The 64,268-nt window shown below is 49.9% G+C and overlaps 2 protein-coding genes across 3 annotated transcripts; one reads left to right on the top strand and one right to left on the bottom strand.

Moving 5' to 3' along the window:
* The first annotated feature begins 2,339 nt into the window (after positions 1 to 2,339).
* Positions 2,340 to 3,008, top strand: LOC133087829 (large ribosomal subunit protein bL32m-like). The gene has a single exon (XM_061185491.1). It carries the CDS (start codon positions 2,340 to 2,342, stop codon positions 2,904 to 2,906), a length of 567 nt encoding a protein of 188 aa, XP_061041474.1. The 3' UTR covers positions 2,907 to 3,008.
* Positions 3,009 to 15,632: 12,624 nt separating this feature from the next.
* On the bottom strand, positions 15,633 to 52,421 carry TMCC2 (transmembrane and coiled-coil domain family 2). 2 transcript variants are annotated; one of them, XM_061185492.1, is made up of 5 exons: positions 51,715 to 52,421; positions 39,893 to 40,423; positions 18,694 to 19,634; positions 17,351 to 17,486; positions 15,633 to 17,093 (listed from the first exon to the last, which is right to left on the bottom strand). In XM_061185492.1, exons 1-5 carry the CDS (start codon positions 51,919 to 51,921, stop codon positions 16,782 to 16,784), a joined length of 2,127 nt encoding a protein of 708 aa, XP_061041475.1. In that variant the 5' UTR covers positions 51,922 to 52,421; the 3' UTR covers positions 15,633 to 16,781. The 2 variants fall into 2 exon arrangements, with proteins under 2 accessions (XP_061041475.1, XP_061041476.1); XM_061185493.1 differs by lacking the exons at positions 39,893 to 40,423; positions 51,715 to 52,421 and adding an exon at positions 27,795 to 27,822.
* Between the last annotated feature and the right edge of the window lie 11,847 nt (positions 52,422 to 64,268).

The raw sequence follows: 64,268 nt of genomic DNA on the forward strand, positions 1-64,268 counted from the left end.
CCTTCGGTGCCTGCCGGTGTGGAGCATCTGCACTGCCCTCCCCGTCCCTGCATCTGGGGAGCTGGCAAAGTTGCTGAGTCTGGGGAAGAAGTGGGGAGGCCAGGCAACTATGGGATCAGGATGGGAGAGTAAACAAGAAACCGTTTAGGCTACAAATGGGGTATTTCAGTCTGATAATTTTGAAAAGGCTCCGTGTCTCCTGGTGATGGGGTTCCCACCTCCAGCCTTTTCATGGAGAATTTTCAAAGCTCTTGCAGCCCCGAGGCTCCACCACTTGAAAACAAGGCAGGTCCAACTGAGTGCTGGAGCTCTGGGCTAGACTGTGGGTAGACACAGGAAAAATATAAGGGAGGGTCTTTACCCAAGAAGCATAGAGTTCAGATGTGGAGTTAACTGTGTTGATTTATTCATTGACTCAGGAATCAAGCCCTATCGTGTGCTAAGCTCCATGGAAGACAGAGGTAATTGCTCTGTTTCTGGCGCAACGCATAAGATCCTAACCTCAGAGAGGTTGCAGACTGAACGGCAAGCCAGCATGCATAAAAATAAGTAAAATTCAACAGAAAAATTTTTAGTTCAGAGAATGTTGAAGGGGAGTTGGGATGATGAGAAAGAAGAATTGCAACTTAGGAGATAACAGAGCTACCATTTATTAAGTGCTTACGTATCAAACACTTGATATGTTATGTAATGCCCAGGAAAGCCTTGTTAGTTCGGTACAATTTTTGTCATTCTTGGGTCACAGAGGAAGAAATTGAGACTCAAAAACATAAAGTAACTTGCCTAGTTAGCAGGTGGGAAAACTCAACTCAAATCCAGGTCTGAGGGATGCCAAATCTTAGCGGAGTGGGCGATGGGGGGCTCATTTAAACTAGATTGGGTTTGGAGAGTTGGGAGAATATCAGTGAATGGAACTACAAATACTTATTGAGACACTATTACATGCCACACTCTTGTCCAGGCACAAGGAGTATGGCAATTCCTTCTGCCCCCAAATGCCTTCCCCTTACCTCCAAAGCCCCAAAAGGGAGCTGGGAAATAAAGGGTGAGTGAGAACACGGAGAAGCTAGAGTGGGGAGACAGGACGGGAGGAGAGAAGGGACGCCAAGCCCCTGCAGCCCATCCTACTAGCACTGCTGGCGGGCGGATTTCTAGAAAGAGGAGGGGATGCAAAGGTACTTGGTCCTGAGATCTTTGTCCTCTTTGAGGTCTGTTTGCTTAACCTCTTCCAAGCCAGGGGCTGGGAGGGGTGAGCAGGAGAGGGCATGGATGTGGCGGAAGCCCGCTGGGGAAAGAGACTCTGGGTGGGAAGAGAATGTCTATTACTCCAGCCCCTAGAGACCCAGGCTCAGGGATTCCATTTGCACGGAGCTTCCCCTCACTTGCCAGGATGCTTCATACCAAAAACATTCAGAAAGCAGGCTCAAAGAGATGACTCTGGGCCCCAGGGGGGAAGGCTGGAGCCCTAGGAATATTTAGTGCCACATCAGTGCTTCTGGAATGTGAATAACCCAGACAACCACCGGGGGCAACTTTGGGAGACAGGAAAGGGCCTTCAGAAACTAAGACAAGAAAGTCTTGGTCAGAATTCTCACCTTACCCTCAGCCCTTTCCTGGGGCAAGTCCATCCAGGCTGTCCCTGAGTGGAAACCCCCTCACTGGGTAGTACCGAGGCTCCTCTGCGCAGAGCGGGGAGACCCCCACAGCAGGCATGTCAGGAGGAGCCCTTCCCTTCTCCCCGGACCCTATCCAGTCAGGCTGCCTTGGACCTTCTGATGGGCTGGTGGGAAGGGGAAATGGCACTTCAACAGTCCCCCGCATGGCACAGCGCCCACATCCCACTAGAGCTTCTGCTCAGCTCTGCAAGTCAGAATCCAGAGACTCACTGACAGCCAGAGCATGTCTGGACCGCGATGAACCCAGGACAAAGGGCTAGCTGAGGAGCCTGGGCATTTTTAAGAGGAGACTGGGGTTGGGGGGATACATTTGTATACAAAACGGACAAAAATCTCTACCCTTGTGGGGTTTCCATTCTAGTGGAGGAAGATAGACAAAACAATAGATATAATAAATAGGTGAATTATATAGTATATTAACAGGTCATAAGCATGAGGAGAATGGGAAGGGGACAGGGAATAACGTTTTAAATTGGGGTGATCAGAGAAGGACTCATCGAGAAGGTGGCATTTGTGCAAGGACCTGAAGGAGGGAGGTGCTAACCACATAGATATTTGGGGGAACAGTGTTCCAGGTGGAGGGAACAGACAATAGAAATGCCTTAAGGTGGGAGCAGGTCAGGCAAGTTCTAAAACAGCCATTGTGGTTTTCGGGCGAGCAACATGGCGCCTGCCATGCCGGTGGTGATGGTTCTGCCGTGGCCCGCAGCCCAGGGACTCCTCCGGAAATGTTGGGAGCAGCTGCAGCGGAAACTTCGGCAGAGCCGGCCAGGCTTTCCCAGTCCTCAATGGGGACCAGCATTAGCGGTCCAAGGTCCAGCTATACTTACAGAACCAGCAAATGATACCAACGGAAGTAAGGAGATTTCCAGCTTCTTGGAGAGCATCTTTTGGATGGCAGCTCCCCAAAACAGACGCAGCATTGAAGTTAACAGGTGTAGGAGAAGAAACTCTCATAAGCTTATTAAAGTTAAGAACAATAGAGACATTTGTCCTGAATGTGGTCACCTGAAACAGAAACACGTCCTCTGTGGCTATTGCTATGAGAAGGTGTGTAAAGAGACAGCGGAAATCAGACGACAGATAGAGAAGCAAGAGGGAGGCCCTTTCAAGGCTCCTACCGTGGAGACCATGGTGCTGTACTTCGGGGAGACACCCTCCAAGCAAGATCAGGGCAAGAGGATCATTGAGAGAGAACGGAAGCGGCCATCCTGGTTCACCCAGAATTGACACCAAACATGTTTCGAGAGGATAACTTCACATAAGACGTTTCTCCTGAAAAAGAGGAAGATTCGTTGTTTTTATGTTGGTTATGTGCTTGTTTTTAAATCATCAGCATAGCCTAAAACATTCTTTATAAGCAGTTAGTTTTTTGCGGGTAATTTGAAGAACGCATCAGGAGTAAAGTCTGAAAATGTTTGTTTATGCAGAGGCTCAGTGGATTTATGTGTCTGTTTCTATTTTACTACGAAGTTTTAGTAAACAGAATTTTCAGGACAGAAAAATAAAACCTAATTTAAAATTCGTAGCCAGAATTATGCGTCTGGGCTCTGGTGTTGTTTGTTTGCCACTGGTTTTTCTTACAAGAATACTTACACAAATGCTTTTGTTTAAGTAACACCTGAAAATAGGTTATTTAAATTCTGGGTGTCGCTTTTTTAAGATGGTAGATGTAGCAGTAAGAAAAAGTTCGTTCTGTTTGGTTTTTTTTGTTTGTTTGTTTTAGCAAATTAAAATTGCCTTTGTGTGGCACTTTAAAAACAAAAACAAAAACAAAAACAGCCATTGAGGCTGGAACAGAGTGAGTGAAGGAGAAAGTAGCAGAGAGAGGGTCAAGATAGGCAGCAGGGGTCGGGGAGTAGAGCACCTAGGGCCTTGTGAGGCATTACACAGGTTATGGTTTTTTTCTGAGTGAAATGGGGAGCCAGTGGGAAGTTTAGAGCAAAAGGAATGGCGTAATCTGACTAAGGATTTTTTTTGTTAATTCCTCTGGCTGCTTGTTGAGAATAGCCAGGGGGTGGGGGTGGCCTGAAGGACTTGAGGGATGGTGCGTCCACTATTCGAGAGGGGGAAAGGTTGCAGGTGGAGGGGGATGGGGGAAGCCAGGGAGCACTTCGACCTCCAGGGGTGATAAGAGGTATAAGGAGTCTGGAATTTGGGAAAGAGATGTGAGTTGGAGATAGAGATTTAGGAGTTGTTGCTAGGAAAGAATTTCTGCTTTGGGTGGAAAATCACCTTAGTTGATCTCTGAAGTCCCTGAATTCTAAAGGTTCTAGAGTTTTATTGAATAGGAAAGCAGTTATTTGTATAGCCAATCAGTTGTTTGTGAAAGCTTGACAGCGGGGGAGGTGGGTGTTGCTGAGTTGGGAAGGCAGTTCTGTCTGTTTGGAAGACAACTTCCTCTCCTGAGGAAGACAACGGGGCTTCTCCCATCCTTGGGAGAAGGCTGGGGGGCAGGGTGGGGGGGGAACAGTCCGTTGTAGAACCGAGTCTTCCTGTGCGAGAGGGCTGTACTAAAAGACTTCTCAAGACCCTCCCGCTCTGAAACTTTACGACTGTGCATCTTCTAAGGCTTTTACAGATTTTATAAGAACATTGGAAATGTCACCCTTGGGCCAGGGCTCTGCCTCTGACACTGGCAGAGGGGATGGGAGTTGCCTCGTACAACCCAGACCCCAGAGTACAAGCCGGCTCCCGGATTCCCAGTTCTCTTCCTGTGTTTCAGAGCTTCCTGCTTCAGATCACGGGAGAGCTTGAGCGCAGCCCACAGGGGCCTGGGAATCTCCATTTTTAACAAGCCTGGTGAGTGGCTCTGATGACACCAAAGTTTGAGAACTGACTCCAGGTGAGAGCCTTAACTTGCCTCTACAGAGCTGCTGTCTTTAGAGGAATTTTATGCCACTGGGCACACAGCTTCTCTCTGGGATACAAACCTCTCTCTCCTTCTCCCTCTGTCACTCTTAATCTGCCTCCTTTTGGCTCTAAAATCCTCCCCTCGCTGATTGTTTCTCGGAAGAATTCCCCATTGCTTTTCAGGCTCTTCCCTCCTCACTCCAGCCACCAGTCCTCTCCCCCAGCTAATCCCACCTTCTCAATTTCACCTTTTCCTCTCTGGGGGCATTTAGGTCAAGTTGGGGGAATGAGTCATCCTAGGGTTGGGGAGGGGGGCTTTAAGTCCATAAATGGGTGAAAACTCTGATTTCAGGTCTCAGTCTCTAGGAAAGAGCCAATTTCTCCCCACTGTCCCCCGCCCCCAAAGGAATTCCCCAGAGAAAAGGAAGGCATTGGGAGAGGTGTTGACCAATGAAATTCTAGAAACAGCAGTTTTTTAGGAGATAGGAGACTGACTCAGCTTCCCTGATAAACAGACAGTGCCGGCCAGGATTTTCCCAGCCCAAGAGGCCAAAATCCCATTTCCGGGTGGAAACGAGGGCCCAGCCAGCACCACCCACTCCCTACTCCTCACTGCTTTCCCCTCCTAGGAGAATGCAGCTCCAGGCGGCGCTGACCTGGGCTCTGGACAGCACAGGCACTCAGTTATCCCAGCAGGGCTGACCGCATGCCTCACCCAGACCCCGGGGAAAGGGTGCAGTGACCTTTTAGAGTTCCCCGGCTGGATTCTGAATCACCCTCCAGCCTGGCCTGCAGTGTCTTCCTGATCCTTGGCTGTGCCCATCAAGCAGGTGGGCCCCTGGTGGGTAGCAGGCCAGCCGCTGGCATGGAGCCCCCTCTGCTAAGTGACCCCTGGCTTGCTCTGCCTCCCAGCCCAGTGCCCAGTTCTCTGTGAATGGAAAAGCCATTGACCAGGTGGCACCTGGGGGGAGCTGGCTGTCTCCTCCTCAGAGCCTCACACAGTGACCAGGTCTCCCTTGAGACCCTTTCACAATTCAGGGTCTGGGCCTCACGTGGCTGCTCAGAAACCTTGCTTGCAACAGGCCCAGGAGACTAGGGGGCAGACTCACAAAGCTCCAGGAGATGAACAAACCCAGCCAGAATGCCAATTTGTTGATTTATAATGAAAAATATAACTGCTGTGAAACCAACCAGACACTCGGGTTTGCTGATGAGCACATTCGCTGTCTGTTGGCCGTTTCACACGAGGGGAAGCCGGGATTCAGTGGGAAGTTTACTCGGGGAGCACGGGAGCTGGGCAGGGAACGCTGTGACCATGAACGGTCTTTGTGGAGTACCAGCCTTTCAGCCAGGCCGCACCAGGTGGCTGTGTTCAGGATGCGCTTCCCCAGTACAGCTCTGGAGGACATCCCACACATGTATTTGTTGCCCCAGAGACAAGCTCCTGGCTTAGCACGTTCCTCCTTTAGGCAGACCACAGTGCAGTCACTTAGAGAGCGCCTTTCACAGCACACTCACACCAGTCCTGTTGCCCCAAGGATTAAACTGGATGACTCATGAATGTGCTTTGTAAGCAACGCCTCCCCAAAGAAACTAAGGAGTGGGAGAAGGTACTCAATAAATGTTTAATAAAGGGCCTCCACCTGCTCTCCCGGCCCCAGCCCCTTAGAAATGGGACTCTGATAGTTGAATCAGTGAAAAGCCATCCCCTAATAAACCCATCCATGTGTATTGAGACCTTACTTTGTTCTAGGTGCTGTGGAAAATACAGAAGCAATAAAGGCATGGTTCCCCCCCTCAAGGAATTTGTATATAATAAAGTTGAAGCTATAAAATAACACCTACAGGATTATCGTGAACAGCCCAGAGGTGAGTGTGCTAAGGGTGTATGTCTGGTACAAAAAATGTGTAGGACGCTCATGTTCCATTGGACTTGGTTGTAATGGGACCACTTGTGTGGACGAGGGATGGACCACTGGCTGTTTTGGGTCCCCACTCTTTTGTCACTAGATTGGTCAGTAAAGGAATAAGCCCCCCACTAACTAAAGTCTCTAGGTGTCTAGGCCCCAAGGCAGGGTCTCACTTGAGTCCACTCAATGTGGACTCACATTGTCCCTGTGTGGATTCACAGGGTTGAAATGTGAGGGCCCAGCTGTCCTTCCTCACAACCACTAGCCGTGGCAGGAAATGAGAGAGAGGGTCAGAATGAGCAGATGAGCACAAGGGAGGGACGGGGGAGTAAGGTGGTCAGCTCCCTCCTTGCCAGCCATGGTTGGGGCCGGTTGGGGCAGCGAGCACATTGGTTCTTTGACCCTGTCCCCAGGAGCCCATCCATTCTTTTCTCCCTGCCTGGAGGAGTTTACCTTCTTTAGAGCCTCTCAGAGCCTCAAGATGAGGCAGAATTGTAACTCTCTCTCTGAGTCAGCTTGGTCCACTTCATAACTTGTGTGCCACCCCTAGGTCCCTTGGGTCCGAGTCTTTCTAGACCCATTTTTTTTCATCCCTGCTAAGGCACTAGGCAAGATCCGGCCTCAACCTCCTCCCACCCCCACTACCTATCTCAGAAATAAGAACCAGCTTGGAATCACATTAAATTATGTGTGCAGTGTGTCATACCCACCCCAAATCAATGTCAGGGGCAAGGTTGCTGCTACTGATCACCACTGAAGTCTCTGGTGTTGCTCTAGAGCACCAGCTCTCAAAGTGTGGTCAGGGACCCCTGGGGGTTCCCCAAGTCCTTTCAGAGGAAAACAAGGTCAAAACTGTTTTCATCATAATATGAAAACATCATTTGCCTTTTTACTTTCATTCTCTCATGAGTGCACAGTGGAATTTTCCAGAAGCTTCATGGTGTGTGATATTATAACAGACCGGATGCTGAAGGAGACATAAGAGTCCAACTCTGCACAGCAATGTGAACGTACTTAATGCAATCAAACTACACACTTAAAACAGTTCCGATGGTAAATTTTATGTTATGTATTTTGTTACCACAATTAAATTTTTTAATTTTAAAGAAAAGAATCTCTTTTTCATTAAGCCAAACATTAAAAACATTTGCAAAAAATGTAGAACAATGCCACTCTTCTCACGATTTTTTTTGTTTGTTTTGGAAAATATAGCAAGTTTTTGTAAAAATGTTTTGTATATGTAAATGTGTAATGAGTTATTACTGTCACTTTTTAAAACTTATTTTAAAATAAATTAATAAATATTTTTAAATTTATGTTTTAATTTCTAATATGAGAAACATCAGTTCACGCACATAAATGCTCTTTGAGTGTCCTCAATAAGTTTTTAGAGTATAAAGGGATCCTGAGACCAAAACATTTAATAACTGATGCTCTACTGAGAAGGAATACAGCAGGTAGGGTTGCCAGATAAAATACAGGATTCCCAGTTGAATTTGAATTTCACATAAACAATGAATAATTTTTTAGTGTAATATTACCTAAAACATGCTGAACTAAAAAATTATTTGTTGTTTATGTGAAATTCAAATTTAAATGGGTATTCTGTATTTTTATTTGCTAAATCTGGCAACCCTGACAGCGGGAAAGATTTAGGTTAGACTGAGAACTTGAGTCAGATGTTGGGATTCTGACCCAGGAAAGGATGGAGAATTTCTGACAGCTTTGAGAAAAACGAATGGGTCTGAGGGCCCTAAATGCTTAGGGCTAGGGGTTACAGTCAGGAGGGGGCGCGGGGACAAAGGGTCTTCCCTGAGCTGGGTCCGAGACTCACTCCAAAAAACCCAGGCAGCTGGAGGATGAGCAAAAGCAGTGGAAAGTGAGACCCAATGTTGGGAGGACTGAGGTCTCCAGAGGATGTCAAAAACATGAGGCAGTGAGGTCATTCGGCCCCCCTGACCTCTGCTAAAAATAGTTGTGGTTGCCATAGGGGTGAGAGCTGTCAGGAAGCCAGGGGTGAATCTCCATGTCTGGTTGGGGCTGTGCAGAGATGTAGCTGGGGCGGTTGGGCCGTCAGACCAGGTGGCAGGAAACCTAAGACACACGTTTGGGGCTAGAAATAACAGAGACAAAGAATTAGTCTTAGGAGCAGCCCAGGGGAGAAGGGCCCACACCTCCAGCTAGAATGGAGGCCAATGACAGGTCCCTCCTCCCATCAGCATAGGGAAGCTCTAAGAAGCTCTTTCCTTTAAGAGAGGCAGGGGTGCCCCAGAAATAAGACTAGGAGGGAGGTTTTGATGCTTTTTTAAAAAATTATTTTATTTTTTTGCCTTCAACACGTATTTAGCATTACTCTATACTTGGCATTGTACCCAGCCCTGAGGATTCTGAATTGAATAAGTGTGGTTCCCACCTTCCAGAGTCCGGTGGAGGAGAAAGATGCATAAAACCAACACAAATTTATGAAATCTTTTTGATAAGAGTTAATGATCAAAGGCCCGAGCAGCAACCCACCCACTGCAAACCAGGCCCCTCCCTTTAGCAACCCCCAGCCCCAGCCCGGGCTGCAAACCAGCTGAGGGTGGAGAACCACCCAGATGCCTGCAGAGCAACACGCCAAGTTCCAGACCCTTTCTCTGCCCACACATCTCTGCCAACTGTTTGGAGCAAAGGAAAATAACCCAGTTTGGGGAAAGACATAAAAATGACAGTATTCTTTCTTGATCCTTCTCCCTCGCTGCATCCCAGCCTGGGAAAACCTGTTAGATGCTTCTTGAGAGGGTTTCTAAAGGCCATTATTGGCTTCCAGTTAAAGTGGGTGAGTGTGTGTATTGAGGCGGGCTGGCTTTCGTTGACCATGGAGGTTTGGGACCCAGTTTGAAGTCACAGAACAGGTAGAGACAAAAGACAGTCAGTCATTTCTGGTGTCTAGAGCTTACTGAACAAACATGGATTAAGCCCCTATTGCCAGGGACCAGGGTGGGATGTTGAGTCCAGAGCTCCAGCCTGCTAGGGGCACCGTCATTACACAGGACATTGGGGAAAGCTTCATGGAGGGAGTGAGCTGAGTGTTGCAGGCTGAGGAGTTTTCTGGGTCAAGTAGAGGGGTTTTTAAGGAACACGAATTCCTTGCAAACTTAAACACTGACCTCAAACAGTCAAGTCTGGTGCCTGTATGTAAACCTCATTCACTCAGATGTGCTCCAATATCCTGACTGCCACCCCCTCTCCAGCCCCATTTTATCCTCGGATATGCTCCTGCCAAGTAAGGTGTCTGCTCTCTAGGGAGAGGCAGGGTCCAGGGGCTCTTTCTCTGTCCCCCGGGTTCCTGGGGTTCAGGCCCCAGGCCTGGTTTCTGCCCTTGTCTCTTCTCTCTCACAAGCTGCAGCCTGGTAGCTTGGCCCCTCACTGCTGTGCCAGGAGGGAGGCTGTTAGAAGCACAGCTCAGCACGGGGGCAGGTTGCGTGTGTCTCTCTGGAGCAGCAGCAGGAGCCCGCTGGGCACGGTCAGGAACGGTCAGGACCAATCTCCCCTGCGGCCAAGGGCAGCCATTTCTCTGTTGTGTCTTCCCCATGCTCGGACAGACTGTGTTGGCTCCTCTGAGGCCCCATGTGAGAAGGAGAGTGTTGGCTCTGCCCAGATTGGCTGTGTGACCTTGGTCAAGTCAGTGGACGTTGACCTCCTATTTGTTCAAGTATAATCTGTACTCTAAGGTCTGTCCGAGGCAATATGTGTGAACACACTTTGTGAGCTGTAAAGCACAGCACTGGTGTGAAAGGCTGTTACTTTGTGGGAGTCCTGAGCCCCCATGGTTAGAACAGGGAGGCTGTCTCAGAGTTTACTTTTCAGGCATCATCTTCCAGATGGAGATTCCTAACCTGGAGTCCCGATGTTCTGCAGGGAGTCCTGGTGGCATTTGTAGGTTTTTTGAGAAGGTACATTTTCTGGGAAGATGATGCAGAGCTTTTCATCAGACCCTCAAGAGAGTGGACAAGTGAAGACCTGTTGAGAGCCACTGCCTGAGCCTTGGGCTTCATCCCTGGGGGTCATCTGCCAGGGAACCCCGACCCAGGAAGGCCGAGGGGCCTCCAAATCGTTGGAGGCAACAGTCACGCAGGCTGAGCGACCTATGTGTACCCACTCAACAAGGACATGTCTAAACAGCCACATGAGTCCAAAATCGCCAAGGAGGTGTTTGCTGAGCCCAAGTTCAATGCAGGCCAGCAAGACAATAGAGCTCATGGGATCTATATCATGCCAAAGTCTAGGAGGTGATTGTTCTGTACTGTTCTCTATGTTGGCCTGATTTTGACTGGAATGCCAAGTCCCATTCTAGATACCATGTTACTATAAGAATGCAGATAAATGGAAATATTTCCAGGGGACACAGACCAAGCTGTCAAAATGTCTTGAAACCAGTCTTAGGAGGAATGACTAAAAGAACTGAGGGTATTTGGCTCAGAGCAAAGAACTACAGAGTAGATGGAGACTGGGAGTGGACATGAAATTCTTGAAGTGCTGTCTAGTGGATTCTATAGGGAGGCAGATAGTAACTCAGTAAAAGGAAATATTTTCTAACAGTGAGCTTCATGGAGTGGATAGACTGGAACTCCCCACTACCCCACATATTTGGTCTTTTGGAAGGGAATAAATTACAGGGTCTAAGCTCTATCCCAGAAGAAGAGGAAGAAGAGACAATGACCATTCCTCCCCTGGGACTCAGGGAGAATGGGTGTTGCCTTGTAGAGGGGAGAAGGGGCAGGGCAGGGAACAGCAAGCCAGATCTGGGCCCCTGTGGCCTCTGCCTGCTTTCACAAAGGAGTCTTCTCTGACTGCCTGGATCAACTGTGGTCGAATCCCTTCCTCCATGGACCCTGCTGTCTTGCACACAGCGGGGAGCAGGGCTGGGTGAGGAGAGAGGAAGCTGATGGCCAGAAAGGCTGGTCTCCAGCCCCCTTGAAAGACAGGATGGGCTGTCCTAGGCAGGCCAGAGGGGTGGGGATGGGAAGATGGCTCACTGGTGAATCACCCATGGCCACTGTCTGCTCCTGCTCCCTCTGGGGAGGGTTGCTGGGGGAGACAAACCTCTGGCCAGCTGGGCCGATGAGGACAGGTTTCCCACTCCTCACAGCTCTTGGGGCCCTCCTGGCCCACCACCCAGCAGGGGAGGGCCTGTGAGTTGGCCTTGGATGGATGTTGAGGGGAGTTCGTCCAACTCCGCTCACCCTTCACGAAGGATTGGGGTCCCACAGAGGAGCCCAGAGACGTGGTCTGCAGGGGAAGCTGCCCGGCCCTGTCTGGCACAGCCGAGGAATCTGGCAGGCGTGCCCCCTCTCTAGTGACCTCACCTGAGCCTGCCAGGCGCACCCTCCCTGCCACACCCTTCCTAAACCTCCTTCCAAACCTGCCCTCACCCAGCAGGCCTGTCAAGCACCGCGCCCCACCTCAGGGCCCCAGGGGAGCCTAGGGAGAGTGAGGTAACTGCGGGTCAGCCCCTCACCAGGGCCTGGTCTGGTCTGAGGGGCAGGGCTGGCCTCCTGCCTCCAGTCAAGTCTGGGTCCCTGATGACTTCTGGGGTTGGAGGTCACAGAAGTGCAAAATGACAGACTGTCAGGGTTGTTATATATATGGAGAAACTGAGGCCTGCGGAGAGCAGACACAAGCAGCAGGACACCCAGTCTGCAGTGGGAAGCTGGGGGACCGCATGACAGGGGACTGCTGCCCTCCTGGCCCTGGCAGGCCTCTGACTTGGGAAAAGTCTGAGGTTTAGAGCCACCTGACAGTTCTCCTGCTGCCTCCCTTGCTTCTTTGCTTTTTTGGACCCATATGAAGGTGTTCTGGAGCGTAGGAGCGAGGTTAAGAAAGGGATGGCCCTGTGGGGTCAGCAGCGTGGGCTTTGGAGCCAGAAAGGCATAGGTTAGAACCCTGGTTCCTGCCACCTCCTGCCAGCAGGACCTTGAGAAGTACCTAGGTCTTGCTGAGCCTCAGTTTTCTCATCTGCAAAATGACAATAATTACTATCTCGAAATGCAGAATGTGTTACATCTATTATCTCATTTAACTCTCACAGCAAACAGTTTGAGGTAGATATTATCTCCAACCTTCAGATGAGAAAACTGAGGCTCAGATACATCGTGCAGGATCTCGGGAATCCTGATGAGTGGTAGAGCTGGGACATAACCTGTGACTGTCTGATCCCAGGGCCCGCGCTCTGGACCACTCTGCTATTCTGCCGTGGCCTCCGAGGATGGCTGGGAGAAATGACGGGGGTGAGGTAACAGGATATAGCGCCCCTTCCTCAGGACCTGATGAGGTGTCGCAGGGAGCAGGGCTGGGTGAGGGAAGAGGAGAGAGGGGCTTCTGGGTCCAAAGCAGAGGCCACTGCGAGGGTCCCGGGCCTGTGGCACTTCGGGTTAGTGGAAGGGGAGGGACCGGAAGTCTTCTCGAAGGTGGATGAGGGCAGAGCCAGTGAAATAGAGATTCTGTGGTTAAAGCAGCCCCTCAGTGTTGCTGAGACCGTGGGGCTTAGGGAAAGGCAGACTCAGGAGGAACACGTGCCAAGCTGCTGACAGGGCTTTGCCCTGCGGAGGGACAACATTTTTACTCTCCAACCCCCATATTGTTTGCATTTTTTACACCGACTGTGCATTATTTGAATTTTCTTTTAAAGGAAAAATAAAGGCTAGAAAGATGTATGTCAAATGCTAATAGTGGGTGGAGGGCATCATCTGTGACTGAAGTTCCCTCAAATTTTCTACGACAAATATGTATTAATCATTCTCAGGAAATATTATTTAAATGAGATTATACATGTAAAGTGTCTGGAACAGCACTTCTGCCATGATGGAAATGCGTTCCATCTGTGCTGTCCAGTACGGCAGACACCAGCCACACGTAGCTCCTGAGCACTTGAAATGTAGCTAGTGCAGCCGAGGAAATGAATTTTTAATTTTATTGAATTTTAATTAACTTACTTTTTAAAAAATATATATTTATTTATTTATTTAGGCTGCACCAGGTCTTAGTTGCAGCATGCAGGCTTCTTAGTTGCAGCATGTGGGCTTCTTAGTTGCGGCATGCACGTGGAATCTAGTTTCCAGACCAGGGATCGAACTCAGGCCCCCTGCATTGGGAGCGCAGAGTCTTACCCACTGGACCACCAGGGAAGTCCCTAACTTACATTTAATTTTAAGTAGGCCTGGCCTTTGAGGGTTCAATAAGACAGACTGTGGATGATGATGCGGGGCTTTATTTATTTATTTTGACCACGCCACGCGGCTTTCGGGATCTCAGTTCCCCGACTAGGGATTGACTGAACCTGGGCTGCGGCAGTGAAAGCCTGGAATCCTAACCACTAGGCCACCAGGGAACTCCTGATGCTGACCTCTAGAAGAAAGTTTGCTGCCCTGTCACCATCTGAGCCCTTCCTGATGAGTGCCCTCTTCCCTGCCCTCTCTTTTCTCCCCGGCTTCAGAGCTTCCTCTACCTTCCTCTACTGCCTCCCCCTCAGCCACCTTACCTTCCTTCTCCTTCTTCTCTTTCTTCTCAGGTGTGGGGCTGGGCCCTGCAGGACGGACCCCCTGGGAGAAAGCCTGCCCGTTGGTCCTGCAGTCTAAAGGAGGGTGGTCCCCTGCAGAGGCCACCCTGACTCAATGTCTCACCCTGTGACCCCTGGTGAGAGGGGCAGGCAGGTCCAGATTGGAGCAATTTGTCCCCTTTTTACAGAGTGGAGAGAGGCTCAGACATAAACAAGGAAGGGCAGTGACTGTCAGAGGAATGAAACCCAACTCCTAGTCGGGGCCTGGGCTTAGCGAGAAGCCTCTTGTCACAAAGAGGTAAATATAGGGTCTGCCTGCTCCGTCCTTTTTTGCAGAAGATGGCTCTGTAGCCGAGGCTGATGTTCCCCTCTCCTAGGGCTGTTTGTTTACTTTGCAGCCTCAGGATCAGCTGAGAATGTCACCCCCCAGCCTCCCTCTTCCCTCCACCCTTTCAGTGTGGACTGTGACTGGCAGTGACATTTAAGAACCAATGCAGGGAAGGCACCTGACCTTGGGGAGGAATGTGGGAAATGTCTGCAGCCTGGAGCAGCCACCCCCCACCTGGGGCCCAGGAATGTGGGCTCCTAGCCCAGAGCCCGTGGCCCCCAAGGGAGGTGTGCGTGTGGTTGAAAGAAATGGGGGGTGCAGGGCCCAGGAGTGACATTGTTGGAAGGCCCTGTAAGGTCACCTGGTGAAACTCCTACCCGGTTATAGAGGGTGAAGATGAACCATCAATGCTGCCCTCCTGCCAGCACCAGCACAGCACCCTCTCTGATCCAGTTAAGGGCACAGTCCCTGACTCCTAAAGTCCCCTAAAGCCCAAGGTCATGGATACATCTGTAACTTGACTTCTCAGACCTACAGAACCACAGAATGTCAGAGCCCTTTGAAATTAGCAGCTACTGCATCCATCCATATTACAGATGTAGAAACTGAGGCCCAGAGAGATGGGAATTGACCACAGGTGCACTAATTATGGGCCAGGGCTCTGGGGTAGGTGCTTTCCCTACAGCCCTCCTGCTTTCATGAACTGGGGGCATCTCCTTCTTGCAGTAGGGAGACTCAGGTGGGCCCACTGAGCTCCCACAGGGTTCCTGCTGGGAATCCAGTGCCTTCTGTGGGTGCCCTCAACTGTCAGGGGTGGGAAATACAGTACCAGAGCAGACACTGAGGGCCTGGCCTCTATGCTCAAGGCAGGTGATCTCTGCTCTGGCTGGACAGAATTGAAAGGCCAAGCTAACGCCAACAGATGCTAGTCTTTGGAGCTGAACCCTAAGAAAGTGCTGAATAAGGACTCTGCTGCCCTCCTGTGGCCATACCTGGGCATGACTGCTGTCATCGAGGCTTCCAGCTGCTTATGTTCTCCAAACTAAGGAAATCTCTCCCAATTCCCCTCCTCCTAGAAAGCACTCCAGCGGGGCTGGATGGGGTGGACATCATCTCACCTCCTTATCACCCACGCCAGAGCTTTGGCTGTGGAAAGCAAATGGGAAGGGTGGATGACGCTTTGTTCAATGTCAGATCCTGGAGGATGAAGGCCGCAGGCCAACAGGTGAGGCCCAGTCTGTGTTACCCAGAATGCTTGAGTGTTGGGAGAGACTCGGTGGTTTCCATGGAAACAGCCTAATCAACCAACGCTAGACGGGATGGTTTGAAAATTTAGAGGATATTTATTTCTCGGGAAGGTCCACAACAGCTGGCAGGCACTGCCCTCCCCTGTTCCAGGGGATTTCTCTCTCCTTTTCCGAGAAATCCCCTCTCTTCTTGGAAGTGTGCTTGGGGAGGCTGGGATGTGAAGAGAAACCATACACAACACTCCAGAGCCTTAAAAAAAGGAAAGCCACAGACAACCTCCCCCACACAAATACACACATACAGAATAAACAGACGTATAAAAGAGGCTGAGGCGCTGCTTGGGAGAGTGGGGCTGGGCGGCTCTGCCCCACTTCCCCCAGCCAGGAGTCTCCAGATCTAAATGGCATGGAAGTGCCTGACAGCCAAGCAGCAGCCCTGGCTTCAGAGAGAGGACCGGGGAGGGAGGTGGGGGGGGACCTCTCCCTGGAGCTCAGGGGGATAAGGGACAAAGGAACAAATAAATAAATAAATAAACAGAACCCTAAGAGTTTGGGCTGAGGCTCGGGACCCCTGGGGCCTCTTTCCCTGAAAAGAGCAGATCCAGGGACAGGCAGAGAGAATAACAGGGAACAGACAAATCCAAAGCCACACCCAACTGGCCTCCAGAGCCTGCATCCTTCAGATCCCAGAAGGGCCCAACCCAGAACCCAGCCTCAACCCAGCTCTGGAGGAGGGAGGGGTGAGCTGGGGAGCTTCCCCGGGGCCAGTGGAAACTCTTGCCTTCATTCTGACCATCTCCACAAAGAGGGAGCCGGAGCTGCCTCCAGCATGGGCTCTTCCCTAGGAAAGTCGAGGCATGGCCCTCTCCTGCCCCTCTTCTCATTGGCCTTCCTGACCCATGGCATCTGCATCAGCTGGGAGGAGCCCTTGTGTGACTGTAAATAATCAAAACAGTCCATCTGGGTGTCCTCTGCTCCATTTGGCCACCGACGCCCCCACCGCCTCCAGCCAGGGCTACACTTACGGCTCCCTTCAGGCCAACAGGGAGGAGGCACTGGACAGAAGCAAGGACAGAGAAGGGGGCAGAAGTTGCTGGAATGGACAGTTTGGGCAGGAGGCCAAACTGGACACATGAAGAAGTCCAAGGACTCGGGAGTCCCAGGGTCCCCCCGGAGAAGCATGGCCAGCCGGGGGCTGGGGAGAGCACGGGGTCGGGACAGGCCGGCCGCTCAGCTGGGCAGTAGCACGTGCTGCAGGAGGTAGGTGAGGGAGTCCCAGTGCTTCCAGAGGAGGAAGAGGACGAGGACCAGGAGGGCGGTGCTGGTGATGCGCAGGCGGGTCTTCATGAGGGGTGTGATGAAGTTGGCGAGAGTGGACACGAACACCAGCAGCACGGCCATGAGCGCCAGGATCACGTTGATGAACTTGCCCAGCAGCGCCCGTGCATTGGCGTTCTCCACGCCCTCCAGCTGCACCACCTGCTGCTGTTGCTGCTGCAGCTCCAGCTTGGTGACCCGGGTCAGGCAAGACTCCACAGCCTCCTGCAGGGACACAGGGGTGGGTGCATTGGAGCTCAGGGCGGGCAGACCCCCAGCCTAAACCCTACCTGCCCCTCAGAGGAGGTGACAATGCTGTGCCCCCTCCGAAGGCCAGGCAGGGTAGAGGGTGATCAGCTGCAGCTAGGGGCCCGAGTTCTTTAATGATGACTATTTGGGGAGGCTGGTGGGAAGTGGAAGTCTTGATTAAGGGGAAGGGGCGGAACCAGCCCACTCCCAGATTCCTCTTGAGGCTGCTGTACCTGGATGTCCCGGGCCCTTTCGTAGGACTGGTAGGCCACCTTCTCCTCCATGCTGGCCAGCTCCTGCTTCAGGTTGGTCATCTCATTCTGGTGAAGCTCGGTCAGGTCGTTGAGCTGCTCCTCCAGCCGCTCATACCTGGCGGAGGGAGAAGGTATGACACCAGTCCCAGCTCCCCAAGCCTCTTGTCTCCCCCCAGGATCAATTTCACTCATTCTCAACAATGACTCAACCCACCCCAGGTGTCCAGCCCTGTCCAATTTTAACAGCAACAACAATGAAAGCTACTACGTACACAGCACTTCTTATATGCAGGCTCTGGGCTAGGCACTTTAGCCACATTATCTCATAGGATCCTCCCCACAAACCTTCAAGATAAGTACTAGTGTCATCCCCATTTTACAGATGAGAAGACTGAGGCATAGAGAGGTTGAGGAACTTGCCTGAGATCACAGAGCTCATGAATGGAGGAGTCAGGGATTGACTGACTTCAACAACCTCGGCCCTTAAGCCCTGGGCTAATAGGCTCTCCTGGGTACCAGGGACACAGGGATATAGAGACACAATCCCTGCTCTGAAGGCACAAAATATCAGAAGATGACTACTATGTGGGGGCGGGGGGGTAGTTAGTTTTCAGGCAGGTTCCCCCTCAATTTTCCAAACCTTCTTCACATATATAAAGAAGAAAAAGTGCTAACTAAAGAAAAGATCCCTAAGAATCCCAAGGAGCAAGTGCCAAATGCCACACGAGAGGCGCAGAGCAAAAGCAGAGCAGACAGAAGGAAAGGAGGGGACAGGCTGACTCAGGACCCTCGGCTGGATGTTCACATGGACCATGCCAGACACCTACATACGGTGACTTTACAGGTTTGGACTCAATCCTCACAAACCCTATGAACAGGGATTCACATTATTCCTGCTTCACAGATGAGGACACCGGGTACGGAGAGTATTAAGAACTTTGTTCAAGGTAAAGAGTAAATAGTAGAGCTGGGATCTGAACCCAGGTAACCTGGCTCCAGAGTTAGTGCTCTTAGCCAGAGTCTCTCCAGATAAGAGGCCATGTAGCTGGCTCCTGCCTCGGTTTCCCCTTTTGTACAACAACCATGTAATCATCAAGTAGGGATGCTCAAAGCTCCTGAGACAGGCAGAGCCTTCCTTCCACAGGCCCCATAATCCTAACTTCCAGCTGCCCTGGAAGCTGGTGGAAGGGTCCTCGGAGCCTCTTCCTGGCCCCTTCCAGCAGTCCAGGACCCTTCTACATGCTCCCCCGTCTGCTGCTACCACCAAGTGTGAAAGCCGGTGCTCGGCCCCTCTCCCCAGGGGTGGGCCGGGCGGCACACACCTGTAGCGCTCCTCCTGCAGGCACTGGGTCATGTAGGTGTAGTCCCTCTGCAGCTGAGCCTTCAGGTCCTCCATCGAGTCCTCCAGGTGGGACTGGCCCTCCTTGATCTCCCGCAGCTCTTCCAGCACAGCATCCAGGTTTCCGGGGGCTCCGTACAGCATGTTTGACTTGGGGCTCCCCAGCGCCGCAGCGGGCCCGGCCCCCGAGTTGCTGCCCGCCCCGGCCGAGCTGGCACTGGCGCTGGAGCACTCATCGTCGCTGCCGTACTTGGGGCTGGACACGAGCGTGGCACTGCCGCTCAGTGCCCGAGCCGCCTCCTCGGGGGGCCCGTCGTCCAGAGGGTCCTTCAGGTGGGCGATGTTGTCAGCGCTGCCAAACTTGTTCCGGATGAGGCTGGCGAACTCCCGGGGCTTGGACACCACGGCGGTGTGGGTGGCCTGTGAGAGGCCCGAGAGGCTGCCCTTCACGCCCTCCACCACGCCACCCCCAAAGCCGCTGATGCCGGCGCGCATGTTGGCGCCCACGTCCTTCAGGCCCTGCTGCATGTCCCGCAGCACATCCTTGGGCTGCCGCGAAGGCCCGTTCTGCTCGATCTCCTTCAGGCGCCGGCGGTAGTGCTCCAGCTTCTTGTGCAGCTGGGCGATGGTCTGGGCCGACTTCTGGTTCTTCTTCTCGAACACCTGCTTGATGCGGGACACCTGCTGCTTGTCGGCGTTGTTGGCCAGCTTCAGGTACTCCGCCACATTGTCGTCCCGCGCCTCCTGCTCGATCTTGATCTGCTCTGTGATCTTCAGGATCTTCTGGTGCAGGTGGTCGATGGCGGCCTTGGTCCGCTGGGGGTCCGGGGCCCCGTCCGGCACGTCCAGGCTGATGGGGCCATCGGTGTCACCATGGCCAGGGCCGCCAGGGAGGCTCAGGGCCACGAGGTCCCCCTTGTCGACCTGGGGAAGAAGGCAAGCAGAAGAAGCGTAAGTCAATCAGGAAACCAAGGGAGGGGGCCTACAGGAGTCTCTCGTGTGTTCCTGGACAACTCTGGACTTGGTTTCACTGCCTGGAAAACGGATGCAGGATGAACAGGAAACTTTAAGGAAAGAGTCTGAAAGAATAACGGCAATGACAACAGTATTCCCTCACAGCTGCCATTTAGGAAGGGCTTGCACATCTGCTATTTACCCAATCCCCACAACAAGTCTAAAATGCAGTCTAGGCAGACCTGCTCCTCCTTTGGCCCAGAGAGTTCAAGCACGTTGCTCAGGGACAAACAGCTTCAGGAAGACAGAATTGGCAGCCCAGAACTCTTTTTGCCCCATCACATGGACCAAGCAGGTCTGAGGCTTCACTGCAGTCACGGGGTTATTTCTCAGGGATGAGACACACTGCCCCTCTGGACTCAGCCCTCCATAAGGCTCCTGCCTGGAGCAGGCCTCTCCCTCAGAGCTGACCAGATCCTACACTCGGGCCCCATGCAGCCACAGGAAGCACTCCCCTGCACCCTCCCCACCTGGGCTTCCCCAGTGCAGCTCAGCGGGCCACCTGCCTCAGCGGACACCTCTCCCAGTCCTGCCCTTACCTTCCAGCTCCCTGGAGCCGTCAGCAACCTCTTCCGCTTCATGATGGCGGGAGCGCCCGGCCCTGCCCGGTCTCCCAGGACAGGGAGAGGAGCACACCCCCACCTGCCTGCTGGCTGGGTCCCCAAGGGCTCGAGTCCCAGAAGTAACCCACAGGCCGAGGGAAGCAGGGCCCAGGCTGGGGGCCTGGGGGTACCAGCCATCCAGAGTGGAAGGAGGTGAATGTGCAGGAGGGAGAGGACAGCGCCTTTTCCTCGCAGGCAGGCAGGCAGGCAGGCTTCCTGAGTGCATCAGGGTGGCACAAAGAAAGGAGCAGAGAGACTGAGAAAGGATAGGGGGCAGGGAGAGAGGGGAAGGAAAGGTCACAGAAGATAGGAAAGATGGGAAGCAAGGTCGGATGAAAGCAGGCGGGCCTGGAGCCCCACTCTCCCAGGGCCAGACCCGCCTCAGCCTGTTGGAGGACCACTGTCCACAGCCGAGTCCCAGTGTCTTATCGCCATGCAACAACGGAAGCAGCAGGAAATGGCTCAACCCCATGTATTTTTATACACAGCACACCCCTGGCCGGGTCAGATATTCGCTCTTTTTGTGTATGCGGGGGTGGGGACTGGGTGAGGTACACATGGGGGAAGGGGTTAAACACAAAGAAAGTGGCCCCAGCTCACAGCTCACGCACCGGAAGCAGCCCGTGCCAATTGCAGGCAGAAGTCACTGGGCTCCATTTCTGCTGAGGTGCAAAATTATTGGCAAACACTGTTAAAAACAACAGCCCTGCCAAACTCAGGAGCCAGGGGAGGGTGTCTCCTCTGTGGGCTTCCTCTTCAGCCTTTTCAGGTCCCAGTTCCACTGGGGATGCTGGGTACAAAACCCATCCCTTCCCATACCTCCTGAAGTCAGAACTTTCCCCTGACATGTGTTTTGGGTCTCCCCACATGTCCCTTTGCCCTCTGTCAGGTGCTGATACCTTCAGGACCTTGTATATTAGAGGAGCCAATTCCACAGTCTCCCTTAATGACCCGTCCCAAGGTCTACTCGTTGCAGCATTCTGACTTCAAACTGCATCATGCAGTGAAACCCCTTCTTCCTGTGCTGCTCCCTGCAGTGACGGCAAACACCCCATTTCTCGATTTTCCTGACCCTCAGTATTCCCCCCTGTAAAATGGGGATAATCATATCTACTCTCAGGCCTTTGGTGAGGGTTACACAAGATGATGTCTAGCAAGCACTCGGCACGGCACAGGCAGACAGAGGCACTCATCGGTGCTGTCTGGATCTGGCAGCAGAACATTTTTTGTGTGTGGCAGAGGAAATGAAGTTTATTTAAAAGATTATACCAAAAAATTTGCTCAACATTGATACTATGAGACAAATTTTAATTCTATATGCAACACAAAGCTTTTAATATTAAAGAACTTGACCCCTTTATAAGGCCGCTGTGCTTTCCAAAGGGAGTCAACACTTTCCTTCTCTTCCACTCTCTTTGTGGGAGAAAGAATATCCAGAAAATGAGTTGGGATCTGGCTGCCTCACTGCCTGATGCTCAGCTAGGTCGTGGGCTCATCTTTATAAAGAGGAGAGTGTCGGTCCCACCTACTTGGAGGAGTGTGGGAGGACCTAATGAGACACGGACTCGCTGTGAAAAGCAAAAGTGCTTTGGACTACGACGGAGTGTAAAAGAGCAAATTCCCTGCCTGTCTTGGCTCCAGTCTGGCAGCTTAGAGCCTTTTACCCCTCAATATGGTGGCTGTCTGGCTTACAAATAGAAAAGCAGAGTTGAAGCTGGCTGTGAAATCCCCATGAATGAGAGAACAGACACTCCGGGAAAATCAGCAGGGCCTGGTGGTGAGCTGAAGTGGGCTGGGGTCCCACCCGTTTCCCCACCGCCCGCCCCTATTCTCTGCCCTGGGGCCCAGACTCAAGCCTGGGGTTCCTGCAGCAGGACCCCAGCTCCTTCCTGCCCCTCCACTGGGTCTACAATGCCTGGAGCCTCTAGCTGGCTCCAGTCACAGAACATCCCTCTTTGTCCCTGCCCCCAGGGAGTTCTCCACTCCCTCCCCTCCCCAAGCTCACCCCCCCCCCCCAAGGCTGCAGCGCCCTTTCAGGACGAAAGGGAGACAGGGTGACCAGGGAAAAAGAGCCAAGGAGGCTGCAGACAGGCAGAGGTACAAAGAGGGATTATGCTTTAACAAAGGAAGGAAAATTAGAGCATTAGAAGAAAAAAGATGAGAAAGCTGTTAAGAGGGATGAATCAAGCAGAGCATGAGGAGAATGAGATTTGCTCACAAAAAATAAAAGAAGAAGAATCGCAATGAGACAGGATACAAGGGCCATGCAGGGCAATGGAAAGGGCACTAAGTGTGGAAGCAAACACTGGTTTAGAATCCTGGCTCTGTCACTTACCAGCTATGTGCCCTTAGATATGTCATTAACTTTTCTGGGACTCAGCTTTCTCATCTAGAAAAAGGGGGTATTTCTACCCACCTCAACGGATTGTCAGGAGGATAAAATGAGACCATGAAGGCAATGATCACAGTACAATCTCAGGGCACACAGCAGGTGCTCAGAAACAAATCACAGTCAACTGACACTTCACATCCACTAGGACGGCTATAATTTAAAAAGGAAAATAACAAGTGTTGGCGAGGATGTGGGGAAATCAGACCCTTCACACCTTTGCTGGTGGGAATGCAAGATGGCACAGCTGCTGTGGAAAACAGTTTGGAGATTCCTTAAAAAATTAAACATGGATTTGCTTTATGACCCAGCAATTTCACTCCTAAGTGCAGCCCCAAGGAATTGAAAGCAGGTATTAAATAAGTACTTGTACACATATGTTCACAGCAACACTATTTACAATAGCCAAAGGGTGGACACAACTCAAATGTCCACTGATCGTTGGATAATGGGTAAGCAAAATTGGTAGAGTCACACAATGGACTCTTATTTGATTATAAAATGAATGAAGTACTACAGGCTACAACTATAGGCTACAACGTGGATGAATCTCAAGAGCACTACACTAAGTAAAAGAAAACAGATACTAAAGGCCACATATTGTACAATTCCATTCCTATGAAATGTCCAGAAGAGTTAAATTCATAGAGACAGAAGGCAGACTAGTGGTTGCCAGGGGCTGGGGAAGGGAGAAATGGGGAGTGACCACTTAATGGGTACAGGTTTCCTTTAGAGATAATGAAAATGTTCCGGAACTAGATAGAGGTGATGGTTGCACAACCTGGGTGTGGAAGGCCAGGGCCCTCAATCTGCTGGCCTAGGTTGCAGGGCCAGCCCATGTCCTATTACAGAGTGGGTCTGCGGGAGGGTATCTGGGTCCTTCATCTTATGGGCACATTTTTAACACAGCAGAAGCTCTAGCTGGGACTTCCCTGGCGGTCCAGTGGTTAAGACTCTGTGCTTCCACTGCAGGCATGGGGCACAGGTTCGATCCCTGATCGGGGAACTAAGATCCCACATGTTGCTCAGCACAGCCAAAAAAAAAAAAAAAATAAGGAAGAAGCAGCTCTAACTCACTCACTAAAAAGAGGAGCAATACAGATCACTGAACTCCTGGTCACTAGCAGGTGAAAACTCCCAGGGTCCCCCAGCCTGGAGCACGGCAGTGGGTGGGCTACACAGGCACTGCTGTTCCTCTCTCGAAACTGTCACAGAGCCTCACACGGCCCAGGCCACCCAGCCCTCTGTCCATGCCCAGCCACCAGCACCATGGCCTCCTTACCCCACTCTCCTGCCTGAGAGGGGCCGGACACTCCGCAGGCATCTGACCCCAGGAGGAATCCCTGTGCACAGGGGGGCAAATTCTAAGAAGAGGAGAACCGTGGAGAGTGGCCCATGCTTCTTCCATGACCCCTATCCACACAAGGCAACCCGGAGGCCGGGTCACACTCCCTGCTCAGGGTGCCCACCAGCCAGGGCTGAGGTCACTGACACTGTTCTACACAGACAGTGATGTCCGAGAAGTGCTGATGAATGTTCTGGAAGAGCCAGAGCTGGGACGTTGTCAGAAGTGTCCGGGGCACAACTTTCCCTATTCGTCTCCCTGCTCTGGCGAGACACACCCCTGGGAGCACCCCCTCCATGAGGCTTCACAGCCCCTCAGACTCTTCTCCTTGCCCGCTTCCAGCAGAGCTGAGCGAAGCCGGATTAGGCGCTCTGCCAGATTACAGGGCTCCCACCTCCTCCGGGGCCTGAGCTCACATCTCCATGTTAACCCGGCCAGACACGGGACATGGGTCTTCCTCTCACACACTGGCCCGGCAGCCTGGGTCCCTGAGGCAGACACTGTTGGGACAGAAGCATCCAGGCTTACATGAAGCTCCTCAGTGCAAAGGGGAAGGACGCTAGCCATGTAAGCTGTGAGATGTGAATCACGGGTCTATTTCTCCAGCAACAGTACAAACACATTATAAACATGCTTCAAGATGGACCATATCAACAATCACACTTGCAAGGAATGCGTGCTCCACACCTGCGCTCCCAGGTTCCCAGAAGACCACAGATGGCTCCCAGCCTGTGACTCCCCTCTCCCAGGGACAGGCAGCCCCTTCCTACATTTACAAAGTGCTCCTGTCAGGGTGCCCATAGCAAGCTGACACAGATGATTCCTGTCCTAGCTACCTGCTCAGGGGTTGGAAAGCCAACACTAAGGTCACTCTTGGGGAAAAAAAAGAGGAAAGAAAAGAGCTTTGGGGCTCCTATGCTTCCCTTTAGGAGAGCAGGGTGGCCCTGTCATCCCGGGACAGGTGGCCTGTGTGTCGCCTCCCAGGGCGGAGAGCAATGGAGTCAGGTGTCAACCCTGCTTTGTCTGTGGGTCTGACCAGATGGGCCGAGGTCCATGCAGGGTGCTGCTCCTGGGCTGCAGTGACTAAGAGCCCCGCAGGTGAGTGTGACAGGCCTGTCAGGCCCGGGTGACTCAGCAGAGATGCTTCCATCTGCTGACTTCTGGCCCTGTGACTCTGATTTGAGCACCCTTCTCAGGATGGAGAACACACAGATTCCCCTCTTCTACTAGTTCCCCGAGGAAAAGGGAGGTAAGCCAGGCCAGGATGGAGAGGAACAGCCATGGCCAGCTAACACCCCGCCCCCTGCCCAAAGAGGCAGTGTGACCCTACAATGAAGCTGGGAGGGAGGCAACCTGACATCTCCCACACCAACCTCATATCCCAGCCAGAGCAGACTGGGAAGATTATGCCAACCCTTGGTCCTTAGCCAGGGGTTGCCCCCATTCTCCCAGATAATGCAGGCGCTATGAAGCTGCTCAACCCCGGCTCTGGAGGCATCATCACAGCTAACCCAAGCCAGGTGGGGGAGGGGTGGGGAGGGGCAGGAACAGGCAGGGGGGGTGGGGAGGGGAAGGCACCAGCTCATCCAGTGGTTCCATTGGTGCCTGGGAGCCCAAGTGGCTTTTCTCCAGAGGACAGGGAGGCAAATGCTTAGATAAAGGGGTACACGTGGAGGAGTATATATTATATATATATATACACCTGGGTCTGTTCTCTGGGGAAGAGTAAGATGAAAAACTCCTACAGTGAGACCCCAGCTGCCACACGAGGGATTCAAGGGCAGGTGCATGAGGGACCTGGCTCTTCCTGCAGTGCCCCTTCCTCGTTGCATGAGTGCCCTCAGCGGCTTTACAAGGAATTTTACGCTGCTACAAGGGACTGCAGGGTGCAGAGTCCATACAGATGAGGAAACTCACTCTCGCATCCTTTCATGCAGCACCTACGACCTCCAGGCAGCCGGGCACTGGGTGGAGGCTTCAATCAGCCTCCTCCTGCAGCCAGCAAGTGCTTCCTCCCACCCTGATCCTAAGGGTGACTCTTCCTGGCAGAGCCACACTCCTCTCATCTAGCCCTCGGATTCCACTCCTTTCTGATAGGTTCACCCCTTGGCTCTGGTCAAAACTACACCCTCGGCTCAGCCGCCTCATTCCCTGCCCTGCTGAGAACAATGCCCTTTTGTCCACACAAATGTCCTGCTGTGCGGTCCCCTCTGCCTCCTCATACCCACACCCTGGCTGGAACCCCGGGGCTGCCCTCCCACCGTGGCGCCTCCTTTATTCTCAACCTTCCAAATTCTCCCAAAGCTCCAAGCACCCAGCACTTTGCTCCTTCCGGACCCTCCTACTGGGATCATGCTCACTGGCCCTCCACGTTCCTCCCTCCCGGTCACTGTTTCTCCGTAGACAGAGGCAACCACAACCAGGAACACCCCTTCCGCTTAATTTCATGTCAGCTCCTCTGGCCCCACGCGGAGTGATGTCTGGCCACTGGTTTCTGTAGGTTTCTGTGCCAGGGCTCCCTCACCCAACCCCAAGGGCCTAAGCCTGGAGGCCTGGTGTTTACCCCTCCTCCCTTCTCCCATCTCTATAATGGAGAGAAAAGAGGAGAGGGGTCCACAACCCAAGAGACTGGAGGGGAGCACAGCCCGCCTGACGAACTGCAGAAATGGCTTTCTTCCATCCCCCAACCCCACCCCCATCCCTACCAGGGCCTCACCTGTGTGGGTACCGTTTCCCAAAGCCGTGCTGGTGATGGGGTACCAGGGGCCCTGAGGCCCCAGCTTTCTGCAGGTTGTGCCAGGCCCCCGGGATCACAGTCCCTGGGCAGCACTGGGCTTGCCAAGGAAAGCCGGGGTCTGCGAGCAGGTGTGCCGGAGCTCCCAGGCTCTGCAGCCGCCATCTCCAGTCTGAGGCCCAGCCTGGGGATTAGGGGCGGATTGCGCTGGGAGATTTCCCCCTCCCTGGGGCTCATGGCTGCTCCTTCCCATCTGGGAGGAGAAAAAGAGGATCACCAAGTGGGTGCCCTCCTCCATCCTGCCCATCCCCAAGTCCAGCTGTTGCCACTATGAGTCCAGTGTTCATGAGGACATCCAGGTGTGACAAACAGCAACTCCTGCCTGGGGGGCAGGTCGGGGAAGCACATGGCAACACGTGCACCTGCATCTTTCACACAGCTGGATGGATGCTCCGCCCCTGCCCTCCCCTCCCCTCCTCTCCCCTCCCCTCCTCTCCCCTCCCCTCCCCTCATGCACATACACAAATGCCTCTCACCGTCAGAAGCCCCTATCACAAACAGGCACAGTCCCATCAACTCCCTTCTTCAGCCTCAGAACAGAAGTGGACCTCCTAGCCAGGCTTCCAGGATGGAGGCGAGCTCTTCAAAGGCAAAAAGGCTGGAGCCTGGAGGGGACTCCTTGGCAGATGCTAACACAGTCAGCTCAGCCTGCAGTCTTCTGCCTCTTTCCCTGCTGCCCTGCCCACAGGCTGAAGGCACCATCACTCCCAAGGCTTCCTCCCTACTCTAATAACTGCCTGGAGGAGGCAGACAGCAGCCAGCCTCACCAGGGGATTTCCTCTTCTCTGAGATCCTAGAAATCGACTTTCTGCTCTGGACACTGCTGAAGCTACTTCCCCGCTAGCTTCTGCTTCCCATTCATCACCCCGCCCTCCACCCCGCCCCCCCTCCCCAACACCCGGCAAAAACACCCAAGATAAAACATGGATGGCAAACTCACAGCCGTTTCTTCCTCCTTGGACTTCATCTTGACAGTCCCAGCAAGAAATCCCGTGAGCGGCCAGCAGAGGGGGCCAGAGACCCACAGTTGCGGAGAGCAAGCTGTGAGGAGGGTGCCGGGGTGGCCAGCAGAGCTCAGGTGTCTGCTGGGTCTCTCTAAGGGCAGCTTCCCACAGCAGAATCACCAAAGACGACGCAGATTCTGCACCCACTTGAGCCTGGTGAGAGACTCAGGGCTTAAATATTAAGGATCGGCATGGATCACGCTGACGGGGCGGCCCAAATTCAAGAAGGTGCACGGAGATAAGGGCCCAGTGCTATCTCTAGGGCCCAATGCCAGGGCCCTCAGCCAGAACACCAAAAGCAGAAGTCCCCACACCCTAGGCTCGTGGAAACCTTACAAACATTTGTGGTGGCAATGACTTGGGGTTTGTGAGGACAGGGGCCTAGCAAGGGCACAATGCTCAGGTCCCAAGTTCTGGGGCCGGCTCAAGCATAAGCAGTCAGGGACATGTGGGGTCAGGGACACTTCTGGCAGCTTCCCACATCTGTAAATGACCTCCCGCCTATGGTACTTGAGTTTTTTCTTTATGCTTTGGGCATGTGCACTGTTCCTCTTGCATAAACAAGTCTTAGGTCTTAATGCTCCCAGGAAGGCAGGGATCAGATCTTAACTATATCCGGGCCCTTCACTGCGTCTAGCATAAGACTGACCCTCCCTAGTATTGACGTCTGTAGATGACCGCCTGATCTATCCCATTGAGCTGAGACGGAAGGCAGTCCATCTACTGCAGTCTGTCCTAGATAGCCACGGAGGCGGCCTGGTCTTCTCACACTCAAGACATCCCTCCTCTGCCCCCCTCCTCTCTAGGCTCCGCCAAGCTAACATTTGTAACCTTTTCTTACAAGCAAAACAGGGGGAGGAGAAAAAGGAGAAGGCAGTAGCAGCAGAAGCCCAGAGGCAAGGAGGGGGCTGAGTAAGCCGAGCCCTGGGGCTCTCATGACACCTCACAAGGTCTCACTCCCCAGCTGCCCAGGATCATGAAGGCTCAGAAGCACCAGAAAGAGGTTCCTTCGAGGCCTCATTGCACCACCAAGATGACCCTGAGGTGGTATCTGGCATCTCCCTAATGGGAGGGTTCAGCTCCCCTCCAGGGACAACTCACCCATCAGCACAGTAACTGAAGGACAGGAAAAAGCGGGGTGGAGCTCAGGGTGAACCATTAGTCTGCTAAGAGAAAAGGGACAAACAGGAACCAGGGGGATGTCTGCCAGGCAAACCAGCAGGAGAGTGGTCCCTTTTCCTCTAGAGTATGTTCTTATCTTAACATGTCTGAAACGTTCCCAAATCTGCCAAGGATGTAGAGCTTCCTGCTCTGGGGGTGGGAAGCAGGAGCCCAAGGTGCCACGACGCGGTGGAAAAGGTGATGCCCAGGGTCTGGGTCTCAGCTCCATACCTGCTATGGGAGCTTGGTGGAGTGAGCACAGGCTCTGAGACTCAGTGTCTACCACTGCACTGGGAGGGGTGTGTGAAGGGAGGGGGGCTTGGAAAGCCCTGGCAGGAGATGAGAGAGCTGCAGGAAGACACCTCGCTCCCTGGGGGCAGGTTACACCTTTCAGCCCACGGCAGAGGGCTCGGGTCAGAAGGCCTGCTGTGACTCCTCACCCCGCCACTCGCTAGCAATGCGGCCTCCACAGGCCCTGTACACGCCTCTTCACAACTGCAAGAGGAGGTGGCAGCACCCACAAAACAGCAGGCTGGAGAAAAAGGCCTCAGGGATGAGACCGGTGGCATCAGGAGCTGGAGGAGAGGGTGGGTGAGCTGAGCCCTGGAGATTCTCTGCAGCTCAGCTGCAAAATCGTACATATGATCCTTATCTCCCAGGGCTGTAGGGAGGGGAGGATCAAACGGGAACATGAGTAAAAATGCCTGACACATCGTAGGTTTTACTGAAATAAATGACTAACGACCCAGCAATCCCACTACCATCCACCCTGAGAAAACTATAATTCAAAAAGACACATGCACCCCAATGTTCATTGCAGCTCTATTTACAATAGCCAGGACATGGAAGCAACCTAAGTGTCCATCGACAGATGAATGGATAAAGAAGATGTTGCACATATATGCAATGGAATATTACTCAGCCGTAAAAAGAAACGAAATTGAGTTATCTGTAGTGACGTGGATGGACCTAGAGTCTGTCATACAGAGTGAAGTAAGTCAGAAAGAGAAAAACAAATACCGTATGCTAACACATATATATGGAATCTAAAAAAAAAAATGGTTCTGAAAAACCTAGGGGCAGGACAGAAATAAAGACGCAGACGTAGAGAATGGACTTGAGGACACGGGGAGGGGGAAGGGTAAGCTGGGACAAAGTGAGAGAGTGGCATGGACATATATACACTACCAAATGCAAAATAGATAGCTAGTGGGAAGCAGCCACATAGCACAGGGAGTTCAGCTCAGCGCTTTGTGACAACCTAGAGGGATGGGATAGGGAGGCGATATGGGGATATATGTATATGTATGGCTGATTCACTTTGTTAAAAAGCAGAAACTAACACACCATTGTAGAGCAATTATACTCCAATAAAGATGTTAAAAAAAAAAAGAAATGCCTAGTCCTGAGGCTCCTTCACATGCATATGTATACACACACACACACCCCCCCACAGTTATTCTAGGAGGTGCCTGGAAGACTCTGCCTGGGACAGAAAACGCCAAAAAGTAGCTACATATGGAGCAAAGTTGAGAGTGGCAGGCGGACACAGGAAGAGCTGCAGCTGCACTAAAGCGACAGGCTATGGAAAGACATTAGCCACCAAGCAACTGTCCTTGTGCAAAGAGAAGTGCTGCTGGGTAACTGCCACCAAGTGTGCTTCCTGGCAAGTCCTGGCTGCCCTGCCACCTCCTCTTTGGCCTGGCAGAGACAGGCTCCATCTGAGCAGGGGACAGGGCAGTTGCTGGCCCTTTGCAGGCTCAGGCAGCTGAGCCAAGGCAGGCGTCTCTGGCCACACTCTTTCCGCTCTCGCAAGTTAGCCTGAGTCCAGGGCGACAGACGGGTTCCCGTCATCCTGGAAGGGGACCCCTGGAGGAAGCCTGGACCCTGAAGGAAGCCTAGGTCCTGTACGCCAGGCTTTCCTCTGCACGCCCAGCAGGTTTCAGCCCTCTCTTTCCCTGGGTTCCCCTTTAGTTTTTTCTTCCTCTTCCCCTCGTTTTCATGCAGTGCCCCTTCTTTCTTTAATACTCTTAAATATTAAGTTTTTTCTTGTCTCTTCCTTTGCCATTGTTATTACTCTTCAGGTCCCCACACCCACCCCCCCAACACACATTCTTTAAAAAAATCTTCCTTCTTATTCTTCTTTCTCCTGGGGGGAAAAAAAAAAAAAGCACAAACCACACACACATTCTGAAGGGTGGGAAACCTGAGAAGTCATAGGCTTCAGGAGCAAAAACTAATGCTGAAGAGCAGCTAAATTTAGTAGCTTCAAATACAAGGTGAGGTCTTCAAAAAATTTCAGGCTCCAAATGTGCTGTGAAAATCTCCCGGTTAGAATTCCTCCATGAAAGGCTGGCAGCTGCTCCAATGCTCACCTCTTGGAAATGGGGGTTTGGGAACTGGTCAGTACCCAAAGGTCCCTCCCCTAACACTCACTCTTAGAGTCAGCCAGTTGATGCATTTTCTTAGAAACTCATGTCACCAAAGAGCCCTGCTTCCCTCTGGGGACACACAGGAGGAAGGGCCATCTTCTTCAGGATGAACTAGAGCAACTAAGGTGGGCGCATTTCCTAGGAGCATGTGGAGAGGCTCGGCCACATGAGCTGGCAAAGCAGACAGGAAAGGCCAGAGTAGAGAGCGCTGTGGGGCGTGCACACACCACACCACCTTGCAGCTGCTTCCAGGGAGGGAGGAGGCCATCTCTTTCGCCCATGGGTCCTCGGCCTGTCTAATGCCATGGACACTCCTGTTACAGAGTTCATGGTCATGAGCCAGACGCCGGGCAGTGGAGAGGAACACACACCTAGGTCCCTTTTAGGAAAATCAAAACTGGTGCCAGCTGGGTAGGAAAGAGGGACGATTTCCATGCCTTCTATAGCCACTCTATTTCCCTGGGGGAGGCGACATTGGGAACAGGACTGGGAGAAAGTGACCCAGAGAGGAAGCAGTGTCTCCTTTTTGGGCAGTTTTTAGGTAGCAAAGCGCCCTCCACCCCACCCTATTTGCCAAGAATAATTTAGGACGACTCCCTTCTAAAAGCAGAGGACTGAAACATAGAACTCTTGGGGCGTCCTGCTGACTCAAGGGCTCAGAGCTTACCATGAGCTGACGTGATTCAACGAGAAATGTATGTGAAAGCAAAGCAGTCTGCAAACTGCAGCATGCTGCCCAGTGGGCTCAAAGGGACACGTCAAAGGCCATGGTTGGCATGGCCTGGGGGTGCCCACAATGCCCTGAACCCTTGAGGAGCCAGTAGACAGGCATGGCACCCAGATAATATTTGGGTCTGAAGCTGCCTTCTCAGGCAGCAAAGAAACCTTATATAATGAAGTTAATATTACAGAGTACTTTTCTTTCCAGGGCAGGGTTCGCCTTTCCGGCCACCCAAAGGAGGCCTCCTGGTCACAGTATCACTTAGGATCTGATTTAGCTTCTGCGGATCATGCTGAATTATTCATTAGCTACGGATACTGGCCCAGCTCTGGGGTCCCGGTGGTGGGGTACCTGAAGTGAGCACACTCCCCAAATCCAGACTTGGAGGAAGGTCAGAGGGACAAAAGAATCAGGGGCATCAGACTCAGGATGCGGAGGATGTGGGTGCAGGAGCTGGGGCGGCGGGAGGGCTGGAGGCAAAGAACAGTCAGACAAGCTGCCTGCAACACCCCAGCGCCTGCCACTGTAGAGAGAAGGGAGGTCAGAGAAGGCTTCTGTTCCCAGGAGCTTTGCTCACTGCCTCCAGCCCCCACTGCAGTTCAGGGGAGCCCTCGGTTCCCTGGGAGCCTAGAAGGAATGCAGTGGGGTGTGTGCACTCATCACTGCTCCTGTTTCAGAGTCCTCTGCCCTGTGGCGCATAGAGAAAGCCCAAACTGTGCCTACGAAAAGAAAGAAGCAGCAGAGCAGGGATCAGGTAAGTGATACTGTATTTCCACTGCCTCATCTGGCACCAGAAGAGACCAGGGTCACGTTTCGCATCTCAGGGATGTGGTGAATCCAGAGAGGAATGTGCCCGGTGGCTGGGGAGACCTGTGCTAGCTGCCAGGACCCATGCCCACATCACCAGCGCTGGCTCGTCATCATCTGGAACCGATGACAGAGAGCTCCTCTTGCTGCTGTTATCAGCTCTGTTATCACCCAAACGTTGAGCACACCTTCCACTGGGGCATGTCTGAGGGGCCTGAGGCTCCTGGGGGGAAGGCTGGGGGCCTGACTGCTGTCTCCCACCCGTGTCTGGGCTGGTAGCATCTCACCCCCCACCCCTAGGGCTGTGCTTAGAGTCAGGTGGGTAGAGAAGGCATGACATCAGGTCTTGCTAGGTAACTTGGACGTTATCTAACTTCACCCCCTGTACCTAGGGGAATTTTGTACTCCCAGAAGCCAGAGCTAATCTGGAGAGCACTGGGTACTTTCTATCTAGAAAGAAAGTCATGGATGTCAGTAGGGAAAAGACGAATAGAGGCTAGTTCCAGAGGCCAGCTGCCTGCTGGGGCAACTGAGTCCAAAATCCTGCTCTAAAGTCAAGAGGCTGCTGCTGCCTATGATCTCTGGTGTCAGAGCTTTAGGTAAGGGGCAGAGTCATTTTTTTCGGCCCCTCTCCTGATTGGACAGGACCCCTAAAAAGCAAGGGGGCTTCACCTGAACATGAGGAACTCAAATCGGACTAAAGGAAGAACTTAACTCACCAGGTACCTCAGATATACTGGGCAACAGGGGCTTTTAATCACCGAGACAGGGAGCAGCAGTTCATGGCGAAGCACAGAGCTGCCCTGCCGTGGCCTGGCGGGCGGCTGGCAGCGTGGGCACTGCCTTGGGAGGCCCTCCTGAGGCCACTGGGCTGGCTGCCCCTCCGCCTAAGGAGCCTTTCCACACAGAGGAAGAGAGAAGGGAAGAGGGGATGAGAGAGGGTGGAAGAGGGGAACAGAGAAGGCAGCTGTCCTCCCCAGCCACTGGATGTGAGCCCAGGCTGGCACAGACCGGCGCATGTACACAAGCGACTGAACGGAAAGAGTGTAACGCAGCTCTAAAGGTGGATGCGTCTGTGTGGACAGGCCAATGGGCCAGCCGGACAGGGCCCCGTCGGCCTCCCACGGAACCTGGGCGACAAGCTCAGACACATCAGGAGGCCTCACAGATGAACGGTCCAGCCTCCCGCAGCTGCCGAGGGAACCTGTTCGGAAACCTCTCTCAGCAGAGCTGGCCCCACCCACCTCTGAACCGCTAGGCTTCCAGACATAAAAAAACCAGGCTCCTCGACACCTGCCAAGATCTGTCTTCCTGGCAAAAGCCTAGGGCTAAGGGCAGCCCCTCACTTGCCATTCCTCAGAGTAAACAGGGGTGCTTATTTATGCCCCTTATTTATTAGGGCAGAGGAGAAATCTTGTTGTTGGATAAATCCGGCGGGGGAGTGTACAGGACAGGCTGTCCAGAGTCTGCTCTGGTTTACGTGATGGGCGGAACGTCCCTGGTCTCCCCGTCTGGGGCCTGGAGATAACACCTCCACGAGGCCATGGGGAAGCGTCCATCGTGGCATCATCTCCACACTCTCCCCCTCACCTCTCAGCACCTGGTCCTCTCTCCCGCCCTGCCTGCCCTCGAAGCCAGGGGGCAGCAGGCTGGCCTGTCGGTAAAGTCCTCCTGCCACTGAGCACTCAGTGCTGGTCTCCTAAGGCTCTGGACATCCTCTGTGAGCCTCAGGCTCCCACCACCGCAACCCATGCTGCTCCTCATCCTCTGGGGACCAGCCACACTGCACAGATGGGGAAGGATGACCAGGGCAAGGTCAGGGGCCAGGCTGGTAGAGCTGGCTGTGAACTCAGCACTCCTGCACTCTTCCTCTCCCAAGACCCTCCAGCTGGAGCACCTTGCGCAAGCCTTCTGAATGCGGCGACAGCTGGAGAGAGCTTTTGAACAAGGCCGAGAGGGAATCAATGACCAAGCCAAACGTGGGAGAAAGGGAAAACAAGCCTCTGACCCCTGCAGGGGCTAATCCACTCTCTGAAAGTCTGGGAGCAGGTTGTCAAGGCACGACAGAAGAGTTGCTAGATTTTCCTGAGCGTACACTACGTTTTCTAGGAACTGCTGCTCAGCAAAAGAGAGACCGGGAAGGGGGGTGAGACTTATCTGCTGAGGAACCAGGAGGTCCAATTCCATTGCCACTGCACATATAACCAGTGGTTCCTGCTGAAAACTCCAGGGCCCAGATTTCCAGAGGTTAAGGCCACACACAGATGGGGAACCCAGATGTCACCTGCATTCTCTATTTACCTGCCAATGCCCCAGTGCACCAATAATGATGGCTTAATTTTTCCACTTTATAGACATAAGACAGAGAGTGGTTATCTTGCTCAGTGTCACACAAATAGTAGAAAGCAGAATGGCGAGGTTGAGATGACAATCTGTTTTTGTTTTGAAAGGGGAATCATTTAAGACACAACCTTGAAGACAACCAAGTAGATCTGGAGGGAACAAATGACAGGCGAACAACATCACTCAGACTGAGCTGCTTCCTGGGACCGTGAACCCTTCTCTGTGCCTCTGCTGCACCCTTGCTCTCCGTGGGGCTCCAGGTCCCCTATTTTCTTAGGGAGGGGCCAGGGTGAGCCTCACAGGACAGCTAAGGAACTTTAGCTGCCTCCAGGGTGTTTCAGTAATTCAACCCCTGATAGGGCCGGCTCTGGTCTGAAAGTCAGCTGCTAAGTTCTAAACAATGGCAAGGGGTGTGGGTAGTGGGGGAGGCTTATGAATTAAAAATAGATGCTAGTAATCACCAGGGAGCTTGCAGAGAGCATGTGGGGCTATGTTTACTAGAGAGAGAAGAATCCCTTCTATTCATGCCCAGAGACCAGGGTGGAACCACCACCAGCTTATCACACCAGCCAACGGCCTCTGGGTTTGGGGGAGTCAGCTGACCATGCAGGGTTTACTGATGGCTGGAAGACCCCCTTCCTCAGGACACAGAGGCACCCCCTCTTCTCAGCATCCCCCAGGGCCACGCCCATCCCTGGGGGAACAGTGCCAGATCAGAAAGGACGTATAACTGAAGGGGAAATTGCAACCAAGAGACAAAGCCACCGTCCTTGGGCTGAGACAACCCGCTCATGATGGAAATTGCATAAAATGGTCCCTGGTGGTTTTAGTGACTTCAGATCTCAGTCTGGTCTTGTGGACATGCTAGAAACATGGGGTCTAGTCTCCTCTCTGCCATGAACTGGCTGGGTGCCCTTAGGCAAGCAGCCTCCTGATTCCTGTAGGCCTCAGTCTGCTCATGTGTAAAATGGAGATAACAGTACCTGCTCTGACAACTTCACAGGGATGTTATTAGGAGTAACCAGGGAGTATATGTACGACAAAGCTTTGGAAAGATGAAATTTCTAAATAAGGATATAAAACAGTCATAGGAATAACCATTTTCCCCATTCCCACCCTGAACCCAGGGACCCTTCCCCCAGTGAGCTCACCCAAGAGTCTCCTGGCCTGTCTTCCACCAGCAGCAAGAACAGAACCCTGCCTGCCTCCTGGATACCGTGGGGACAGTGTAAAGACCGAACAGGAGCCTGCGGAGAAGCTCCCCAGCTGATGGGCTCCCCACCCCCTCCCCAGTGCATTCCCAATCAGCAAACATCAACAAACCCTCACCAGCCTCCAAGAAAGTGCCCACCGCGCACCTGCTCACACAGCCTCAGGACTACAAGGTTCCCATTCTCCCTCCTCGCTAAACAGCTCTAGGACCAGAGACCCTGGCTTGACAGGACTGTACTAATTTGACTTTTAAAATGCATCCGCTGACTCGGCAGTGAGAGGCGGGCTTGGCAGCTGCTGCAAGCAAAATACTTGCTCACTGAGAATTCCCTGCGGTCCAGTGGTTAGGGCTCGGCACCTTTCACTGCCGTGGCCCGGATTCAATCCCTGGTCGGGGAACTAAGATCCCACAAGCCACGTTATGCGGCCAAAAAAAAAAAATACTTGCTCATTAAGGGCTGAACAACTGGTTCATCCTGTGGGTCCCTCTGGGTCTCCCTTCCCTCCACAAGGCCACATTTCCCTTTCAGCCGACACGTCCAGATCTCACTCTTGGCACAGACTTCTCTGTAGTTGAAACTAAGCTTGCAGATGGTCCAGTGCCATCGTTTTAAATACTCTCTATATGCTGACAACCCCCAAGTGTCTGCCTCCAGCCTGGGTTTCTTCCCAAGACTCCAGACTCCAACATCTGACTGCTTATTTGGTCTCTCCATGTGGATGTTTAACAACCATCTCAAACGTAACGTGTCCAAAGACTAGCTCTTATTGCTGCCCCACAGCCCCTCCAGATATCTGGTCCGTGTGCTGTCTTCCCCAACTCAGTTAACGGCAATTTCCTCTTTCCAGCTGCCAGGCCAAAAACCTGTGAGCCATCTCTGCCTGCTCCCCTTCTGTCGCGCCCCACATCCATCAGGAACCTTTGTAGCTTGATCTCTGAAGCGAATCCAGAATCCAGCCACTTCCCCCACTCTCACCCTGCAGCAAGCCACTGTCAGCTCACCCCTGGAGGCTTCCAACAGCTTCCTAGCCAGATTCCCTGCTCACGCTGTGGCTCATAGCCTAGTCTCCACAGAGCAGCCCAAGCGGTCTTCTTCAAGGGTGTCACTCCTCTGCACAAAACCTAATGACCTCTCATCTCACTAGAGAAAAAAGTCAAAAGCCCTTTTCCTGGCCTACTAGTGATCTGTAGCCCTCCCTGCACATCTTTTAAAAACTAGCAAAAACCAGACTGCCTCAACCAATATTGGCCTCCTTTCTCCTCCCTGGAAGAGCTGACCCTCCACTTTCAGCATCTCCTCAATCTACTAAAACTGGCTACTTGCCACTGTTATCAATGACCCCCACTGCTTGATACTATCTATGTACATTTCCAAATCCAGATCTGACCTGTCACTCCTGCTGCATTTCACTCCGTTGAATACTTACTTCCTCCCTCTTTAAACTCCTTTCTCCTTATTCTTCGGCATCATTTCTCTCCAGGTTCACTCCTGCAGACCTGGCTGCTCTGCCCCTTATACGTCGTCTCTGTCCTTGGTCTCAGCCCCCTCGACACATGCCCTTCGACCGTCTCATCCGCACCCAGGATTTCAAGCTCAGTACTGGCTCCCAGAGTGCTCGCCCCAGCCCAGACCTCTCCCCCAAGAACCCCACTGCCAGTTGGTGCTCTTTAGATGGACAGCTCCCAAAGGCACCTGCAATTCAACATGTCCAAAAGTGAACGCATCACTTGGCTCCCAAAACATGCTCCTTGGGCTTCCCTGGTGGCGCAGTGGTTGAGAATCTGCCTGCTAATGCAGGGGACACAGGTTCGAGCCCTGGTCTGGGAAGATCCCACATGCCGCGGAGCAAGTAGGCCCATGAGCCACAACTACTGAGCCTGCGCATCTGGAGCCTGTGCTCCGCAACAAGAGAGGCCGCGATAGTGAGAGGCCCGCGCACCGCGATGAAGAGTGGCCCCCGCTCGCCGCAACTAGAGAAAGCCCTCGCACAGAAACGAAGACCCAACACAGCCATAAATAAATAAATAAATATTAGAAAAAAAAAAAAAACATGCTGCTGTGTTTCCTCAACTAAAGAATGCCCCATTCCTAAAGTTGCTAAGCCAGAAAACTAGAGTCCTCCTCTACTCCTCTTCCTTCGTCTTCCATGTCCACTTTCTCGCTTATACTATCGATGAGAACTGCCAAAGGTCTTCTGAATTTATCTCTGCCTTTCCATCCTCACTGCTGCAGCCTAGACTCCGGCAATAGCTCCAATAACGGTTTCTTTGACTCCACTCCTGTCCCGCTTCCTAATCTACTGTCTACACTAAGACCCAAAGGGACCTCCTCCTGCCATTTTCCTGCCTAACACCCTTTGATAGCTTCACACTACCCCGAACTCAACATGGCAAGGCCTTTTGTGATCTAACCTCTGCCTACCTGTCAGCCCCCAAAAGTACTGGACACTCCAACGACAATGAACCCTGGGCAGTCCCTGGCATCAGCTCGCTTGCCTCTGTACACACTATACCGTTCCTCCCCCCACCCTTCCTCCCAATTCTCTGGCTAAATTATACTCCTTCTTCAAGATTCAGCTCAATGGCTTCCTCTAGAAGGTCTTTGCCAACAAGCTCCCATATCCTCTATCACAGCCTCATCACCCTGTCTTGTCCATTCACCAGCCTGTCTCCCCTCTATTCAGTGAGGACAGTACCTCCGGCTTATTCATTCTTATAGCATGTAACAAGTATGCAAGAAATATCAATACTTATTATATGAATAAAAGAATGAATATAGAAATTCAGAAAGTACCAAACTAGATTTTCTCCTTACCCAACAGCCCTTCATGGACTCCTCCTCTATCTTCTTTGGTTGGTAACAATAATAAAAACCATACTGTGCCAGGCTCCATTCCAAGTATTTGACATATATGAACCCATTTAATCCTAGAGCAATTCTATTATTATTATCCCCATCTTTAATTGGGAAAACTGAAGTACAAAAAAATTAAGTGACTCAGGCAGTAAGTGGCAGAACCAGGGTTGATGCTAGTCTGTGCTCTCAACCACTGCATGTATCGCCTCTTGAGAGCATGTTTAAGGAAAACAAACCAAAATTACTATCAGCCTGAGCAAAAGATAATTTTCAAAAACAAATCCCCAAACAAAAATCAGCCTTTTGGGGATCATCTCTTGCTTTTGGCTTGTCCTATCTCTGGCTCTTTCCATCAGACACACAACTCTGCAGGCGGCAGCGTGTCCACACCCACCAGGCCAGGCCCCAGCTCAGGTCCTCAAGGCCAGAGGCCCCCGCGCAGATGGCTCCTGCCTCTGAGTAGCCCCGACCCGGAAGGCCCTCCTCTTGCCCCGCCTCACCTTGTCGCTGAGACTCTCCGCCTCCTCGGCCAAGAGGTTGCCACCGTCAGCCAGCAGCAGGGCCGTGTCAGTGGTGGAAGAAGACCGGGGGCGGCACTGGTGCTGGTGCAGGATGGCGGCTAGGCTGCTGTCCTGGGGGGTCTTGCGCAGCAGGTGGGGGCTGCCACGCTGAGGCTCCAGGGAGCTGCTCTTGGTGCGCCGGCTACTGCCCCCGCTGCCACCACTCCCACTGCTGCTGTGCAGGCTAGCACCCCGCTTGATGGAGGGCCGGGAGCGGATCTGCTGCAGCACGCGGTTGAAGGCAGTGGGCCTGGCGGGCAGGTCGTGCAGGGACATGGCGTAGGAGACGCGGTGCATCTCCGGGGAGCGCTCCTTCTCGTCCGGGGAGTCATGGTCGGACATGCCCTGCTGATGCTGTTGCTGGGAATCCTGAGACGTCTGGTGCTCCCTCTCCCGTGACCGGCGGCGGCCGTGGAACAGGTGCTTGAAGCCGTGGCCAAACATGGAGCCCTCTGAGAGCTGCTGGATTTTCTTAAGGAAGAAAGATGAAGAATCTGGTGAGTGGAAAGCTCTCGAATGCCTAGTCGGTTGCGGGCAGAGGTGAGGGGTCCATTCCTGGGATATGAGTGTAGCTCCTACAGCCATCTGAATCTGGAAGATCCCCATGAATGTCCTGTCATGCCTTAAAGGTCACCTTGCAGAAAGGTGGCAACCCAGACCAATTCCTCTCATTCACAAAGAAACGTACCCGTATGGCTTCCCACAGGACATTCCAAATCCACACATGGTTCAGGATTACTGGTCATGATATCCTTGTGGCTATAGTCTGGGGCTCATGGCACATGCGGGCAACACTTGGCTCATGAGATTTATCCCTCTGGACTGATTCTCCCTCCATCCCCTAGTCCCTTTCTCCTTCCAATTAGGTCCTTCCTCCAGATGCTCTTTTGGCCCACCAAGCATCCATTTCCAAAGACGCCTCATTGCAACACTCCCTGGAAAAATCAGGGTCATACAATCAGGTTATACAATTGTAGCAGATATTGCTAATGACCTACCCAATAACTATTCTCCTTTCTTTCTTACCGAATTGCATGGCCTTATTGTGCCATGCTAAAAATTCTTGCTTCGTCAGACCCCCTTGCAGCTAGGAGTAGACACGTGACATAGTTTGGGCCAATGAAAAGCAAGGTGAGCATTTCTGGGGAAACTTTTGCTTACCTAATAAAGGTACTAGCTCTTTTTACTTCTTCCTATCTGGAATGTGGAGGTAATGCCTGGAGATGCAGCAGCCACCTTGCAACTGCAAGTAACTGGCATGATGATGAAGACCTACACACAGATGGTAAAGCCCCCAACAACAGGCCTGGGAACTTGATGGCCCTATGGAATCACCAACCCAGCTGTGAATGCCTACCCTGGGATTCTTGGTTCATGAAATAAACAAGTCTATCTTTATCTATACAACTCTAGAATAATTTCCTCTTATTTATAGTCAATCTCATTCCTGACATAGCAATAAAATAAATTTTACTGAAGCTTCCGAGTTGGTGAATACTTCCACATGCCAGGAGGGTGGCACATCCCAGTCCCAGGGCCACAGAAAGTCCTGTACTCAAGACCTTCCAAACCTCACCGTATGTGCCTCTTCATCTGGCTGTTCATCTGTATCCTGTACAATAAACTGGTAAATGTTAAAAAAGTAAATAAACTACCTCAATGGGCATACCTTGTAGTGCGGTCAGTAATGTGACCACTTCTTTAGAATACAGTCTTAGTGTCTTTCCACTCAGACTGGAACAAACCAAAGGGGCTCTGGAGCCCAGTGCTGCACTGGCCCCGGCTTCCCTCTTAGCTCTGCCGCTGAGATGCTCCACCTGCTCCCCAGGCAGCACTGCTCAGCGAGAGGCAGCCCCACCACCCGGCCAGGGCGAGGCAACGAGTGGGATAACTCCAGACAGCTGCTTCTGTCAGGGGGTCGGCTCACGTGGTGGAGCTGAACCCTCGGCAGAAAGCTTCAGAGCCAACAGCAGGAGGGGTGGGACTTTGAGGACCAGGTGAGAACGCCCACTCTGTAACTCCTGAGAGGGAAACTCAGAGCCCAGCCACATGGGGTTCAATGTCTTCATCTGTAAAACTCATCACCTCAGGAGGCAGCCTCGGTCATCTACGAAACCTTGCAAAGAATTCCAAGTACTGGCTTTTCTTTTTTTTCTAGAAACAAACTTACAGAGCAGAAAACTTGAACCATGCAAACACCAAGGAGAAAACCAGCTTCAGATCTTCTGAATTAGCTGACCCCACTCTCACTGTTAACTTTACACCTCAGCGTGCTTTGTGCAGACACTACTGTAAGATGTAAGCTTCACTTACATCTGATGTCAATAACAATGCACACTACTGTGGATTATGTCAAAGTGCAGGATTTTCATTTTTCACCTCGTTTGAGTAGTCCCACAATCCTCAAAGTAGGTGGGGCCCCTGTACAACCCATTTTACAGGCCAGATAAGTTATATCATCACAGCTCACCGTGAACTAACGGTTTACAGTCTTCAATATGCTCTTTCTCCTGCATTCTCTCACTTGATTTTCCCAGAAACTAATAAAAGCAACAGCAGCAACATTTCCATTTTTAGGTGAGGAAATTAAGGTGACCATTACTCCTTCTCAAGAATTTAATCCTGGGGCAGCCCCGCAGACGCTAGGTTTCACAGTGCCAGGTCTCCTGATGGGAGCTACCATCTCCTCAGGGCCAGCCTGAGGCAGAGTCTGCTCAGGGTAAAACCACCACGTCCAAGGCAGGCCGGACTGAGGAGTGCACTCCGCCAGACTTGGCAATGGCCAGATCCTGCAGCCTCTGGACCAGGGACAGCCCAGGACACCCCCCTCCTCGTCGGGCCCAAGCTGACAGCAGACCATCCTCCAGGCATCGTAGATGGGGCCAGCTGGCTCTGGCATTTGTCCAGCAACTTCTGCCAAATGGTCACATTACATATTACAAATTGTCTTTCTAGCATTCTATTCCAAGCCTCTTTCTCCTCTCCCCACCACTCCTAACCTAGCTTCTCCAACACTGAGGCCCCTCTTCCACATCCACTCAGATACAGGGTTCCCTTCAAGACGGCACCAGAGTCCCAAGGCATTTCCTCTCCCTGAGCCCCAGGAGAAGGGGGTAGGCGCTGGGGACAGCAGCCACCACTGTCTGCTATACTGCACTGAATCCTAAAATCCTTGGTCAAATTACTTTTAATATCATACAACAGCATTTTTCAAAGTGCTTTCCAATGTATGCTGTCACTCTAACCTGACGCTAGCCTAACCCCAGGAGGCAGGATGTCACAGAGCATCAGTGTCTCCATTTTGCAGATGAAGAAACTGAAGCACAGCACAGTTAAGGGGCTCATCCCAGTCACACAGAAGAACCTCCAACTTCTAGTCTAAGTTACCTTCACTGGCTCACACACTGATTCCGAGACTAAAGCAGATACAGTATTTACGTGTGTCCCAGAACAGTATCACAGGCAGGATCAAAACAAAACAAAAATGCCTGGGCCACGGGGGTTCCGCCCCCTGAACTGCAGTGGTGAATCTTCCCGTGCCACATTGTAGGACTGGGGCAAGACCTGTAACCAGCGTGGGTCTTCCTTTCCCACCTTCCCATCTGTTCTGCAGGTAAAGGAAAGCCAGGGTGACCCCAGGACCTTTGCCCCAGCAGCGCTGAGGAGTCTGCTAAAGTCTATGGTAGAGATGAAGGAAAAGAACAAAAAAGAAGACAAAGAATAATGGGGGGAGGGAGATGGCTCCAAATGCAGGGGTTTTTTCCTCACTTATAAGGTGCAAGGCAAGAAAGCAGGGTAACACATGGGCTGCGCTGTTTCTGCATGTGGGTGTCAGGGAGGAGAGAGTTAAGGAGTTTTGACATAACACGGTAAGTGTTCAAAAAAAAAAAAAGAAACCAGCACATACACATAACCAGCCACAAGTTTTGGAAATGAGGAAAACCATGGTGACTAGCTTGAGGGAACTCAGCCACCAACGCGGCAGAAAGCACCACCTGCTCTGACTAACAGGTTCCAGCTACTAAATGTCACTTGCTTCTCCACATTGACTATTGCTTTTCCCCAGCTGCCAGAAACCATTTTGGTGGCCAAACGAAGCCATGTATTTATTAGGAAAAGAGAGCTGAGATGTTTCAGAGTTAGAGATGGGACACAAACAGCTCTCCTGATCCATGAGAACGAGCAAGGGCTGTCCCAGAACTGCCCAGAGGCCAGAAGCAAGGCAGAAAGGAGAGCATCCTGGGGCCAGGTGCCTGTACCTGGGGAGGTAAATGAGAGAAGTTTGCTGTCTTTCCCTGAACTATCTTTAAGGGCAGAAAGGGTGCCGTCTCTTTGGAGTGCCATCATCGTCTCAGGAAGGAAGGGTAGACTAGATGGTTTCCGAAAGATCCTTCCTGAGAAGGCTGTGGTCTCTGAACAGTTAGGCTTCATCCCCTTTCCTCCCTGGGTGTGGGTCCCCCAAAGGGGAAGTCTGCTCCAAAAGCTGCAAACACAGCTGCATGAGGTCAAAAGTAAAATGCTTCGGGGTGCAGTGACTTTGGCACCATCTGGTTAAAAATAGCCAAAAGCAGCTTCTAATTCCTCCAGGTCCCTGTGTTCTTAACAACTCCCATTAGAGCTGAAAGGATCTGTAAAAGTGACACTACCTATAGTTAATTATCCCACCTGGCAGCTGACTGCATAGCTGACTGCACATCCCCTCCTCCTGCCTGGGTTTGAAACTCCCTCTGCCCCACCACAGGTCCGGCTGGGAGGGTTCAAGGGGTGATTGGGTCACCGTGAGCCTTAGCAAGCCTAGGTCGCCAACGTTCCTCTATTTATAGGGTCTCTATGGAAACAGGGCCAGCATTAGAGAGCTAATCGCTGTAAAAAACCCACAGAGTCCTACTCTTGAGATACAAAGTGGATTGCAGAAGTCTTCAATTGCCCTTAAGAGGCCTTGGGTGGGGAGCCTGGGGTTGGAGTGGGAGAGGAACTGCCACCCCAGGTTTGGCGCTGACGGCCACAATGATGAAGAGTGAGCGGCTGCAACTGTTTCTCTTAGAAACACAGTGAAGAAAGATTTTTGGAAGCATTTTTTTCTTCCCCAGCATCCCAGCTGACATTAAACAAACAGATCTCAACTCAGGGGCAAGTGATTTCCCCATTCTCAATTTTAGTTTAATTCCTCGTTCCTTTATTGCTCAGAGAATTCTGCCTGAGCCAATGCAAGTCAGGCAAGGTGACCTCATGCAGTGGATCTTAAGGCAGAATTGGCTCAACAATTATCAGCATAAAAGATTTCTTTTTTAATGATTTTTTTTTTTGTTGTGGACCATTTTTAAAGTCTTTATTGAATTTGTTACAGTATTGCTTCCGTTTTATGTTTCGGTTTTTTTGGCCGCGAGGCACGTGGGATCTTAGCTCCCGACCAGGGATTGAACCCACACCCCCCGCACTGGAAGGTGAAGTCTTAACCACTGGACCTCCAGGGAAGTCCCAAAAGATTCTGATTAAAGTTATCTTCACGGTGTGCCCTCTCTCTGCCTCTTATCCTACACCCCGTTCACTGCCCCCTGAGCCATACAGCCCTGTCTGACTACGCCGGTCTAAAGTGACCTCACCACCCTGCTCTGAACTCCAGAGCGCTCGTCATCTACACCACTCATCTTGCAATTAATCATGTTCTGCCTTGTGACACGGCTCTGTCAAACGGTTATCCAACTTTTCACCTGCTTCTGGATGGAATCCTCCATGAGCAAATGGAGGGCAGGAGCTGTATCATCTATTATCTTTGTGCCCCCAGTAGTTGGGGGAGAGACCTTAACACAAACATGGCCAATGCTACTTAATTATTTTCTGAGTGGAAACTATGTGCATCTACAAGACCATCTTCAAAAGGCGATTTAATCCTTAGACAACTATCTTTTCCAAAGATTTAAAATGCTCATTCGCACAGTTTTTTGTGTCTAACCCAGATCCCTCCTGCTGCAGTTAAAACCTCGTCTCAGTCTATCATCTTAGTAATTGCCTGGAAAAGGATGAACACAGACCCAGGGGCCCAAATGTGTTTCCTGTCCTCACAAGTGGCTCAGGTCAAGGCTTAATGTTCTCACAGCCAGCTTTGTTTTCCAGGTGGACATCATTCAGCCAGCTTGGCTGGAATAAGGAAGCCTTTAGCCATTTGGTTTGAAAAGTCAAATACTGTCTTTCTCACCCAATCACAAAACATAACTGCGATCCCTCAACAGCTTTGTTTTAACTTTTCAACACGGAGAGAGGCTTAAGTGTTTGGCTGATAAAGGTGGACCCTGTCCAGTATGGCCTCATTCTAAAAATGCACCCTCCTCATCCATGAGCATTTCAAAGCGAGACGTCTTTCTTAGAGGAGAGATGAAAATAGGCATGAATTTAGAGTTGGCCTCCAAGACCATCACTGAGAAGCCACCTGAGATATTTTTTCCCCAGCTCCTGACACCCACACTTTTTTAAAACTTCAACCCCAAATTCAGGTCCTATCAAATGTTTCAATTCCTTGTTGACGGAGAGATTCTTGTTAATGGGATTGAGAGTTAAGACAATTAAATACACGAAAAGTAGCACATTCTGTAAATGCCGAGCCTGCACGACAGTTCCCACTGGAACAAGGGCAGCTGGGAATTCATCTAGAACCCAATATGTGGCAGGAGAACAGACAGCTTCGTTCACCACATGCTTTCCCGTTGGCCACCAATTCCTCCCAAGCCCATATCCAGGGCTGCTCTGAAAATTCCTGATGGCAGAGGGGGTAGGAGAGGGGCAACCCCAGGTCTTAGGACCCTCTGCCCTCCTCACATTAGGTCCAGGTGGGACAAAAACAGGCACCCTCCGCATTCTTCACCACCCTCCACTGTCCCTGACTATTTACAGGGCTGGGGAACTGCTGTCTAGTCAAAAAAGGGCACTGGCCTTACAAGGGACCTGGCACTTGCCCTTTCACTTCCCCCACTTAGAAAGTGCCCTCCTCTTCTTTGGTAATTAACGTTTCCACCCTTTAAAACTTTCTCTAAGTGCACCTCTTCTGATGAATCCCATATGTTTCTGATTCCATCAGTGATGCTGGAAGCACCCTCAAACTTACATGTGCTTCGACAGATGACTTTCTTGCAAGTGTTTCACCCTGTTTGCCTGGAGGCAGAGGCAGTGCCTGCTGCCGAAGAACTGATTTCCCATTTCCTTGTGCTTAGGTCTACCGCAATCCTACCTCCCCTGATGAAACCTCTCCCAGGGGTCCTGCTCCCACCCGAGACTGTGGGAATCTTCACACCTGAACATATCACTTCTGAAGGAGAGCTGGGGGCCTCATGACGCAGCAAGGCCACAAAGAGCCCTGCCCTACCATCGGAACCCTTCCCCAGGGTCCCAGAGCACACACAACCCTCCATCCCGCCCGCATTCCCATGAAGTCGCCTGTCTTCTCCATTGAAAAAGTGGAGAAACTGAGGCCCATTAATTTTACTAAAACCCTGGGCCTTAAAAATAAATAAATAAAAGAAGAGAAAAATAAGCAGGGGCTTCTTGGGAATGTCAATGTTCTCTCTCTTAACTTGGGTGGTAGGTAGATGGGGTGTCTGTTTTGCTGTTGTTATTTAAGGGGTACATATGTTTTCAGACACTTTTATATGCATGTCGTGTTTCACAATTTAAAACATGCCTTCCCCGCTGAAGCCATCAGTATCTGTTAACCCATGAACCCTTTGCCAGCAGGCTCTCTACTGGACTGCTGAACGAACAAGGGGCATCGGGCGCAGGTGACGCACCTGTGATCAGCACAGGCTGCGAGCCAGCAAGGAGAATCATATAGGATTCAGTTGTGACTTTCCCTCAGATCTTTGGTTTCTAATCGCTCTTCACTCTGAGCAGACAGGAAGACCAGTGAATGGTGTGGATGAAAGAACCCAAATGAGTCCTGAGTCAAAAGCACTTCGAGGGGCTTCCCTGGTGGCTCAGTGGTTAAGAATCCACCTGCCAATGCAGGTAACAGAGGTTCAAGCCCTGGTCCGGGAAGATCCCACATGCCGCGGAGCAACTAAGCCCGTGCGCCACAACTACTGAGCCTGCGTTCTAGAGCCCCAGAGCCACAACTACTGAGCCTGTGTGCCACAACTACTGAAGCCCGCGTGACTAGAGCCCGTGCTCCGCAACAAGAGGAGCCACCACAATGAGAAGCCCACACACCGCAATGAAGAGTAGCCCCCGCTCAACGCAACTAGAGAAAGCCCACGCGCAGCAACGAAGACCCGGTGCAGCCAAAAATAAATAAATACATAAAATTAAAAAAAAAAAGCACTTCGAACCAGGACTGGAATGGTGCAATTCAGAGCACCCCCTTCTTCTTCCAGGAAAAAATATTAGTACTGTTCAGAAATCCCTGGAGAAATTATTTGCAGGGGCTTTTGTGAGGGGAAAGAGAACCTCAGGGGAAGTCTAGGGGAAGGCCTCCAGCCAGCAAACCCAGAGCCTTCCTTTCAGGAAAGGCTGGGGAGAGGTGGAGAGGTCTGCGATTTCCTCCCCTGCCCTCGGGCTTCTAAAAGGCATCAGGACAGAGCCAGCTGACTCTCGTGCTTAGCCACTCATCCCAGGCCTCAGCAACATCTACCACATGCTGTATTTTTAACAGGAATGTGTGCTCCATCCCTTTCTGCAGTTTTCCCCTGAGCTCCTCCCACTCCCACTCTCACTGGCACTGCACTTACTTGCCGGAAAATCTTGATGTACTTTTGGTCAGCTGACACTCTCTGTGACCAGCAATCTAGCATCTCCTCCCAACTAGCAAGGAACCTGGCAGCAGCAAAGGACTGGATAATGATCACAAATGAATCAAGACATGAACTCAAGTGGTTCAACAGGAATCCAAGCCATAGGGGGCAGGGGATGTGACTCTGAATTGTTGGGCTCCTGTTGCAGGAGCGTCTGCTGAGATCGCCCCTGAAGGTCACATCAAATGTGTGGAGTAGCTGAGAAGGCCCCCAAAGTACCTGCATAAGCTGCCTGTGGGGCAATGTCCATTCTCAGGCTATTTTTCAGTTACAGTTTTATGATTGCTCCTTTAAGACTGCTGCTTAATTATTTTTCCTTCTTTTCACTGGTCCTCCCCACCCCATAATCACGGATCCCGGGCCACCATAGGAGAAATTTACAGTGCAGTTCTCCACAACACTGAAGGACCATGGAGGGAGACCACGGGAGTCCCTGAAAGCTCTGGCTGCCACTAGCTAGGGCACATTCAGACCAAAATTCTCTCCCTCCGCACAACTTCCACGGAGGTGCTTCACACAAAGCCTTTTTTTTTTCTCCCCTTTCTCAAGATGATTTCCTCCATTGCACCTAATCCATCACAATGCCTGGAGCTGTCACAAGAAAACAGAAGTGGGACTAAGGGACCAAAAGTTCCTATTTCCAAAGTTTAAAATGAAAACAAAAGCAAGCCAGAACTGCTGGTTGCTCCAGGCCAAACACAGGTATGAGACAGGGGGGTGTTAAAAATCAAACTTACCCCATTCTGGTACCACCATCAAATCTAAAACAAGTTAGCTTCTACCCAGTGCTAGAGCCAAAGATGGAATTTTTCCATCATTGGAAAACTGTGCCAGCACTGGTAAACAAGTTTGGACACACTTCAATATTCCTGGTCCCTTTCCCCCAGAAAAAGGCTCAGAAAAGTTGAGTGGTGTGCCTGAGATCAAAGAGCAAATCAAATTGCAATAGCCCCCAAGTTCATGCCTGGTTCTGAAGTCCCTACGCTGTAAACACGTGATAAAGCAGACAGAGATAAACAGGAAAAGGCCCTGATTGTCTCCCCGTGCTCCCACTGAGCAGGCAGCAGCTAGGTTTTCTCTGGGCTGCCAGCCTGGGTCCACATGGCGGTGGTCACCTCGGTGATAAGCTTTCTGGTGGGGATGGAGGATAACTTGGAAGGACAACGTCTTTTCTCACACCTGATCTCAATTTTGGTTCGGGGAAAGTCAGCATTTAACATCAGGTGTAGAGTTGTTGCTATGTCTGCCCCAACCAGAATGAGAGTGTCACAAAAAAAAAAAAAAAAGAGAGAGAGAGAGAGAGAGGGAGTATAAGAGGGTGGAGATGAACAAGCTTCTTTAAGCAGCTTTATCTACAAAGACACTGCAGCCCCACACCACAACCAGTCCACCTTCCCTCACGAAGGCAGCTGGGGGAATGAATGGAGCTGGTCGTTTCCACTGCTGCCTGAGCTGAAGAGTCCGGGAGTTTCCAAGGCTGCTGCTCATGGACTCAGCGTGAGAATCCCACCTGGTCAAGGAATCAGGGTTTGCTGGCCAGACCCATCTGGATCGGCCCAGAATGAAGATGAAGTCTGCAGCAGAAGGCTGGCCCCCTCCCCACATCAGCCTTAAGAGCAGCTCTTTTCCTTCACCATCTCATTTAAAATAGGAACCACACCTCCTGACCACACAGGGTGGGCTCAGAAGTGGCAGGTGTGCCAGGTACCAAGGACTTCCTGCGCACAGCCTACCCAGTGGAGCTCATCTTAGACATAAGACTAGCCCCAAAACTCTGAAAAGGACAGCAGCAAAACCAGAGGTCACATTCGAATAACTACCACAAATTTTTAAAGTACACACATGGAGGTAGCAGTCACCTTCTCAGCCCTCCCCAAGAAACACAGACAGGTAACACACAGGTAAGAGCACACTCACCTGCGCTCTAACTTCCTGACTCTGTGCCGCTCAGGTCGAACGAGGAATGTCATTGGTTTATTCTGGTGAGCTCCTTAGTGGCTGCTGCCATAGGATACAGGCTTTATTTAACATAAGGGAGTCCTTTTGCTCCCCTAGCTAAGACCTTGCACCCCCTCTGGAGAAAATGTCCCCCAGGCATCAATCTCCGATGCATCTAAGTTCCTTCCTTGGGCTGACATCTCTCTCAGCCCTGTGGTGAGCTGGCTTGAGAAGTCTGAGCCTGCAGTCCCTGTGGCAGCTCCAGCAAAGGTGCATTATTTATCACAGCTGCTGTTTTAATTAATATAGAGACATCCAATACAGCTCAATAATTGTCTCGGCGACCTCAGGCTGGAAAATAAAGGACTCCCAGCTGCATGCAATCGCCTCTTTCGGATCCTGGTTCTAAATGCCGGCTCTGCGTGTGTGCAACTTGAACCGAGGCCCCAAACCAGCCTAAGCACTAAGCGGCCACCTGTCAGTTCTCCACCCTGGGGTTGGTTTAGCAAGCGGGCAGGGATCTCCAAGCACTAGCTTAACCTCTGGCTCCACCTAACGGCAAGAAACCCACACTCCCCTTTCACAGATGGACAAACTGAGCTTCACTTCAGGAAGGTCCCAAAAGGAGGAAACTAATTCAGCAAAGGAAACTAACGGTCTTTTGCTTGGGCTCCCACGCTGTAATTTTCTTCCCCTGCCATTTTACAGGAGGGAAAGTGATGTCAACTTTTTAGTTAGCATCTTGGATTTCTCCAGCCCTTTGTCTGCGAATAGCACTTCACACACATTATTCAAACAATCTCGGATGCGTAAGTCACTAGAACGTCTGCTGAATAATGAGGAACAAACACAGAGGCCCGAAACGAGCGGAAAGACAGAGGCACAAATGGTACCTGACGTCCAGCACAGGGTCTGGCCCAACATCTGCTCATTCTCTCTGACCTTTGTCTGGCTTCCCCATCACTTTTATTCTGTTAAAGCACTTCTGCGTGGTGCGGGGAAAGCTAAGTCGCCGGTTGGACTCGTAAGGGGAGGGTCTGCGCTCACCTTTAAATCGGGAGGCTTGCTTCGGGGACCCGGGTTGGGCGCCGCGGCAGCGCCCGCATCCGAAGTTGGCCCGCCAGCAGAGTTAGCACCCGTGGCCTCCCCAGGCCGGAGGTCCGCGCCCGGCAGGTGGCAAGCTGCATCTTCCAGCCCAGCTCCATCCTCCTCACCCTGTTGTTGCTGCAGCTCGTCCGATTTGCACCTCTTCATGGTGTATGTGGGTCGGCAAGGGGAATCTGTCCTTCCAGCGCGCCTTCTTGGGGGAGACCGCACCCCCTCTTACACTCAGAAACGAGGCTTGGGTCTAAATTATTAACGAGGAGGGGACTCGGCGGATCACAATTTCTTGAATTAAAAAAATAAACCTTTTTAAAGGAGGGTGAGAGAGGGGAGAGGAAGGGGAGCCTTGGTTACAGCTTGCAATAGTTCATTACGACCTGGGGAGCGGAGACAGGTCACAATCGAGGCTGGGCAGCAGGAGTCCTTGGGCAGTCATTGGAGCGGGAGGAGATAGCCCCCAGCCCCCAAACTTTCTGCTTCAGGGCAAGGGCCGGGCGGAAGGGAGCTGGGCGGCACAGCGCATCCCTCCCGGCGGGCCGGGCTGCTGGGCGCGGCAGGCATGGCGCGGCCGGCCGGGCAGGTCCTCGTCGGCAGCCCTCGGCGCCGACTGCGGCCCCCAGCCCTGCCGCGAGCCCCCGCCCCACACTGGCCGGCCACGGAGCCCGCAGCTCGCCGCGCCCCGCCCCTCCCCCGCGCGCGCGCGCGAGACCCGCTCCCCGCCCTCCGCGCCGCCTGCTGCAAAGCCTCGACCGCCGCCAGAGCCAGCGGCGAGCGCGCAACCTACCCCGCCCAGTGCCTCGGCCCGGGAGGGGGAAGGCGAGGCAAGGAGGGAGTGACAACGGCAACGGGCCAATGGGAAGCCCGGAGGGCTGAGGGGGCGTCGCGCGGCCACGTTTTTAGGGTTGGTTGCATCGTGCGATCCCCCAGGAGAGGTCTGGAGGGTAAGGCTGCTGCGTTTTAGCATTGCGGAGAGCGGGCTGCGGAGTAGAGTCTGGGGGCGGCTGGCCAATGGAACGCGGTTTTAGCAGATGCGTGAGGATCTGCTAAAACTCACTCAGATGCGTGAGTCTTCCAGGAAAGACTCTGTTGGGGTTCCCCCCACCCACTCATTTTATTTGGCGGGGAGGAGATGAATAGGGATGCTTATCATCGCTGCTTTTTTGCTCTAACTTTGCACATTATAACATCTCTTCAATGAGGAAGACGCGGATCCCCTCTGACACTTGACCTGAAACACCTACCAATGCCTACATTCAGAGCTACAAATGCAAGGAGAAGAAAGCGGGTGTTCTGCCCCATCGCCCCTTCCCTTCCCCCCACTTTAAGTAAACTATCTCATGAGTCTCAGCTTTATGCTCAGAAATGAGAAAGTATTTCATTTTTGAACACAATAATGTATGTGAGAGTTTTTTGCAAACTGTGAAGCAGCTTTGAAATAAGAAGGGGTATTTATGGCAGGAGGTTGAGACATGGAAGAGAGGAAAGGAATGCAATCTCTTTTTCCCATAAATCTCAGCCAAAGTGCGCTGACTAATCTGGAGGCACAAGAGAGCAAATACTGGGGTTACCAAGATACGCAGCCTAGTAATAATAACAACCCCATATGAGTGCCTACCCTGTGCTTACTGTGGATACCATGGTTTTTGTCCACCCAGCAGCCTAGACGAACAGTTCTCAAAGTAGGGTCCTGGGACCAGCAGCAGCAGCATCACCTGGAAACTTAATAGAAATGCAAATTATTGGACACCATCCAGACCTACTGAATCAAAAATAGTGGGCCCCAAAATCTGTTTTAACAAGTCCTCTAGGTAATTCTGATGCAAGCTAACATTTGAGAAGCACTGGCCTAGACTGTAGTGAAGGGGCCACTCAGTCAGTGAGTCACAGTGATCTCTAAAGTGTTTCACAGTTTCCCAGTCTCTTTCACACCCATCATACCATTCTGGCCTCACTTCAGTCCTACTAGTCTGCGAGTCTCCTGACTCTGTTCTGTCTTTTTCCCATTCCAACCACTCATTTTAATGTGTGTCCTAGAAGAGCCTAAGTTGTTAAGAATTTACTTCAGTCTAGCAGCTACTTTCTAAACAAGGCAGCTCCATTTCTAGAAAACAGGAATTTAGGATGGGCTGGAAATGTAGAACCACCCCCACCTCCACTAGACAGTATCAGGCACAATGTGGAAACACAAGGCCACAAGCCTTTAGCATTTTCAATGGTGAGGGAAAGGAAGAATGTGCCTTTGAAGTCGGTGGCAGGAGTAGACAGAACCAGTGGGGGCAGATGACCTCAGTGCAAGATGTCAGACAGAGTCTACTGCCCCCTGCCTGACTCGCCCCAGTGAAGTGTAGGGGCCCTACAGACCCTGGGTGGCAAATAGTGAGCACATGTGGACACATGTTCATGACCTGACTCTAGGCTGAAGAAAAGTGGAGGCAGTCGGTGTGAAGCTTTAAGGGAGCAGAGACCATAATCATTTTGAATTATGTCTCATTTCCATACTAGGTTGAAGTTGACCTTGAGTTTGATGTTTATAATATTTTCATGTACCCATAGCATGATGGACAGATTTCCTGTTTGTGGCCATATTTAGCAGGTCAACAAAAAAGTGGTGGGTTTCATGAAATCAGCCAATACTTTACATTCCATTTTGGAGAGGCAGCGTTGTGCAGAGGTTAAGAGCTCAGACTCTGTGGCCAGACTGCTTGGGGACAAATCCTGGCTCTGCTCTCCACTGACCATGTGATTGGAGGCAAGTTGTCTAACCTCTTTAAGCCCCAGTTTCCTCTTTCAGAAGTGGGGATACCAACCTTATAGGGTGTTGGGTAATATATGTAAAGCACTTAGACATTGCCTGGCACAGAGTGAGGGCCATGGCTTTAAACAGAGATGTCATCCAGCTTCAAAAAGTTGAACATTCCACTCCAGTGGTTCTATCCTTGGGAGTTCAAATGTGTCTCACCCATTTCTGACTTTCACTGAGTGTCATATTATAGAACAAATATGCTACTGCCAAAGAAGTTTGGGTGAGAAGTTGTGTAGAGAGCTGTGTGACCTGCAACCACCAGTTTGAAGCTGATGACAAATTTTCGATTCTTGAGTACCTAAAATAAAGAGAACTTGAAAATACTTTGACTGAAATTTTGTTTAAAGGATTAAATCATTCTATCATTCTAGGTTTCTTGGGAAAATATAGACACATACTATATTTTGACGTTCAAGATAAGACAAAAATTTACAGGTTTACAATACAAGAGATTATATTCAGTATGTAGGAGTAACATTTTCCATTTTGCTTTGGTACCACTGGTTAATTATAAATAAATAAGTAACATGGTGTAGTGGGAAGGACACTGGTCTTGGTGTTAGAAAATACATGTAAGAATTCTGGTTCTGTTACCCCCTGTGTGTTCTTGGGCAACCAAATCACTTAACCTCTCTCATCCTTGGGTTTCTCATCTGTAAACAGGGGCTAATAATACCTATCCTCACATGGTTATTTTAAGGATTAAATTAGATAATGCATGTGAAAATACTTGACACATGGTATGTGCTCAGTAAACCTGAATGAAACAAAAATAATTAACAAACTTGTCCAAGCCCACTGTCTGCCACATGAGAAAGGCAGGATTATCCCACTAAGTTTAATGCTTTTTGTGAAAGGAAATCCCAGTTAGGCTAATGGAAGGATACCATGTGAAGCAGCATTTTCAATTTTCAATTTTCAGAAGCATTTTCCAATCCTGGTAATATCAAATTTGCTAAACCAGTAAGTGTATAATCAAGGAGGATAAAGATTAGGGTTATGGAATCCTGTTATCCTTGTCGACAGCCACTTCATTTACCTTGAAAAACTGATGCAGCTTTAATTGTAGAAGATAAGGTGCCAAGATCAACAGGTAAGCATAAAGTAGATTTTTTTTTTCTTTTTGTAAGAGCAATTAACTCTAAGAAATAAAAGGCTTCTCTTTCCAATAGCAAGAGGCTTGTAGATTATCCAAGGATAATTAATTATCCTATTCTGCAGGAATTCTTTAAAAAAAATTTAAACATCAAATGGGTTGTCAGAGAGCTATTTTAAGATTTAACATACTAACTAGAGTGCTTTGCTTAGAAGGTAAAAGTACTCTCTTGAGAAACCAGATATAATAATTTTGATCACCGTATTTTGATACCAATATCATTACAAGTATTCCTTTGTTAATGTAATTTTCTTCCCTTTCTTTTGGAGATTTCCACTTCCACTCAATGCTCTCCCTAAAAGAAACTGGGTTCCGTTGGATTAGGAGGTGTAAACTACGCAAATAATCGTCAGGGAGATTGGCTGGATTGTTGCTGATGTCACAATCCCACCACCTAAGTACAGGCTTTTTATTGGCTATTGTAAGAGGCAGGCAGGACTGGGAAGGCTCTGCATCACTCGTGAGTTGGAGAAAGCTCTTGAGTCTAAACTAAATTTTCCCTGTTTTTTACTTAAAATGTACTCAGAAGCATTTTCCAATATGTTATTCAATTTTTCCATGTTATTCCATATGCTGTTACTTAGACATATTTCCATATGTTTTGGTAAACATTGTAAATGATTGTTTACCATCCTATCAAGTGAATGTATCATGGTTTATTTAACCACTATCCACTTTATTCTTAGCTATTTGTTTCAATTTTTTGCCTTCAGGTATAAAACTGTAGTTACTATTTTTATTGAGAAATAATATATATTATTTCCTCCATAGCGTAGGCTCTCTGATACCTAACTAGCAATGCTATAAAGGCGTAAACAAACCCAGATTGCCAATTTTGTAAACATTTTTCTAGCAGCTTTCCTAAGACTTGCATGGGAGATCCAAAGTTTGACTCTTTCCTTGGAGCAGTGAATCTCCCATCTGTAATACAAAAAAGGGGAAGTTCCTGCTTCTCATTTCAGGTAGGATGCATATTCTTCATTCTGGGTGCTTGTTGCTTCTTAGTAATGGGAGAAAAGTCACAAGCATCATGGCCATGAACAGAGGAGGCTTGTGAAGCATAAACTTAAACCCTGATTGTACTGCTCTCTGTGAGAGCCTGGGACTGGTAAAATGGCTGCTTTGTGTCCTTTCCCATCTCCATAGGGAATCCATACAAACCTCTGGACAGTCTGTTACTTAAAACTGAAAATGCTAGACCTTAAAAAGTCAGAAAAAAAGAAGAGAAAATATCAGCTTTGCTCAGAGAGAATCAGTTGTTTATTATTTTACATCTGAAGATAAATATCTATGGCAGTTTCATCTATTATTCTATGTGGTACTTTTAAATATAATAATAAGAGTAAGCACAGAGAACTATAGGTGTTTAAAGAGAACCATAGGTGTTAGGCATTTTGCTAGGAACATTGTGAACTCTCTCTTAATCCCCATGTCAAATCTGCAAGGTAAGGGTTATTCACTCTACAAATGAGAAAACAGGCTCAGAGAGATTATAGTACTTTCATAGGCCTGAGAGCTACACTCTGCTCTGTCTGACTCTAAAACTAAAAGCCTAATAGCCTAATAGTCCTTTCACAACTGTAATTTTGAGCCACTCTTGTGGTAAAGAATTTATCAATGAGTATTAGACTACAGTTAGATGTATCTCCATTCATTCAAATATATTTATGAAATAAATATCATTTACAAAGGCTTTACAAGATGCTTGTGGAAGATAGAGAACAAAAAAAGACGTTGGTCCCTGCCTTTGGACTTAAAGTCCAGTTGGGGAAATGAGACACAAATGAAATGTAAAACAACAACATAAGATTGAAGTGGTAATGACTGTCAATACTCCAAGGGGGAGATAAGTACCACAGTCCAGAGAGAGAGAGATCTCTATGAGGGATTAAGATGACTCCAAGGAAGAGTGTTATGCACATTCATCCATATCACGAGTGTTAAAAGGATAAAATGTCACTTTAGAATGATTCTGAAGCCTTTAAGTAAGTAAGAACTATATAAATCATCTTGAATATAGAATCACTCAATATTTGAATCTCTTTAATTTTACATCTGCATGTTATAGAATTTTTATGGCACATTAGTGATGGGAAAAACTTCTTTTTTCTTTTTATTCCCTGAGACCATAGAGCAGTGTTTCTCAAAGTATGGTTCATGGACTATCAGCAACACAAATCACCTTGGAATTTAGTTACACATGTGGATTCCTGGGCCCCACCCCAAACTAATGGAAACAGAATTTCCAGGGGTGGAGCTTGAAAATCTGCCCTTGAAACAAGTATCCTAGGTGGTTCCTTTTTTTTTTTTTAATTTATTTATTTTTGGCTGCATCGGGTCTTTAATGCTGCGTGGGCTTCTCATTGTGGTGGCTTCTCTTGTTGTGGAGCACAGGCTCTAGGTGTGTGGGCTTCAGTAGTTGTGGCACGCAGGCTCAGTAGTTGTGGCTCGTGGGCTCTAGAGCGCAGGCTCAGTAGTTGTGGCACACGGGCCCAGTTGCTCCGCGGCATGTGGGATCTTCCCAGACCAGGGATCGAACCCGTGTCCCCCGCCTTGGCAGGTGGATTCTTAACCACTGCACCACCAGGGAAGTCCCCTAGGTGGTTCTTATGCTCACTAAGTTTGAGAACCACAGATGTAGGGGAAGACTTGGTTGATCACATTTATTGATAGATTTGTGAATTAGTAATAGCTCCTTTTTTATCAAGCACTTACTATATGTTTGGCACACACTCCCACTTAGTCTGTAAAACAAACTTTGTAGATAAGTGTCATAATCTCCATTTTACAGTAAAGGAAACTGAGGCTCGAAGAGGATTAAAAATTTGCCCCATGTCACCTGGCTAGAAAGAGCTAGCCAAACCAGTTTTGTTTGACTTCAATGTCTATACTTTTCCCACAATGCCTACTGCGCTGTTACTTTGGGATTGAGTGCCTATTATATGTCATATAATTTCAGTCTAAACCTTTCAGTACCCTCCGATGGTACTCTTGCCATGTAAGATAACTAAGATTCAGAGATATTAATATATATCTCAAAATTACCTTCCACCAGTTGGAACAGAGCTTCTTATTCTAGTATGACTTTTCCTCAATTTTACTTCCTCCTGACAGTTCCTAAAACCTTTTGCAGCTCTGACTATTGGGGCTTCCTTTCCTTGTTGTTATTTATCCTGACCCTTTGCACCTAGTTCGGAATAGCAAACCATAAGTTGAAGTCTATGCTTCGTTTTTAATAGCTACCACACCTCTTCCCAACACAGGAATGGAGAGCTTCAGTCTGTCTGAATCAAGAGGGAAATGTCAGTTGCTTGAAAAACCTTCTGCTGATCTTGTGACTGCAAAGAGAAAAAGACAACTTAATCAAGGAAACCTTTCCTGGGAAGGGGGAATCACAGTATCCCATGTGAGATCTTATTCTGGAGCATGCATGCTTGTGTTATAAATCATTTTCAGGGAGTCTCATATGGCCTTGGGGCATATCCAAGCAGATAGAGGGACAAAGGGCTGTTTTCATTGGTGAATCTTCCAGGCGTGCCTTAAACCTCTCACAGGGTGCTGGTGAAAGAAGACAATACTCTCTTTCAAGATACAATGACATAGCACAATTCAGTAATATATAGCTAGAGCCATATAAATGTCTGTACCCTTTCACCCAGTAAAACCCTCCTGGGAATTATCCTGGGAAATAATTCAAAAGAAGAAAACAGGCAACAACACACCAAAAAATGTTTATAACAGTGAAAAACCTGAAGCAACCTAAATGCCCAAGAATAGGGAGTGAATGACTAACAGTGGCATAGCAGTGTAATGGAATATCAAGCTGCTGTTAAAAGAGAAACATGGAGACTATTTAGAGACACGAAAAGCCTTCTTTAAATAATATGAAAGGAAAGCATTAGAAGGCAAAATTGTGTTGAGCTAGAATAAGGGCTTTGGGGTTGGATGAACCTGTGTTATTAGCTGGATGAACTTAGACAAGTCACTTAACCTGAGTCTCAATTTCCTCATCTATAAAATAGGGATAGAAATATATATCTTTCCAGTGTTGTTGTAAGAATTAAAGAGGATATAAACGAAATGATAAAATTTTGGATAAAGCCTGGATAAAGATGGGAGGGGAGTGCTAAGAAATAATCATAAGTTTTAAGCCAAGATATGGGACTATTGAAAATTTTATTTGAAATGAATTATTTTTACGATATTTTAAATTTAATACTACTTTTTTTCCTTTATTCCTCCTCACCCTTAAAAAAAGGTCATACTCCCTATGCAGGAGATGTGTGTGCATGTCATCTGGAAACCTGCTTATGGATCACTAAGCCCTATTTTGAGAAAGTTCTAGATGAGTGCTTCTGAAATCAGCTCCAGAAAAATGACAGGAACCCTAAACACTGACACACAGGAAGGTCACTCAGCTAGGTTCAGGGCCTGCTTTTCAGGCACTTAGAGATTTTTTTTTTTTTAACCTCTTTATTGGAGTATAATTGCTTTACAATGGTGTGTTAGTTTCTGCTTTATAACAAAGTGAATCAGTTATACATATACATATGTCCCCGTATCTCTTCCCTCTTGCATCTCCCTCCTTCCCAACCCTCCCTATCCCACCCCTCTAGGTGGTCACAAAGCACCGAGCTGATCTCCCTGTGCTATGCGGCTGCTTCCCACTAGCTATCTATTTTACGTTTGGTAGTATATATATGTCCATGCCACTCTCTCACTTTGTCCCAGCTTACCCTTCCTCCTCCCGTATCCTCAAGTGTCCATTCTCTAGTAGGTCTGCATCTTTATTCCCGTCTTGCCCCTAGGTTCTTCATGACCTTTTTTTTTTTTTTTTTTTAGATTCCATATATATGTTTCAGCATAAGGTATTTGTTTTTCTCTTTCTGACTTACTTCACTCTGAATGACAGTCTCTAGGTCCATCCACCTCACTACAAATAACTCAGTTTCGTTCCTTTTTATGGCTGAGTAATATTCCATTGTGTATATGTGCCACATCTTCTTTATCCATTCATCTGTTGATGGACACTTAGGTTGCTTCCATGTCCTGGCTATTGTAAATAGAGCTGCAATGAACATTTTGGTACATGACTCTTTTTGAATTATGGTTTTCTCAGGGTATATGCCCAGTAGTGGGATTGCTGGGTCGTATGGTAGTTCTATTTTTAGTTTTTTAAGGAACCTCCATACTGTTCTCTATAGTGGCTGTACCAATTTACATTCCCACCAACAGTGTAAGAGGGTTCCCTTTTCGCACTTAGAGATTTATGTGAAGCTTGTTGGGTAGCGCTCCCTCTCTCCTCTACAGTTTGGGGATGGGGAATGTTCTCGTGACCAGAATGCCTTCCATCCACCTTTGCTTCAGAATCCTAACCCTCACCTGCATTAAACCTCCACTTTGCAGAGCTTGATTCCTGAGAAAGGGGATAGACAGGAGGACGATATGAAATATTTTCTTTTGGCTAAAATATATTGAGCATACTCTTTGTGTCAGGTATTGTGTTTGGCACATGTGGATAGATACATACTAAGCCAGTTGGAAAATATTTTGGAACTCAGGTTTCAGAATTTTCCAGAAAACCTCTACCAAGATAATGTAGACAGGGACTTCCCTGGTGGCGCAGTGGTTTAAGAATCCGCCTGCCAATTCAGGGGCCACGGGTTCCATCCCTGGTCCGGGAAGATCCCACATGCAGCAGAGCAACTAAGCCCATGTGCCACCACTACTGAGCCTGCACTCTAGAGCCCGCAAGCCACAACTACTGAGCCCGTGTGCCACAACCACTGAAGGCCATGCACTTAGAGCCTGTGCTCTGCAACAAGAGAAGCCACCGCATTGAGAAGCCCGCACACCACAGCGAAGAGTAGCCCTGCTCGCCGCAACTAGAGAAAGCCCGCGCAGAGTGACAAAGACCCAAAGCAGCCCAAAATAAATAAATAAATAAATAATTTTTAAAAAAATCCTTTAAAAAATAAAAATAAAAAGATAACATAGACAAAGAAAAGGGTGTTGATAGGTTTTCAGCTATCCATCTTTCTCCTTCCAGGATCAGCCCAGAAAGATAAAAACATGTGTTACAAGGTCTTATGCTGGGCAGGTAAAGAAATTAACCAAAAACGAGTTCCACCAAAATGCCAGGCAACATAGTGGAAAAAGGATCAGAAACATTTAGACTTGGAAAAGCATTACCAGTCTTCCAATCTTACTGATGAGAAATGAATTGTGGCAAAGCAATGTTCAGCACTTCTTCTGGAAAGCTTTGGGTCAGTTACTCTAAAAAATTTCTGGAAACTTTGTTCTTCTACTTTCTTCTTCTACTTGTTCTTTTTCTTGGCAGTAAAACAAAGATTACCTCTGTTTGGGGTTATACTAAATTTCTTTTGATTGTTTTTCCTTCCCATGCTCTGCATCCTAACAGCCAGGGATGCCACTGATGAAATATTCAGTATTGGAATGATACTTGATGTATAATTAAATAGAATACATTTAGCAATTCTGTTTTATAGACCTTTAATCTTCAAGTTAATAAACCTACATGTAGAGAATCTCATAAACAAAACCAAAACATTCTTGGAAATACATAATTTCCTTGGAAAAATACATAATCCTGAATATATTTACTACAGGAAGGAAAGAAAACATTTATTAAGCACTCTTATGTGCCAGGAAAGTTACTAACTGCTTTACACATTATGTCATTTAGTCTTCCCAACCCTGTGAGGTAGACATTAGCTTCACTATACAGATGAAGTAACTGAGGCTCCAAAAAGTTAAGTGATTTGCCCAGGATCACAAAGTAAGTAGCATCACAGCTCAGACCAGAACTTGGTCAGATTCTGACTCCCGTGCTTTTTCCTAAGTTTTTACAGGATTTCATTTCCGAAGCACTTTCTCTTCCTATGGCTCATTCCATCCTCCCCAAAACACAGTGAGATTAAACACAATCATAGAATTCTCCCTTTTAGCAAGTCACAGAGCCAGGATAAGAACCTAAGCTTGTAGCAATCATCAGCATCTCAGTTATCATTTATTGAATGCTTTCTATGTGCAAGCCTCTGTACTAAGCATTTTTAATACTTTTTTCCCTGTTTCAATTCTCATGATAACCTTATGAGGTGGTCATAATTATTATCCCATTTGATGGATGAGAAAACCAAGACTCCAAGGGGCCAATGACTTGCCCAAGATTATACAGTAGCAAGTCAGGACTAGAACTCGGGTTTGTAAAAATGATACCACAATTGATAAAAGCAGTTGTCATTTATTAAACACATCATGTGTCAGATACTGCTTCTTAAAAAGACTTTTTATTTCTAAATACTTTGAGATTTATGATTGGCATTGATTTTTAAAAATATTTATTTATTTATTTATTTAGGCTGCGCCGGGTCTGGACTCTTAGTTGTGGCATGCATGCAGGATCTAGTTCCCCGACCAGGGATCGAACCCAGGCCCCCTGCATTGGAAGCATGGAGTCTTACCCACTGGCCCACCAGGGACGTCCCGGCATTGTTTTTTTAAATGCTCACAATAACCCTATGAAGAAGGTACTATTATTCCCATCTTACAGATGAGGAACTAAGACTTATAGATAATAAGTAATGTCTCCAAGGGCATACAAATGCGAAGGGGTAGAACTAGGATTTGAACGCAGGTCTCTTCGACTCCAATCCTATTTCCTTAATCCTCAGGCTTTGCTGATTCCTGTTCTGTCTCTGTACGCCTTTTCTACCCAAAGTGTGGTCCACAGACCAGCAGCATTGGCATCACCTGAGAGCTTGTCATAAATGTGGAATCCCAAGCCCTACCCCAGACCTACTGAATCAGATGTGTATTTTAACAAGATGCCCACATGAGTCTTGTGCACATTAAAGTTTGAGAGGCACTGCTCTGCAACATACCAGCAAAATACAGAATAAGCAGAGAAGGGAGCAAGATTGTCTAGAATAGGGCTCCTCAAACAAGTTCCCTTGGAAATCAGTTTTGAGCTGGAAAGAGGTATGTTCTGCTGCTCAACTCGATAATGGTGATCTTTTCCAATTCATAAATAAAATTAAGTTAATGAATTATATTTTCTCATCTTCCATAATTTTTCCTCTCTTCTTTGGAGTTGAATATCACTTGCCTGTTAGTAAGTTTAGACGATGACAATTGAACAGTAGTAAAGAAATACCTATGGAAAGCTCAGAAATGTTGTTTAATTGTTTGTTGTATTTTTCTCTTTAATTTGTGGGTTTTTTAATTCTTGGACTTGTGATTGTGATTTTATGGTGCATAACAGAGAATAGTCGTATTTTCTCATACTGAACTTGTTCCTAACTCACATTACAGAATTGAATGTTAATGTCTTTTGGTGTTCCACAAAAAGCACCTGATTCTCACCTATATGAACATGAGGATCAAGTCTTCAGAATCTCTCTAGAAATCATCTAACCTAGAGGAACTTGCCATAGAAAAGTAAAGTTAGAAAGAGTAACATATTTCTCACCTATTCCTCTTCCTTCAAAGAGGATCAACATTAATAGATACAAATAT

The sequence above is a fragment of the Eubalaena glacialis genome, chromosome 3 (genome assembly GCF_028564815.1).
Source record: "Eubalaena glacialis isolate mEubGla1 chromosome 3, mEubGla1.1.hap2.+ XY, whole genome shotgun sequence".
Classification (NCBI taxonomy): Eukaryota; Metazoa; Chordata; class Mammalia; order Artiodactyla; family Balaenidae; genus Eubalaena; species Eubalaena glacialis.

What these genes read in the sequence shown, in the direction of transcription:
- LOC133087829 (XM_061185491.1), top strand. Translation starts at nt 2,340, where the DNA reads ATGGCGCCTGCCATGCCGGTGGTGATGGTTCTGCCGTGGCCCGCAGCC.
- TMCC2 (XM_061185492.1), bottom strand. Translation starts at nt 51,921, where the DNA reads ATGAAGAGGTGCAAATCGGACGAGCTGCAGCAACAACAGGGTGAGGAG. An exon ending in GCAAGCCTCCCGATTTAAAG is followed by an intron (nt 40,424 to 51,714) that starts GTGAGCGCAGAC and finishes TTCTTCCTTAAG; the next exon opens with AAAATCCAGCAGCTCTCAGA. An exon ending in CGGAGAGTCTCAGCGACAAG is followed by an intron (nt 19,635 to 39,892) that starts GTGAGGCGGGGC and finishes CTTCTTCCCCAG; the next exon opens with GTCGACAAGGGGGACCTCGT.